This window comes from Notamacropus eugenii, chromosome X (genome assembly GCF_028372415.1).
Source record: "Notamacropus eugenii isolate mMacEug1 chromosome X, mMacEug1.pri_v2, whole genome shotgun sequence".
In the NCBI taxonomy this organism is placed as follows: domain Eukaryota; kingdom Metazoa; phylum Chordata; class Mammalia; order Diprotodontia; family Macropodidae; genus Notamacropus; species Notamacropus eugenii.
Window position 1 is genome coordinate 51,526,322 of NC_092879.1, and position 72,089 is coordinate 51,598,410.

A 72,089-nucleotide genomic window follows, 5' to 3' on the forward strand; every position below is an offset into this window, starting at 1 on the left:
ATTTTTCCCCACTTTATTTTCTTGGGTTTTTCCCCCTGTAACATGACTAATGGGAAATGTTTTGTATGACTTCATATGTATAATGGGTCTCATATTTCTTGCCTTTTCAATGGATGGGAGAGGGAATGGAAGGAGGGAGAGAATTTGGAACTCAAAATTAATTTTTAAAAATGAGTTTTTAAAAAATTAACAAAACAAAAAGGAGCTTCCTATAGGTTTTGGGGGATTAACCCAAAGGCATTCCAGTAGGGCAGAGTTGGGGAACCTCAAGACCACATGTGGATTTCTAGGTTCTCCAATATGACCTTGTGACCAGTCCAAGTTTGACAGAACAAATACTTTTATTAAGGGGATTTGTTTTGTGAAGTTTGGATTCAGTCAAAGGGTTGCACTTGAGGACCTGGAGGGCCACATGTTGCCTTGAGGCCACAGGTTCCCCACCCCTGGCCTAGAGGAACTGGATTCAAGCTCTACTCCACAGACTAGTTTTGTGACTTCAGGCCAAGTCCTATCCCCTTGTTGGGCCTTAGGGTCCCTTCTCTGCAAAGGGGGGGGGGGGGGGGGGGGGAGAAGGGTGAGACTGATTACTGTTAAACTCTGATCTCAATAATGTGAGCCTTCTGCCGGTGGTTCTAGGAGACCAGCTAGTGTACTCATATTCATTACCCACAAGGTCCTGCCCCAGGGCAATGTAACTTAGTGCTATAGAAAGTCAAGTTACTATTGCCTCTGGCCAATATGCTGAAGTTACAGTAGAGTAGGCAACTGAGGCTCCAGGTTCAAATTCTAGTTCTAGTGACCACCTGCTTGGCCTTGGGCAATTCCCTTCCTTTATCTGATCTCAATAAAACAATAAGACTTGGACTAGGGGATCCCTAAGGGTGGCTTCAGCTCTAGGTTCTATACTTATCCTCATTCTTACTCCACTCGGGACAGAAGGGAGTTTTAGACACCTTTCACTGTTCTAATAGTGGCCAAAAAAGATAAAAAAGCCCAAAATTTTTAGAATGTTATAGCAATAGAGTTCAAAGCAGATTATTGAGATAATGAGTTTAGGCAGATCCCCTGGGGCCCTATAAAGCAGCACCCTATTTTATCATAATCATCCATTCCTTGATAACTATTAATCTTGTCTTTCTCTTCAATTTAATCTTTTGTGGGGCTGATGCAGCTAGCCTCTTAGAGATAGGCCACAAAGATTCAATGGTTGCTCACACACACACACACACACACACACACACACACTCCCTATCATAGACTGTGAACCTAGGCTCAGATAAGGATTTAATCCTGGCTTTAACAGTTCTTAGCTATGTGACTTTGGCCAAGTTTCCAGGCTATCTGGGCCTGGAACTGGCATTACAAGGGGCCCTAGCTCTTTCACAGAGTAGCTGTGTGGAGTAGGTACTGTTAGCTTAATAGCTATGGAAACATGGTGGAAAGAACATGGGTTTGAATCTTGGCTCTTGCCTCTCTGGGCCTCAGTTTTCTCTTGTTCATAAGAGGGTTGGACTGGATGACATCTAATGGTCCTTCCATTGCTAACAATCTAGGATCCTCTGGGACTAAGAAAATTCCGGAGTCAGGAAATTCAGAATGAGGTTTCCCAGCTGGGCGGAGATGGAGACCTCACAATAGGGCTCCTTTACCCAGTCACACACAACAGTGGGCAATGGTAACTGCTATTCAGGCCACAACACAATCAAATGGGAAGGAACTGCCCCCCCCCCTCCCACCACCACATACACACATCAAGCTCAAGTCTCCTCCAGGAAAGTCCTAAATATACAGAATTCTTTACGTGCAGATTTCACCTTTTCCTATAAGTAATGGCCTCATTACCAATATAGCATTTGTGGCCCACTGGGAGTGGTTGATGGGGCACACCAGAGATCACATCAGAAGAACCCCAGGGCAATAGACCCACACAAAGGGGCTGGCCAAGCTTCTGTGGGAACCTGACAGACAACTTCCTGATTTTCTGTGTGTGCAAAGTCCCACCCATCGCTACAGCCCTAAATGCAGAGGAGGTTAGAAAGATTTTAAGCAGTAAGTCAAGAGAATTTAGAACTGGGAGGGGCACCAGACAGCCAACTCATTTTAAAGGAGGGGAAACAGACCTTGGGAAGTTCAAATCTTGGCTCTACTTAATACCTGGGTAACCTTCAACAAGTCCTTTCCCCTCTTTAAGCCTCTGTTTCCTGAGGTCCCTCTCAGCCATGACATTCTAGGATCTTAAGATAGATTTGTTTTTAGTAACTTTGTTGGAAAAAACAATGGTCAGGCCAATATTTACTCAAAAGCAGAACCTACGCACGCGCGCACACACACAGACACACATACACATGCTACGTACATAATTTACCATACAACCATACTAGCATCACTGGAGTTGAGATACATTCCAAGGAGGGAACTGCAGTAGCTATTAGCTTAATAGCAATGGAAACATGGTGGAGGGGACATGGGTTTGAATCTTGTCTCTCACCTCTCTGGGCCTCAGTTTCCTCCTCTTCATGAGGGTTGGGCTGGATGATGTCTATGGGTCTTTTCATTTCTAACAGCCTATGAGCCTTTGGGACTAATTCTAGTCAGGAAATTCAGAATAAGGTTTCCCAGCTAGGGGTAGAAGGGGGAAGGGAAGAAAGGATCTAGAAAGACTAGAAAGAGTCCTGAATTTGAAGGCTGAGGACCAGAGTTTGAATCCTGGCTTTGCCACTTAGCACGTGATTTTGGACAAGTTCCTTCCTCTCTCAGGCCCTCGGTTTCCCCTTCTTTAAAGTGAGTCCCGTTTGTCCCAAAAGCAAGGGCCCTGGGAGGCAGAGGGAACTCTGAAGAAGAAAAGGGCTCCAAATATCACAGGCTAGTTTCTGCATTCCAGAACCTGCACAAAGGGCTGTTGGTTCCCCCATCTGCATCCCCAGTTCTCCCCACTCCCTCCACTTTAGGCTTCCAAAGTCTTGAGATTCAAGAAGAGCCCCCTTGCCCTTCAGGATTCCCAGAGTCCTTCCCTTTCCTACTCAGTCACAGAATGCCCCCACATATGCCAGCTTCAAAGGACTCTTCCTATTTTAGAGCTTATCAAAATTTGGGTACTCTACAGAGTTATCACTTACTAGCTGGGAGTCTGCGTAAGTCACTATATCTCTTTGAGCCTCAGTTTCTTTGTCTATAAAATGGAAATAACACTACCTATATCCTTTACAGAGTTGTGAGGGCTAGAAATGTAAGCCCTTTGTACCAGAAGGCAATATGTCAAGGTAGGATGCTAAGGCTCAGGTTTTCAAAGGCATCATCCTGAAACAATTTCTCCTAGTCTAGGCAAAGCAAAACCAGATAAAACTAAAACAAACTGACTCATGAAGGTTTAAGGCCCGGAAAAGTGGGAGAGTTGCTAGGTTACAGCTTTAGTCAATCCAAGAGGACACAAAGGGAGATCCCACAAAGAGCCCCTCGCCTCAAAAAGAAGGGGGCCATGCTCAACATGGGGTGGAGAGGTGTCACTCAAACTACACACAAGGAGAGAAATGAGGAAATGAAGAAAAGTGAGCGTGTGCACTCACACCACACACACACCTATGAATTTCTAAAACTAATTCAAATCTCATTAATTGGTTAAAAAAAAAAAGATTGCTTCAGTAATACCAAGAGGTAGAACAGAAATCAACACACATATCTTAATTTACTCCAAAGTACAGAATATATATTAAATTAACACATCTATTTAAAAGCAAAGCAAGTTTTTAATTTCTTTAGCAACAAGTAGAAATTTGGTCAGAATAGGCAGGTCAGGATTAGGAGACATAGAATTCAGCCCAGACACAATCCCAGCTATAGGGGGAGGATGCGGGCTTGGAGAACAAAAGCAGTGGTGATCTTGATCAGAATCGAGGATCCCAAGGCCGCTTGGGCATGAAGGGAATAGTCAAGAATAGTCTCAGTTCTCCGTAGTGTGGGATTTCAGGACGGTTGCCAACCAGTCTGGGGAAGCGGGACACTTGGGAGTTGCCTTGCAGAGGGAAGGGGGGTGGAAGAGTTGGGGAGGGGGAGTGTGTAGAAGGGAGTTGGAGAGAGGGCTCAGCCATTGAAAAGACAAAACAATTCGGGGCCCATTCCCGTGGGAAGATCAATATCCCTTGAGATCAGAATGGAGTTTCAAGACAGTCCCAGCCAGTGGACAGTCTGAACGGGCCAGCTCTCCTGGCTGGTCTCGAAAACAAATGAGTCGAGAAGGAAGAGAAAGGGTGATGGGTAGGCTGGAGGTTGGGGGTGGAAACAGTTCAATATGGAAGAACAGAAACCAAATAGGGGAAGAGACCAAGGGAACTCCCCACTCTTCCCCTTCCTGTCAGAGAGAGAAATCTAGCATGGCATAGAGACAGTAGGAAGGGAATAGGATGGGGTGAACTGATCCCAGACTGGGGAATAACATAGGCGATAGGGTAAGTCCAGTCCTGTAGGCGGTGCCTTCTGGAACTGTGTCAGGTGGAAAGAGATTGGGGTGAGGTTTCAGAGAACCTAGGGTCAAGCTGTGACCCTTGGCAAGTCACCTCACCCCTCCAGGCATTAGTTTCCCCAGCTGTAGAGGAGAGGAGGAAACTCCAAAGTCTCAGTCTTTAAGGAAATGCAGACTTCTATTTCTTGAGAACTGCTAACAGTTTCCAAAGGGAGGCCCTGATACACCTACTTTAAGGAATGTCTAAGAGGAGACTCCACTAACATACAGCAAAGTCCTTAATGACGCATTGGAGATATACTTTTCGGGACCTCCAGCTGGAAGAGATCTTGGAGATCATCTCGTCCATTCCACCCGATTTTCCTGAGTCTCACAGAAATGAAATGATTTCTCCTCCTGATAGATCAAACCCCCGTGCCACCTTGTTCTCCCTACAAACTATCTCTAAAACCCTTTCTTCCTGAGCAACGGTTAAGGAAAACTGGTTCATAGCTAAGTGAGTGCCCCTGTGATTGTGGCCAGTCATCTTCCCCCATATGATGCCCCCCCACTCCCAAGCAGCTCCCAGAGCCCACCCGAACACACAACCCTGAAGTCGTTTGAAAATGGAAGGAAGCAGGTAATTTGCATCAACACAGTTTAATCACCTTCAAACAGATAAAAAGCCCTGGTTAACCCTCTCCCCATCAAAGTCATCTCCACAGGACCCCATTTTAGAAAGGGAGGGGAGAACATAGACTCTCTCAGAAACACAGCTGCATGTGATACACAAATCCTTATCCCTGAAGCGCAGCTGAGGGCTGGAGAAAACCGGTCCCCCAAATGCTGGACGGGGGACCCAGCCCACCACTGGGGGGTGGGGGGTAGGGGTGGGGATCATCCTGGGCCTCTGCCCTTACAGAGACCAGCAGAAGTGCTATGAGAGTTAGCCCTAAGGGAAGAGGGCGAAGGAAGGAAACACTGGCCAAGGCCTGTGAGTTAACCTACAGGAGGTTCCTCCTTCTCACCCGGCTCTGAAGCCAGTCCTTTGTGCCTCAATTATATTCATTTGTGCACTTGAGACCACTGGAGGCCTCACGGACTGAACTTGAAGTTCAGGAGGGGGGTAAAAGGGGTAGCATTTATGAACACTTGCAAACCCCTCGCAGTAAAGGAGGCACCAAAGAGCAGACTTTTTAGCTGTTGTTACAGCTCCCAAACGGAGCAAGAGTCTGAAAAGGAAATTAGAAAAGGAGGGAGAAAGAGACAGAGAGAAACAGATCAAGAGAGAGACAGAGAGAACAGTGGGGGCGTAGCTATTGGCATCACACAATTTTTTTTTTACTGAGGGTGGCACAGACGTTACAAAGTTTTGAGTTGGGCTATGAAAACTGCAAATTGTAAACTCACTAACTATTCCTACTAACTTCTATCTAATTGAAAAAGAAGGGGGTCAGAGAGGTAGAGAATGGGGAGGGAGACTGAAGAAGGAAACTACATTAATAAATACAAGTGTCCAGATAGAAGGATCCCACCCCACAGGCATGAACTGGCATGGCACCAATGGCACAAAGACTCTGCCAGTCATAGCTCTGCCCCATCCCCATTCCCCTCCTCCATCTAGGGGTGGAAACAGGGCTCAATTGGTTTCCATTTGAGCCCTTTGGGGATAGTCTGGGAGGCTATCTCTGGTCTGGGGACAAGTAATGGGATGTCAACAACTCTCCCGAGAAGTGACCCGAAGGGAACTCTTGAGGCCAAGGCCCTTGAAAGCTGAGTTTCAAGCTACTATATGTAATGGACACCACTCTGCTATTTCCTGGAGTCCAGGACAAATAGCTTGTATAGAGAATATTCCAATCCAAAACTGGGTGAACAGAGACCAAAGAAATGGCAAAAATGATGGCTCACTTGCCCTCTGTCTCAAGGTTGTCTTCTCCCCCCTCAAGCACTCTCCACTCTCATTAAAGAAAAACACACGTCTCTCTCTCTCTCTCTGCTGTGCAGAGAAGCTACTTCTCAGGTCCAGAGTCCTCCTGGGGAGTCTCTGGGGACTCTGGGCCCTGCTGGGCCAGAACACTGGACTGCACCTCCTCAGCAGCACAGGCTTTCAGGGGCAGCTCACTTGAGCTCAAAGGCTCCGTGGGGACCACCTGAGGGAGAAAAGAGAACAAACAGACTGAAATCAAAGTTTCCTTCATATTCAGAATCAGGATTAAATATATGTACCACACTCAACCTCCGAGAATCTGTTCATGGGGCCTTAGAAACCAGCTGAGCCCAGTGTCTTCATTTTCTTTTATTATTGCTATACTTGTAACCTTTATAACAAAACCAAAGAAAACAACACTCAAACCAAACATCGGATAAAACACTTCTTATTTTACAGAGGAGGAAACTGAGGCCCAGAAAGGCCGTCGCACTGGTGTAGGAGATGAATTGGAGAAAGGAGAGAGTGGGTGCAAGAACACCAGTTAGGAAGCTAGCACAATAGTTCAGATGAGGATCTAGGTGAGGACAGTTGTGCTGTGGGTAAGACAAGGGGAGAGATGGAGATGTGGAAAGAGAATCAACAAGGCTTGGCCTCTCATTGGCTATTCAGGGTAAAATGCCAAAAGCTCAAATCTGGGTGGCTGTACTCAAAAATAAGGATGTTTAGAAGGAAAGTGGGTTTGGGAGAAAAGATAACTGATGGAAAGATAAGAGTTCTGCTCTGAATATGTTAAAGAGTGAGATGCCTATGGGACATTAGTTCAATTTAATAGGCAATCCAGAAACGACAGGAACTCAGGAGACTACCAATGACTTTAGGGAGTGTTCTATAACTTGTCTTTTTTTTTTTGAGGCAATGTGGATTAAATGACTTGCCAAGGGTCACACAGCCAATGAGTGTCTTGAGGCTGGATTTGAGCTCAGGTCCTCCTGACTCCAAGGCTGGTGCTCTATCCTCTGTGCCACCTAGCTGCCCCTACAACTTCTAGGCTTTAGATAGTTTTCACTTAAGGCAAAACGCCTTCTACATCCAGAGAAAGAACTACGGAATTGGATGGCAGAATGAAGCAGACAATTTTCTTTTGTATTATGTTTTGTTTTGTTTTATGGTTTCTCCCATTCATTTTAATTCTTCTATGCAACATGACTAAGGTGAAAATATATTTAATAGGAATCTATGTGTAGAACCTATAAGATTGCATGACATCTCAGGGAGAGGGGAGATGGAAGGAGAGGAAGGGGGGAAAAAATCTAAGATATATGGACGTGATTGTAGAAAACTGAATACAGATAAAATAATTTTTAAAAAAAGAGAGTTTGCTGGAGCACTGAGAGGTTAAATGTCTTGCCCAGGGTTATGAAGCCAGGAAGTGGAGGGAGAGGAATCAATCTAGGTGTCTCCTGATATGTCAGACACTCCTTCCACTATACCACACTGCCGCAGAGAGACCACCTCTACCAGAGTTGTCATCACCACAAAAGGGAGAAAAAAACAAGGATGGTATAGGAGAACAAAGTCTTAAGGCAGAAGACCTGAGTTCAATTGCCACCTCTGATGCTTTTTCCTCTTTGGACTTCAGTTTCTTCATCTGTATAATGAAAATAATACTTGCATTTTCAGGCAATTATGTGAGTACAAACATTGGTACTATAGGTGTCAAGACAGCTGCTAAAATATGTAGAACCCATATAAGATTGCATGCTATCTTGGGGAGGGAGGGGGAGAAAATCTGGAACTATGGAAGTGATTGTTGAAAACAGAAAACAAATGAATCAATAAATTTGGGGAGGAAAAATATAGCTGCTAAAGCTATAAAGGAGATGACCTAAATGGAATTTTCACCTGATATTCATTCTTCCCTCCCATTGGCATAATAAACATTTTTTTTTCTGAAGGCAAACTAAACACTCTCATACTAACCATCTGACTGGCTTTCTGTATCACATTATAATAAGCCTTCAAAGTGCTGGAGAAATGGAAGATGTTCTTTTATCTAATGGTGAAGACTTAGGAACACTTACTGGGCTCTGTGGAAATGGGCTACTGCTTGCCTCTTGAGTGCTTGAGGGTCGGGTTCCACTTTCTTCCAGTGGCAATATGCCCCGTCGATCCAGCACGCTGCAGAGGAGAGACAACGATGACTATTCTCCATCCCGACCTTTGGCTAACAACAGGGCCTACCTAGACTTAAGGCCTCTTCTTTTCTATCTGATGGGAAGGCTCAAACTCCCAAGGTTCTGAAATGTTTCTCACTCTTATCAGCAACCTTGTTTGCCCGTACGTGGGAGGGTAGGGGATGATGAGACATTCACTGGAGAGGGTGACCCTAGGTATCACTGAAGCACAAACCCCTCCTATGAGACAAAAGGGAAAGAGACACTAGTCTTTTGGACTTAAGTCCAATTCTTTGGACTCTGGTGCTCTCTGAAATGGGAGTCCCCATCCAATCAATCCCAGGGTTCTTGAGACCCGGGTCCAGTCTCGGACACAAGCACCAAGGGACAGTTTAGCGGTAGCTGAGGCTCTTAAGATCACAGACTTAGACCTTTAGACTGACCTCCAAGATCATCTACTCCAACACTCTCCCTTTACAAAGGAGAAAAAACAAACTCCAAGAAAGGATAAAAGCTGCCCAAGTCCCCAGAACTGAAAAATAATAGATCCAGGTTCACTTCCGGTGCCCACTGTACCATCTTTGCCATCAGCCTTAGAGAGGAGGAGAGTCATCATTTGGGGCATCCATCATGGGTCTGTCACCTGTGGCCTTAGTCCCATCAGAGGCATGGTTTCAGCCTGTTTCACAATCTTGGGGAGTAGAGCCCTATAGTTTACTCACCACTGTGGAAAATAGGACTTTGGTTGATCCTCACTAACCTTTGGCGCATCCTCAGGCTCATAGGCTGACTACCTTCTGCTTGGGGACAAGCTCACATTTCCTTCTCTCCTCCCTCTGATTTCAGCCTTTATGTTGTCATACTTTCTACACTATAGGGTCTAGTTCAGGCCAATCTGGATTTGAAATCAACAGTCACCTGTGGCAGCCAGGGCCCTCCCCAAGCAGAGCAAGGTCAGTCGAGACTTCTAAAGCCAGGGTTCAGAACCTAGAGTCAGTGAACTTTTCAGAAAAGATATTTGGATAACTCCACTTCAATATAACTAGTTCCCTCTATCATCCTCTACATTTTTGTATGCATTTTTGACCATAATTCTGAGAAAGCTCATCCACAGGTTTCATAAGACTTGCCTGCCAAAGGGGGCCAGGGCAGAAGAAAGGTGGAAGCAGCCCAGATCGAAAATGCTACCACTTAAGACTACCACTTAGCAGTGTACCCTTGGACAAGTCATTAATCAGAGTTTCACTTTCTCTAGCTATAGCACTCCCTCCCTCCTCACCTCATTTCAAGAAAAGCGTTTGGTAAAATCCCAAAGTGCCATAGAAAGGGGAGCTGATATACGGTCTCCAAGGTCTGGCCAAAAGAGATCCCCCTCAGAAGAAGTCAGCAGAGAATGCAGGTGAAGACAGGCCTGGTCCCGCCCTCCCCACTCGTACCTGGGAGGCAAGGGGCCACACAGCACCTCACAGCAGTTCTTTAGGATGTTGCCATGGCTGTATGGGTTCTGTACTCGGTTCTTCCCCGTCCAGGAACCTTTAATCTGTAAGACAAGGATAAAGGCTCCTTCTGCCAAATCTAGCCGCCCCAGTCCAGTCTCTGAGGGTCTTCCTATCTAGCCAAGCACCTCCCCAGAGTCCCATCTCTTAAGCTTCCTCCATCTTCATTCCCCCCGGACCCTTTTATTGTTGTGGCAAAACCCACTTCCTTTCCATATATTCAAACAATGTTCATCCCAATGTGCATTGGCACACAATTCAACAAATGTATTGGCACCTATTTCTTGCACTGTTTTTCCCTCAGTACTGAGTGGTGTGGCGCACATTGTAGGTGCTTAAGTGTCCACTGAACTAGATAATCAAACATTTTCTGCCCCCTGGGACCTAGCAAAGTTTAGATAATTCAAAACCATTTATTAGGCATCTAATGTGTGCAGAGTGCTGTGCTCAGTCTTTGAGGTATGTCTAGGCATGTGAGCACAAGTACGTGTGTGTATGTGTGTGTGTGTGTGTGTGTGTGTGTGTGTGTGTGTGTGTGTGTGACAATTAGATAACAGAGGGTCCCAGCCTTCACGGAGGGGATACAATACAGATAACTCTAATATCACGGCACAATATTGCACACGCCATCTCTGCCAGCTGGAACACTCCTCCTCCTCCTCCTCCACCTAGCCATCAATTCGCACCCATCCCCCTTCTTCCAAACTAAGCTTTCTGTGTTTAGCCATAGCTCTCAGGAGTTCCCTCCACTTGTGCATTCCCTCCACTGGTGCGGCTTCATGTTTCTCTGTATACAGACATGTCCTTCGAACCTGGATTATCAGCTCCTTGAAGGAAAGGCCCTTCCCTCCCTCCTATATTCCCTTTGGACCTGTGCTCCCTACTTCCTAGCACTGCTGAGGTTGCTCTGTTTGTGGTGCTGACAGCCCTAAGGACTTAATTGTCCTGCACACACAAGAAGCTTAAGCAAATATTTGCTGGACTGAATAAAAGTCATGCAGGCCCCTGGCAGCCCCATCCGGGAGCTCTCATCCCAAATCATCTCCAATAGGGAATGACTTCTCTGTCTCTCCAGTGTCAACTCTTCAGATTAAGAATAGATTCTGAACCCTCTGGTTTCCCTGTTGTTATTCATTACAGTTTGTCACCCTATCTGAACCTGTTTGTACATTCTAATATATTTAACAACTCCAGGTAAAGCAGGTTCAAGGTTTCTGTATCTCCCTTTCTCCAAGGCCGAGATTCCTCCAGAATCACCTATCACCTATACACGTGAAGGCCCTTAAAGTCCCAATTTGCTGTTGGGTTGAAAGAAAAGAGGCCCTGAGGCAGAGGAAGGAGTACGGCATGAGTAGGGAAACCTTGACTCACATCTTCATTGGTTGTCTGGTTGAGGGCCACGAGGAACGTATGGAATCCTGTCAACCCCACAACAGACCAGAGGGTGAAGAAGCAGATGAGTACTTCCAGCACAGTGAACCCAAGTTCAGGAATATAGAAGTGCATTGAATCTAGCTAGAAGAGACATGCAAGGTTATCTAGTCCCAAGTCCGCAGAGCCCAAAAGGATCTCAGAGACTTAGTCCAATTCCCTTGCTTTCCAAATATGCAAAACTAAGGCACCGAGACAGGAAAATGACTTGTCCAAGTAACAAGTAGCAGAACCAGGATTTGAATGCAGGCCTTCTGACTCCATGCCAGGGGATAAGCTAGATTATGAGAGGCCTTCAAAGGCAGCTAGAAAAAGGCTAGAAGTTTGCTCCCGAAACATTTTTGTTTTTCTTAATAAATTATAAATGAAAGAAGCCAAGAATCAAACCCAGATTTCTCACTCCAAAGCCAAGGCTCTTTCCACAATACCTTGCTACCTTTCATCTATACTTTTCTAAAAAGATATTCAGAAAGAAAAAGAAAAGAAAGGTAAATAGTCAAGTGACAGAAGACAAAGACAAATACAGCTTCTCATTCCTTTCCTGTGATTTGTATTCCATGCAATTGTTACAAATTTGGACTGATCGTCACTACTGGTCACCATCTGAATCCACTTTTAGACAGAGGCGTTAGTGTAGTGAAAAGGAACATTAAATTTGGGGTCAGAAGACAGGAGGTCAAGTCCTGGCTCTGACATTTCTTAGCTATGTGACCTTGACCTAGTCACTTTCCTTCTCTAGGTCTCCTTCTGGAAAATGAGAAGGGTTGATGTAGATGCTAAGGCTTCTCCCAGTTCTGACACTGTTTTGTTTAGCTCTACACGTGTCATGTTATTTGGCCTAGGAAACCCCCCAAAGGGTCCAAGAGTGAAGAACTGGGTGATAAGGAGTGAGAGGAAACCGAGTGGGAAGAGACACAGAGAAAAATCTTTCCAAGGCAAGGATATGTTCCAGGAGTTTCTTTCAATGTCTCCAGGAAGCCAATTTTCAAGGATTCTGTGGGAAAGAAGTAGAGAGAAAAGCTAGTGATCTTGTTAAGAAAAGCAGCATACCCATTTGCCTTATGGGAATGCTTCTCTTTCTTTGGTTACTCGGCTCAGGTAGAGGCCCCTTCATTCTGGCGTCTCTACAGATCAATGTTACCCATCCCTTTTCCTGTATCTTTTTTTTTTTTTTTTGCTTTCCTCTGGACCCAGCCATGGAAGCAGAATCTACCCTCCGCTCCATCTTCCTTTTCTTTACCAGGTTCAGCCCCACAGCTGTATATGTACGTGCAAAGGACCAGGCATGGGATGTATGGAGACCAAACAAGCCTTGCTCTCTCTATAACAGGACTCAGAAATATTTCCTGCAAGTAGCCTAATTGCTAAAGGCTCCCCTAAGGGTAAGACTATGAAGGAAGTAAAAAGGATAGGCCAGGGAGTGAAAAAATCATAACTGTGAAGCTGGAAGGAACTTAAGAGGTCATCTGACCCTGCTCTCTTATTTTACTGATGTGGAAACCAGCAGAGGTTAAGTGACTTGCCCAAGGTCACTTCCAGCACAACTAGCATTTGAACCCAGATAATTGTAACTCCAAGTGCACAGCTCTTTCTAATATACTAAACTACTAAGGTGGTTTTATCATAGTGGGCTGACCCTATAGTTGGCCTCAACATAGACTTGTTTGACATAAATAAGGCTGAGGAGGTTCCCTGTCATTCCCAGTAATTCTCCACCAAATTCAGAAAGCCAGCTATAGTGATATCCTATCCTAGATCTCCAAGGCTGACATTAGCTCCCTGAAAATTCCAAATGTTCATCTCACTCTTTACTCACTGAGGGCCACGTAGACTATGTTGAAGGTGAAGACATAGATGGTGAGGAGGGAGAGAGAAAGGATGAAGAGGTAGAAGTAGCGGTAGTTCCTCTTGCCGACACAATTTCCGACCCAGGGACAATGATGGTCAAAGCGCTCTGGAAAGGGCAGAAGGAAAGGGAACTAAGGACCAAAAATTCTACAAATACTACTCCCCACCCCATCCCTTCCTGACATATATCCCAAACTGAGAGAGCATCATTATATTAACTCATTCTTCATACATTAAGCTATACGATCTAGTAATACCATTTATCATTTGATAAGGATATACATTAAGACTTCAGCCAATCACATGTAGTGCTTTACAATTTTATAAAACCTTTTATATTTTTATAAAAACTTTCATCATGTCAGCTGACCATCACAACAGCTTTAGGAGAGAAGTAGGGTGAATAATCTCATCCCTATTTACAAAGGAGGAAACTGAGGAGAGTGCAAATAGCATCTGCCAGTCATAGGCCGATCTACAAATGATTCTCTTAAAAATGCAACCATGAGAATGACCATTCATCCAGACCAAATGGCCACAATACAGCTCATTGTGTAAGTGGGGGAGTGGGGGGTGGGGTAGTGGTAAATGGAGACGTCTTCAGAACCAACAATTTATAACACAAGCAGTTCCCATTTCTATAGTGCTCCAATATACCACACAAATAGGCATGCACAGGCTTCTTTAAGGCCCAAGCAATTTGGAACTGGAATGGGCCTTAAAGATTACCTAATCCAAAACTCTCATTTTACAAAAAAGGAAACTGAGACTTGCCTAAGTTTACACTGATGTTGGGGGCCCAGGAAAAAAAATCACATTAAGCAACTTGGAAAGCAGTTTGATTCATTGGAAGGATCGTGGGACTCAGACCCAGACAGTCTAGGTTCTAAGCCCACCTCTGCCTTGTAAGCACAAGCAAATCATTTCCCCTGTCTGAGTCCCAAGTTTCTCGTCCTCCCTATCTCTTAAGACTGTTGTGTTAGAGCAAGGGAGGGTATGGATCACCAGGAAAGGGAACAGGGTTTGTCCTGCAATATTCTCATAGGTCACATTTCCGGCACTTTACCAAGCACCTTGTGTCCATTACCTTATCTGAGCCTCCCAGCTCCCTCACCAGAAAGTAGATAGTGCAAATGTTATTATCCCCATTTTACAGATGAGTAAACTAAGGCTGAGAGACCAAATGGAAGTGTCAGACCTGGCTAAGATTTCACTGGCCTTTGCACTCTGTCATGCTGCTCACAGATCACAGGTTTGGACTATAAGTGTACTCTGAACTTGTATGAAAGTAGCAAACCTAACATGTAAAAATTTGGGTTGACATGAGAAATAAATCAAAGGAAGGAAGGCTCTTTCACCAAAAAAGATTCATTGTAGGCCTCCATTAAACGATGTCATTCCTGGAACATTTGAATTAGGATTCGGTGCACATGTAACTTTTCCCACCTACTCACAGCAGGGTCCTCTGGCCCACCCAACTTTGGTGCAGACATCTGGAGAGTTAAGAGGAAAGCAATGTGCCCAGGGATGCCATGTGGCTCTCAGGAGTAAAAAGGAATTTAACCAATGTGCCTCTAGACAATGATCCAACTGAGAGGACTGGAATTCCCAGCACTACCTGCTGGAGAGCTAGCTATGGCAGAACAGGCATGCAGAATGGGCAGGCCTTCTCAGGTGCAGACACACAATGCACAGCTGCCAGTCTGGTAAAACCTGGCATTACTGCCCTCCAGTGGACAAAGGCTCTCATACCCCCATGTCTCTAAACAAATTCAGTTCAAGGAAAATTCAGATTTACACAACTGGTAAATCAGGGAAAGATTCTTAACTCTCCCTAAGAATTCCCATAACTAGATACCTCTCCCTAGCCACAGCTGGGAAAGCCAGACACCTCTCAGAAATGTCACTCAGAGGATCTGTGGCATGCAAAAAGCCCTGACTTTTGGAGTCCAGAGCCCTGGGTTTCATTCTTGGCTCTGCCACATGTTACCTGTGGGACCTTGGCCAGGATCTTTGCCCAAGATGGACTTTCTCAGTTTCTTGCAAAATGAGAAGGTTAGACTAGACCAGGGATTATTAACCTGAGATCCACCAATTCCTTAAGGACCCTGTGAACTTGGATGAGGAAAAATTGACTTCTTTTTTAAATTAATCTAATTGAAATTTAGCATTTCCTTCGATTACGAATTTTTAAAAAATGTATTCTGAGAAGTCCAAAGGTTTCACCAAAATGCCAAACACAGAAAAGTTAAGAACGCTTGGAGTAGCTGGTCTCTAAAATCTCAACTAGCTCTAAAATTGTCATCCTATTACATAAAGGGAGGCTGATGGATCCTTCCTAAGAAGATATCTCTCAGCACCCAAACACCCATGTCTGTGATCAAACTGGCCAGGGTAACCCCTCAAAATGTTCTGCTTACCCACACAATTGTCACAGATGCTGCAGTGGGAGGCCCGGGGGGGCCTGAAGATCTTGCATGTATAACAATACTTTAGTTTCACGATCTGGTTGTTGATCTGGAAATTCTTGATTCGAGGGGGTGGCCGCTGACCCTGTGGCACTGTGCCATTGGTTGCCTCTGAAAGACATGATCCAATCCAGGTTGTAGGTGGCTGACACAAGCCCAGTGGTCCTTGACACCTTTCTGACAGTAATTGCCAAGTCCAATCAAAAGAGATGAGTTGCTCTGGCACATTCCCCCATCCCCCAAATCAGCATTTCTCAACCTGGGTTTTCAACTTCTGGATTGTGCCAAGTGATCCCAGGGGATTTCATCAAATAATTCTCAAAACAATTCATTCTAATCCACTATGGTTTAAAAAATAATTGCCACCCTTTGACACAGTGATGCCACTCACTGCTAGGCTATATCCCAGAAATCAAAGGAAAAGGTCCTCTATATACACAAATATTTATAGCCACTCTTTTTTGTGGTAGCAAAAAACTGGGAATTGAGGAGGCATCCATCAGCTGGTGAATGACTGAACTAGTTATGTTATATCAATGTGATGGAATACTATAATGGGACAGTTTCATCGAAACCTGGGAAGACTTAGAGGTATATTTAAAGTATACAGCCTGTTCTGACTTAATAGAACCTCCACCTTCCCCTCATGGGGGCTCCTCACGACTCTGTGGCCTCTCTACCAACCGCACCCCTCCGGCTGGCATGGCTTTAGTGCCATGTAAGTGTAGGACCCCTGGCTCAGGGATATCCACTGGCCACTGTGACTGTGGCTGCCACCACCTGGGCCAGAGCCAGCCAGGGAGTTGAATGTGCATAATACAAACTTACATAAAGTGAGAACTTGTCTGTACTTATACTTTATAACCAAAGCAGAGTGAAATGAGTACAATCAAGAGAACAATGTATACCATCCCTTTCCAACTTTGTAAAAACAAACAATTTTGAAAAGCTTAAGAAAGAAGTCTGACCAAGGCAATACTGAAATATGATCCCCTGAGGCCCAAGGGTGAAGCTGACAGAGGGGGATGGGGAACTTTGGGGGGCATCTGCTTTGCTCGGCATGCCTCCTCATTGTTGGAAATTTGGTTTTCTTTTTCATTTTTTTTCTCGTGGGGCATGGGGAATGCTTGTTATCTCCAAGGTCCCTTCCTGCTCTAACAATCTGGGATGGCAACTCTTTAAAAATCTATTATTGCATCCTTTGTTTTAATATCACCTGCTGCTTTGCCCTCTATCCCTGCTCCCAGGAGTCATCCCTTTTACCAAAGTATTGTGGCAATCAGATTTATTCAGGGACTTGCCCAAGATGACAGAGGTAAAGGGCAGTACCCTGATTCCAGCCCAGACCTGCCCACCAGCCCTCACCCATCACTGTCGGTGTACAGTCTGCAGCCTCCCAGAAACAACTGCTCTGCTACTTCGTACCTGGATGACCTTGGGCAAGTCATTTTCCCCCTATCTGAGCTGCTTTCTTCATCTGGAAAATGGAGAGGAGGTTGGACTTTTAAGGTTCATTCCAGCTCTATGCAACACTTCTTAAACTGTGGGTCATGACCCCATATAGCGTGGAGACCCACAGTTTAAGAAGTGTTGAATTGGTCAAGAGTGGAAGACATTTAACAAGTCCTGCTATGGTCTACAAACACATGCTTCTAACCCTCCCCACCCCCCAGAGGCAGGAAGCTGAAAGAAATACAGATAGAGGCAAGCAGAACACTGAAGAGCTAAGGTGTATCTTTCATAGTCTGGCAAATACAGCTAAGGATGGAATGGGCATGGGACTCGGAAGATCTGAGGATCAATCTAAATCCCAGCAGTGAGACAGATTCCACTATGACCAGGGAGCAAATTGCCATTCTACTCAGTTTTTCCATCTGCAAAATGGCTGGAAAAGGACAATCGTGTAGTCACCAGAAGGCTGATGCCAGGGAGCCACAATAAGTGGAATGAGAGTTTGTAGGACATGGCTGGTACAGGACAAAAAGCCCTGGTCTCAGAGCCATTACACTTGGGTTCAAGGTCCAACTTTACCACTCTTAGCTCTGTGAGCATCAGCAAGCCACATGACCTTCCTAAGGCCTTAGATATCTTGTTTGCAAGGTGGCAACATTAACCCTGACACCCTCTGCTTCACAGGACTGAGGTGAGGAAAGCTTCTTGGAAACTGCAGTGTGTTACTGAGATGGGAGTGACTGTCATCACTAGTACTGGCTTCACAACCCAGGTTCTAGAAAGGGAGAACACACCACGACAAGTATGGGACAGCCCACGTTTAGGGCACTTCAGGGTTGACAAAATGCTTGGTCGTGTATTCACCTGCTCATTCGGCCCTCCCAGAGCTCACCTGTGAAGCTAGAAGCGCTACTGTTGTTAGCTCAGAGGCCCAGAAAGGGGAAGTGACTGGCTCAAGGTTGTTAGAGTTAGTAAGTGGCTAAGCCAAGCTCGAAACCCAAGTCTCCTGGCTCCAACTCCGAGCTCTTTTCCTATTCCAAGTTTCACCAAATCTGGGGAAAATTGAGGCTTTACTCCAGCTGCCCACATCTACCTTCTGGGGGTAGCACAAAGATGAGTACATGGGCATGAAATGGCTCAGGAGGAAAATGGACTACGGAGAAGGCTGGGGGTGATGCCAGCTGTGATGATCCTTGCACAATCATTCAGGGCACATGGCAAGTGTCCTGCGGACAGCTTACGCCCCCTCAGGGGCTTCTTGGCCAGCCCAGCTCACCTATCTCCATTTCAATGAAAGCTGCTTCATCTGGCAGGGCCCGGGGAATCACGCCGGGGTCACTGAAGCTTGTCCGCAGCAGCGTAGCCATGGAAAAGAGGAAAAGGACAGCTGCAAAGACAGGGATGGCAGGAGACAGCTGAACAGCCAAGTAGCGGCACCTAGAGAAAAAAAGCACAGTTTCATTCACATTCACTTATCAACTCCTGGCCTCGATGCCCCAGCTGGACCGGAAGCTCCAAGAGAAGGGTCTGGTAACAGGCCAGGAACACCACTGAGTGATGCCACCTACAAGTGCCTTGAGATGGCACCGAAGCCAACTCCCCATAAAGCTGTGGGAAGACCACATCTCTTCTCCACCTCAAGAACCAGGAAGAGGTAAACACACAGAACATTGTAAGACACTTAATTGGCACAGTGCCGTGAACTTCTGGGGCTCTGGTTATCTTTTCCAATCCCACATAAACATTCAGTTCATTAATTTTTTAAGAACATCTAGGCTCTGGCCACACAGCCAACATTATCTGTGAGTGGCTTATCTAGTTTATCCCTCCTTAACTAATGACAACACTCCGCTTTTGTAGCAAGTCAAAGATTTCCAGATCGCTTTCTCAGTAACAGCCCCAAGTGATAGGCTATTTGAGGATTATCAATCCAATTTTACAGGAGAAAACTGAGAACCAAGAGGAGAGAAGCAATTTGGTCCAAGGTCATACAGACAACTAGTAAGTACAGGTGTGAGGATTTGAACCCAGGAATCTTCTGTGTGCTATTTTTTCCACTAAATACCAGAGAGTCTCCTCTCCCTGGGTGGGCTGGGCCCTAACAGTCTTTGACATTGAAGTTGAACTGGGTGGAGGTCAGTGCTAGGCACCAAGCCAGTGCGTGGGAGTGTCAGAATGAGAGCTTGCCTCAGGAACTTCTAAGCCAATAAAAACATTTGGGGTTACCCATTGCTTTTGCATTATCCAGGCCTCTTCTCCCCCCGGAATTAGCCCTAGCTAGTGGAAAATTGATGGTGCATGACAAACACAGAAATCAATATAAGCAGGCCTAATACAAGAAGAGGCCAGGGCCAAAGAAAATAGCTAACACACACACACAGCCAGTTGAGTACAAAGAGCTAGGAGTTTCTGAAGCAACTGAAAGTTAGTAAGAAAAACAGTGGGAGAAAGAAACTAGGTAAAAGTTAGTGCCACAGTCCCAAGAAGGCGATCTGAGAGGGAGGCCCATGGTACAATGGAAAGAGCACTAAATCTAGAGTCAAAAGCCCTGGATTCAAATCCTGGTTCTGCTACTTATGTGACTTTGAGCAAGTTATTTGGTTCACTGAATTTAGTCCTATCTTTCTAACTTAGTCCAAGTTCCAGGGCAAGGATTCCCTTCTAGATCTTCATCATCATCATCATCATCATCATCATCATCATCATCATCATCAAATAGTGATCAATATCTTAGGCCAGTACTGGGATTTCATTGAGGGAAGTTTCAGGACAGAGTTGAAATGACTTGCTCTTATGGGCCCAAGGTAGGACGTGACCCCTAACTTGCTGAATCAGAGGTCAACTCTTCAAATACTTGACTTCACTAACAACAGCAGTACGAATTTCCCAGAAGCTCTCCCAACCCCCCTGATGAACTCGGAGTTCTAAAGGATTGTCTTCATTTTACAGACAGAGGCATTGATGTCCAGAGAAGATGAATGACTGACCCAGGGTCCCACTGCTATAAAATGTTGGTTCCCATGGCAGATGGACCTAAACCACTAAGTAGGTTCTTCTAAAACCACTCCATTGCTGCTGCTAATCTTATACCTAATGTCACTGAGCTCCTCAAGACTTTGCCAGGGTTACTGGAGCCTTGCTCTCTTCCCAAGTGCCTAGCACTCTATACACGAGCTGCTTAATAAATGTTTTTTAAAAAATCAGTGCGGAAGGTTGGTGCTTTATTTCCTCCTCCTTTTTTAAGTCTTTGTTATCAGGGAGAGTTGGGGGAAGGGGAGTAGTTATAAATCAAGGTGATATAAGAACAATATTTTTATATATGTGTGTGGATCTCTATAAAATAAAATTCTGAAATAAAAAAATGTTGTTGACTAAAAAGCAATGCCAGAAAACAGAAGCCTCTTGGATTCAGAGTCCCAGGGTCTGGCTTTAGTTCCTATCTCTGCCAGTTCCTACCTGTGGGATCCTGAGCAAGTCACTTTCCCTGAGTCCCAGTTTTCCTATTTGAAAAATAAAGTCATGGAGCTGAGCACTTCAAGGTCCCTTCCATATATAAGCTTCTCATTCTCTAGTTCTTAAAGTGAAACATGTAGAAAAGAGTAAGAAGAAGGGCCAAAAAGGCAAGGAACAAGGTGAAAGGTGTATGGAGAAAACAACCCAGGAAGGGAAAACCTCACATGAATTCTCCATAAGCCTCATGGTGGCCAAATTCTGGAAGCAATCCACAAAACTTGGAGTCTGGATCTGAATCCCTTACTACTTCTTTTGATTCCTTCCTGGTTGCCCTGCTGCTCAGGATAGCATGCTCTGAGCACCATCCCTGTACTCCCCTCTACACATGAGGCACATACAGGACACATACACCCATCAGAGGCGCAGGTCACTAGCAAGTTCATCTTCAGCTCCTCCCTTGCCATCATCCTCCATGTCCAAAAGAAAATACCAAAATATCAAAAAGTACTGTCCATTGTACCTTTGCAGCCTGCCTGTCACCTGTACCTTCCTCTCTGCTCACACTACCATCGGACAATATCAGAACTGGGAGGCCAGTCAGTTTAAGCAAGACATGTACAAGAATCCCCCCTACAAGAGATAATGAAATGACTGTCCCTTCTCTCAGGAGGGAGGCAGAGGACTCTGGATTCAGAGTCGTGCACACACTGTCAGACCTAGTTGTTGTGTGCAGATGCTGTCAGACATGGTTGGTTGAATTTGTTTGAATTGCTTTTCTTTGTTACAAGGAAAGATTCAACGGGGGTGGGGGGGGGGGGAAAGGGAGTTTTTCAAAAGTAGTAACATCAGGGGACAGAGATCGCCCTGACAAAGCAGAGAAAAATGCCAGTTATAGCCCAGCAAGCTGAGACTGTGCAATCCAAGGGCAAGTTAAACCCTACGTACCTCAAGAGCCTCCGAGGCTAACACTGTGCTCTAGCCAAGTATGATAATTGTTGATTCTCAGAATCAACCTGAATGTCATCCACCAAAGATTGCATTGTTACGTATTTTCTCTACATAAAAAAAGCAGGAGAGTGCAGATGGGCAGGTCATATATCTGCTTTAAAACACTCTTTAGTGATTCCCTAGTGTCTATGGAGGAAGTGGTCCACACTCTTTATACTCTGGCCCAGCTGAACCAGCCTCTGCCCACCCCCAATGCACACTGTGCTCTCCTCCTTTCTCTACCTCTGCTCAGGCTCTTTCCTGTACCTAGAATGTTTTCCCTGCTTCACCTACTCATTATCACCCATCCCTTCAAAAGCCCAACTCAAATGCCACTTTCTCCATTCCCCCATTGGCAATGACGTTGGTAACAACATGTGTCTCTTGCTACTATATCCAGAGCTATTTCCACGTAGCAGGCTGATTTCAGGCTACTTTTCTCATCTGTGTCTTTCTCCTACTCCTAAAGGATGAGTAAAAAAAAAAAGAGTAAAATGAAGAGGGCAGCCAGCTAAGTGGCTCAGTGAATATGGCACTAGCAGTGGAGTCAGGATCTGGCCTAAGACACTTACTAGCTATATGACCCTGAGTCACTTAACCCCAATTGCCTCAAAAGACCCCAATCAAACAAAAGAGTTAATTGAGGTTTTGAATTTACAGCTGTTAACAAATTTTTCTTCAACCTTTCCAACCCTTGGTTTCTTGTAAAAATAATCCTTACTGACACTCAGAAGGCAACTACTGAGACTCCACTGAGATAGAAAGTTCCAGCTCTGTCTGCAGTATGACTCCTCCCTTACAGCCTTAATTTCCCCACTCCGTAAAATAGGGATAACACCGACACCTCCGTCTTCACAGGTCTGTTGTAAGACAATGTATCTAAAATGCTTTTGAACTGTACAGTTCTCCATGACTTATTATAACTGATGCTATAACTGAAGATTCCCCACTATTCCCCTCACTGGGGCTACCTCCCATAAGAGCAGACAGGGAGAACCTGATTTTTCTTCTGTGACCACCTCTTGATCATCAGATACTCAAAGGAATGAGGAAATGTTGCTGAGCAGTTTCACAAACAAGCTTTGCCACCATCCCTACCGCCAAAGAAACCCCATCATCTATCAAAAGAAAAATGAACAGCTAGCTGCAAAATTGTTCAAGATCACTAATAGAGAAAAGCACATTAAACAACACCGAGGTATCACATCATACCCGACAAGTTAGCAACGTTGAAGGGACTTTGGGAAGACAGCTATGCTAATTTCCTTCTGATCAAGCTGTTAATTAGTCCAACTGTTTTAGACAACACTTTGGAATTATAGGAGAAAAGTTAAAAATGAATGTATAAAATTGTACACATCCTTTGACCCAGTGATCCCACTACTGGGTGGATACCCCAAGGAGGTCATGAACAAAAGACCTAGTCATATAAAAACATGCATAGCAGCACTATTTGTCATAGAAAAAAAAACTAGAAACAAACTACGTGCCAATCAATGAGTAACTGGCTGAACAAAGTAGCACAGGAGTGTAACCATTACTGGGAACACAAAGAATGATGACTATGAAGAAATGCCAGAGAGGGAAGAAAGCAAAGCCAAAAGTGCCTACGATGACTAGAACCCTATAAAGGAAGGCACTATGAAAAACAAACAAAGCTCAAGATAATGACACTAGACACCATTGATACTGACTAGCTAAAAGCTCACAGCACTCCTTCCTTTTGACAAATGGTCAATGACAAAAGCATCGTTTTAGAACTCTGTGTGTTGCTTGATTGTTTTTCAAGAGTATAATTTACCACTTTAAGCTCCACTGCCATGTTGAAACAAAATTTATCAATTAAAAAGCTAGAATGCTCTCTAGTCACAGACACTCAAAGGGCCCTTAGAGATCAATTAGTTCAATGCCCTCATTTTAGAGAGAAACAAACTGTGGCTCAGAGAGGGTAATCTGCCCAGAGTCGCACAGGTAAGTGGCTAAATCAAGACCCAGGTCTCCTGACTGACACTCTAGGTATTAGGAGAGGGGAGGAGGAGGAAATAGAGAAGCAGGGGAGAATGAACCCAGAGAAGACACTGGAGGATGAGATTAGCAGTGCCCTCTCCTGCCAAGTATCCTCCTCCTATTCCCAGATCTCTCACCCTGACCCTGCCACCCATGCTGCCCTAGGTCCTCCCAGTTTGCCTCACACCTGCTCTTATAGCAGATCTTCCTTCAGGCTGTAGTGATGAGGTACAGATTCTACCCAATAAAAGATGTGCAGGCAAGATCCTTAGTTCCAGAGAAGGGGGCAGAGGGAATATCTCTTCTGGTCCATCACTGAACCAAATGATATATAAATGAAAATAAAAATATTCTGCAATAACTTCCTTCTGCTTCAGGGAAGTCAGAAGAGCTACAGATACAAGCAAAAAGGGTAACGCCAAAAAAATGCCCAGCCTTTCCAGGATTCCAACCTCTGGCCTCAAGGTCTTCTCCATGTAGTGGCCCTTGGGAATTAAGAGCTATGTGATTAGCCACTGGAGGGAGCCTATACTTCAATTAAAAAGGAAAAAAAGAGAAAGCAGAACAGGCCAACAAAGGAACAAAATGGAAACAGATGCTACCCCTGTGCCTAGGAGGAGCAGAGCTCAAATAAACCCAATTCTAACACCTGCCCACAGAGCAGACAAAAGGCTAGCTTGGGTTTGGCTTGTTCTGAGGCAGCGAGAATGGGAGTTCAGCCCACTTTCAACTCAGGCCTTCTCCTGCACCTGCTAAAACAACCCATTCCATGTAACAGCAGCCACACAACAGGCCCATCGTCTTTGTCTGTGTTCAAGGATGACGCCACTGACTGGGCAGTTATTGCAGATGAGTAGGTGTGGTTGAGAGGACAGATGTGCCCCCCCCCCAAAGCTTTTCAGCCCTACTTAAGATGAAGACCTTCTATCAGAAAATCACAGAACCTCAGGGCTAGAAGGGAACCTTAGAGTCTAGTCCACAGCTGAACAGGAATCCAGACTACCATATTCCTGACAACTGGACAAAGGCATTGGTCCTGACCTCCTGAAGCGTAAAAGGCACCGCATCTGAAACCAGAAGATCCAAGTTCAAATCTCAGCTCTAGTCCCTAACCCTGCATCACTCTGAACAAGTCATTTTCCTGCTCTGATACGAAATTTCCTCCTCTGCAAAAAAGAAGCAGTTGGACCACATTAGGCTCTAAGCTATCCCTTCCTCCCTGAACACAATGGTTTATGTCTTGTCCAGAGAGCTGGTCACACCTGCTCAAAATCATGCCATAGAAATGTTGTGAGCAGGTGTTTGGCATGCAAAGGCCTCCACAATCTCATGCCATTCGGAGCTCAGACGTTTCCTTCTGGGCACTCCACCTAGACTGCTGAATTACTCACAGTCCCTTCGAAAGTTTGCTCATGCTGTTCACTGCGAGAGGAATGACTCCCCTTACCATGTGTGGCTGTGTACACACACACACACACACACACACACACACACACACACACAAACACAAAATGAATACCTTCCAAGATTTAAAAACCCAACCCATGGCACTGCTTGGTCTTCTTCATTACTTTGTAAATCATAAAATAGGTAACATTCACAAAGTATTTTATTAAATGTGACATCCGCCTACTAGACTGCAAGGGTGGGGAGGACTGGGGTTCATGCTAAACTTTGTTATCTCTTTTGGATCCCTCTCAACTTTGCACATTGTTCTGCACACAGTAGGTATTTAACATTTGTTAAACTGAACTGAAAAATCTATTCTGGATAAGTCATCCACAATTTAATCATAATAACAGTTCCCATTTCTCTATGCTTAAAGCATTTTCCCCTCAATACCTCTGGGTAATTCAAGTATTATTAGCTCTGTAAGTGGAAACTGAGGCCCACAGAGGGGAAGAGACTGAGACTAGTCAATATTTTAACAACTGACTCACTGGGTGGATGGGAGGGATGTGCCCCTGACACCCTTAAGTTTAGTATACATTATTATCATTTTCTGTATTTCTCAAGTCTAGAGTCCAGGGGTGGGGAACACATGGGGCCTCAAGGCCGCAGGCTCCCCACACCTGGTAGACACAACAAAACAAGGTCTGATTTGTAGCTGCTGATTTCCAAGGAGAAAGCAAATGCTCACCCTGACCATTTAACAACGGGCTTTGAGCAGTTTAAGCCACTGCAGCACTCCGCGGAAAGGGCTCATTCAAGTTCACCTAACTTGAAATTGGCAGGGCTGGGTACAACTCCCCATTTCAGCTCCATTCAAATATCAAAGTCCCAATGCATGCAAGACACTATGCTCTCCAACAGGAACATAAAAACAAACTGGCAGGGGTGCTTGCCTCAAGGACAGGTGCTTACATGTAGAGAAGCACATTTGCAGAGCTCTTTTGGAGTGAGGCTAGACTATGGTTGGTGTGCCATTGGTATGGGCAATTCTCCAGATGAAGAAACTTCCTGGACAGGGAGCAGCACCTTCCTTTCAATTTATAGTCTGAGAGAATTGCCCAGAGCAGAAGTGCTCAGGAACAAGATTAAAATGTAATTTGGAAGTATTTAACAAAATAAATAAAAATACAATCAAACAGAAACAATGTTACATTTGAAAATGAAGTCAGTCGGTAGCCTGAGGTGTCTATTCTTTCTATGCTTGTGTGGCCTCTATTTCTACTTGAGTTTGAATCCCTGGACAAGTTCGCCAAGAGGGGATCAAGAAGCAGGATTTTGGGACTCCAAGATCAACTCTCTATCCACTCTACTTTTCAACTTCATTATTCAACCAAGACTGCTCTCTCCAGAGTTACTAATCATCTCTCAATTGTCAAACTTTATGGACTTCCTATCCTTCTTGACCTCTCTGTAACCTCTGACACAGTCGATCATGTGACTCTGTTTTTCTTCCTATCTGACCTCTCTTTCTCAAGTCTCCTTTGCTGGGTCTTTATTCAGGTCCCGTCCAATAACCTTAGGAGTGTCTCCTAGGGTTCTATCTTGGTTCCTCTTCTCTTCTCCCTCTATAGAGTTTTGCTTGGTGATCCAATAGCTCCCATGGATTCATTTTATCATCTCTATCATCATTCTCAAATCTACTTAACTGGCTTGAACCGCTCTCCTACCCTCCAGATCTGTTTGCCTACTGGACATCTTAGACTAGATAACCTATAAGCTTCTTAACTCAATGGGTCTAAAATTGACCTTTCCCCCTCTTCCTGTCAAGAGTACAACCAGTCTCCTAGTCATTTGGGCTCACAACACATCCCCAACTCCTCACTTGCTCAACAACCCCCTCTTCCCCCCCCCGTATCCAATGTCTTGCCAAGGTCTGTCGATTTTACCTCTGTAACATCTCCCTCATGTATCCCTTTTCTCTCTCTGCTACCACCCTGGTGCAGACCCTCATCACCTCAGGCTTAAACTATTACAATAGGCTGCTAGGTGGTCTCTCTGCCTCAAGTATCCCCACTCTAATCCATCCTCTACTTAGCTATCAAAGTAATCTTCCTAAGCATAGATTTGACCATGTCACCCCCAGTCAATGAACTCCAAAGGTCCCATGTCACTTCCAAGATCAATTACAAAATGCTTTGTTTGCCATCCAAAGCCCTTCCTCACCTGGCCCTCTCCTACCTTTCCAGTCTTCGTATACTTATTCCCCTTCAAGTACTCTGGGATCCAGTGACAATGACCTTCTGGCTGTTCCTCTGACAAGTCTTTCCATCTTCTGATTCCATGCATTTTCACTGTCTGTACCTCATGTCTGAATTCACCCCTTCCTCATCTCGACACCTCCTAACATCAATGGCTTCCTTCAAGTCATGGCTAAAATCCCACCTTCTGCTACAAGCCTACTAGTGCCTTCCTTCTGTGGATTATCTCCAAGTTATTCTGTTTATTTCTTTTTTTTTCTTTTCTATTTTGGTGAGGCAGTTGGGGTTAAGTGACTTGCCTAAGGTCCTACTGCTAATAAGTGTCAAGTGTCTGAGGGTAAGATTTGAAATCAGGTCCTCCTGACTCCAGGGCCAGTACTCTATTCACTGTACCACCGAGCTGTCCCAATTCTGCTTATTTCTTGTTTGTACATGGTGGTTTGCATGTTGCCACACACCTTGCCCCACACACACACACATTAAAATGCTCTGTGAGAGCAGGAACTATCTTCTCCCTTTCTTTATATCCCCAATGTTTAGCAGAGTGTCTGGCACATAATAAGTGCTTAATAATACTTGTTGACTGATTGACTAAGCCATACTATCTCTCAACAGAAGGGAGAAAGTACCAAAAACCAAGGGCATAAGGTAACTCCTAGGTTGAACCTTAAAGGAAGCTAAAAATTCTCCGAGGCCAAGGTGAGGAGAAGATGACAAGCACAGAAGCTAGAATGGTCAAAGGCACATGGAGATGTCAGATGAATGGCCAAGATCAGGGAACAGCCAGCAGGCTCGTATGTGCCACAGCAGAGGAATAATGACCAATTGAGGGTTCCTTCCACTTCACCACCCAAGCTGGCTGCATTTCCAATCTATTCCACCCTGGAAGAGTGATGTGGTCCATGAGCTTCGATTGTCTTTTGAGATTTAGAGTACTATGGAGCTACCTCTCCTCCCCACTGTAACAAGTTCCAATTCATCAATCCCTTTTCCTGATAGCACACAGCAACCTTGTCCCCCAACGACTTTGTGTCCCTGGCTGATGCATGTTGCTGAATATCACTGTGCTCCCTGCCTGGAATCAATTCCCTTCTGTTTTGCCATAAAATGTCTGCCTCAGTGCACTGCTTTTATACATCCTCCATGGAGTGCCAACACTGGAATTCAGCATTTCTCAGCTGGTGCCCTCCAGCTGTATTACTAACAGCAAGATCTCTCATTTCTGCAGCCCCTGAAGGTTTAAGCACAAAGTCCTTTCCTCAAAATACCTGTATGAAGTCCACAGTACAAGTACCATCGGCTTCATTTTACAGATGAAAAAATTCAGGGCCAGATTGGTGCAGGAAATAGTACCAGAGTTTAGATCAAAACAGACCTCCTAATGAATCCTTAGTCCAGTATTCCTTCCCACTGGGCCACTGCCCCTTTGGGAAATCTGACCTATCCTCATCACTGAAAGGTCAATAAGGACTCTGAGAAGAAAGGATGGAAGTGCTAAGAAACCTGAAGGATCCTCTTTCCCAACCTGGCCTTCTCTCTCCCCACGGCTTTGCCAGATTTATATGAGCAGTTTTCTCCCTCACCAAAGGTGAATAGACTGCCTGAGGACATCAAATTCCCCCATCACCGACAAATCTTTAAATGGAGGTTGGATACCCATTTATCGATGATGGTGTAGAAGGGATTACTGTTCAGTTAGGAGCTCAGAGATTCTGTATTCTCTGACCCACCATTACCTCTCCCTTCTATGACCTTTATTTTTTTCATTTATATATATTGTTCCCACCCAAGCTAAAGTATGGTTTTAAAGAAAATCCCTTTAAATAAAACTATGGAGAAAAATCAAGTTTCTAAGAGTTTTCCCCTATAGTGGACATCAGACCTTTTGACTGGAAAAAATCAAAAGTCCTCTACTTCTGCCTAAATAACAGAATCTGGCAGTTGATTCTATACTATTTCAGATTGATTCAAGTACTTGCTGACCAGTCTTTCATAAGGCCCACAAATACAGTGCATCTGGAGGTTTTTAAGTCACTTCCTGCACATCTGGATCTACCAAAAAGCTGAGTTCATACTTGGCATTCCACACTGTAGCCTAAAGCCACGTTCTAGATTCCAGGAACACTCTTTTGATGAAGTCAAGCAGCCCTCTGCCTCAAATGCTTTGACTGGGCCCTTGCCAAGGCCAGAGAGGCTTCCTTCACTCTTGAAGACAGTTATGAACATTGGCTTCTTTGAAATCCCTGAGCTATCATCTCACTATCTCACATGAGAAATGCAAGCAGCTTCTAGCATCCATTGCTTAAACATCTTAGCAGGCTGGAAAGCGGGGAGGGGTGCTTCTCTGTTCTTTGTGACAGGTTTAGACAAAAATCAAGTCTCTGCACACAGAGGGCTGTAAAGGACCTTAGAAGGCACCTGCTCCTCCCATCCAATTCAGGAATATCTTCTAATGCATCCTTGAAATCAATGGATTTCAATCCAAGTAAATCCAAATCAATGGATTTCAATCCAAGTAAACAAGCATCTATTAAATACCTACTATATGCAAGGTAATAAAGCTATATACTGGAGGCATTTCCAGTGAAGGAGATGGAACCCAGTCCTTCACAAGGCAGCTCGATTAGCTGTTGTCCGGTTCAACTGTTAGAAAGTTCTTCCTTATTTTGGGAATAAAGGCAATGTCTTCCTCATCTTTGTAGGACCTCAGCCTCAAAATGATGTAAAGTGCATTTCACACAGGGCAGGGTAGGAAGTAGGGGTTGATGAGCCAGCCCCCTAAGGTAGTACAAGCTAAAAATATTTTAAAAACCCGAATGATAGCTCCATAATACACTGCATAACATTGGAGGGGAGGGCAGTTTGTCCTGAGGTGAGCTTCGCATAAGACTTCAGGCTACCTTTAGCATAGATCTACTAGACAGAATCCTGGACTGCTCGAAGCCCAAACATAAACAGACCACAAGTCTGGGATCTTGTTTCTCTACCTTTTATGATGAGGTTAAAGCGTTTACTCCTCTTCCATGTCACCACTTACTAATGCCAAGTGGCCTTCAGGGACTCAGACCTTCCTTGTTAGTTCAGCTATGTCAAGGTCCCCTCCACTGATGTATTCTCCTCCACTCCCTCACTGTGAGCTATTCAAGATGGTGCTGAGTGCTCCTCCCAAGCTAGAAATGCTTCAGGTCCACACTGGCAAAGTGTGGGCTGACTGTGCATCTGATGCTCAAGGATGGGCCTAGTCACATGCAGAGAGAGAGGCTCATCCTCAGAGGGCTGGCCAGACTGCCACTGATGTGGGCCACAGCAACTCCTAAAGACCCCCTACTCAGATGGAGAAGGGTTCTGATCTGAGGCAGGGGAGGGAATTCTTACAGAGGAAAGCACAAACCCATGAAATCAGTTTTGTCTGTCTAGCCCTGTATCTCCTTAGACTCGGCAACCCAAGCTAGATGGAGTAAGCATCTGTCCATCTGTCATTCGTCAGTCAGCCCGAGGAGTGATGATGTGGGCCATTCACTGCGATCCTCATCAAACCAGTCCTATGGGGGAGAACTAGCAGTGCTCACAGAGTGAGAGTGCCTGCTAACCCCAAGGGTTATCCCCTCACTAATAACAGCATTTCCAGCTACACCTTCCTCTTCTGACTGGGATATCTAGAATGTCATGACAGCCTTTGTGCAAAGTTAGTTCTCATACCATTGCTTTGGGCACCTGTAGTGTGTCAGCTCTCAGTCAGACCAACATTTAATACAACATTAGCTATAGGAGTCCAAATCTCCTTAAGGTCCCATAGTAAAAATAAGAGGTAGGGGATAGGAACAGAATCTGGGATTTTATTGACAAAGAGAATTCATAAATCAGGAAACTTCCTCTACCAATGCAAATTGGCATCTCCTCTGCAACTGGTAGTCTTGCAGAGGTGCCTAGGGCAGGGCTTCTTAAACATTTTCTACTGTGACCCTTTTTGGTCTAAACACAGTTTAAGAAGCACTGAGGAGTTAAGAGGCTTACTCGTCCTGGGTCATGCAACCAGCATATCAGTGGCAGAACTTGAACCTAGGTCTTCAAAGGCTCCAAAGTCCAGCTCCCTCTCCACTAGACCATAGTGTCTAGAGGAATAGATGAGGGAGTGGAGCCAAGATGGCAGATTAGAGGCAATCCAGCTGAATTCTCTCAACATTCTCCTCCAAATAGCTTTAAAATAAAACCTAAAGTCAGATTCTGGAGCAGCAGAGGCAACACAAGATCAGGGTGAGATATTTTTCGAGCTTAAGAAAACTTAAGAAGTCAGCAGGAGAAGTTTGTGACACCAGGGTGGAGGCCTGTCCAGAGCCCACACATACAGCTGCATCGACAGTGTCCACAGCAGCAGTTTGGGAGCTCTCAGCCCAGAAGAGGTAAGGTACTCAGATAACTGGTCAGAAGGAGATTGCAGGGGACCCCTTTAATGGCACTGGGTACAGCAGACAATGATTGGCAACTCTATTTCCCATAGACAGCTTTGGCTCATAGTTTGAGAGCAGAGAAGTTCTGGGGGTTGTCACAGGAGATCAGCGGCCCTGGTCACCAACTCCAAAAATTTGCTGACCCCCAGAACTAGCCCTGAAATCAGCAGCACAAAAAGGCTGAAGCTTGGCACAGTGCTTTCCCATCCCTCAGGAGAGCAGAGCCCAACTTCAACATAAAGTTTAAAGTCAAGAAATCAGCTGGAAAAATGAGCAAACAATAAAAAAAAAAAGAATTTGACCATAAAAGCTACTACAGTGGCAAGAAAGACCGAGACAAAAATCAGAAGAAGACAACAATGTGCAAACAGCTGCAAATAAATCCTCAAAAATGCTAACTGGACCCAAACCCAACAATAATTCCTAGAAGACTTAAAGAAAGGGATGAGAATAATAGAGGAAAATTTGAGAAAAGCAATGAGTGATGCAAGAAAATTATGAAAAGAGAATTAACTTGGTCAAAGAGGCACAAAAAATACCACAGAAAATAATACCTTAAAAAACAGAATTGACCTACTGGTAAAAGTACAATAATTCACTGAATAAAAGCACTCCTTAAAACAGAATCAAAAAAATGGACAAAGAGGTACAAAAGCTCACTAAAGAAAATTCCTTAAAAATTAGAATTGGGCAAGTAAAAGCTAATGACTCCATGAGACATCAAGAAACAAGAAAACAAAGTCAGAAGAATGAAAACAATAGGAGAAAAATTTGAAATCTCTCACTGGAAAAACAACTGGTCTGGAAAACAGATGAAGAGATAACTTAAGAATTATTGGACTACCTGAAAGCCATGATCAAAGAAAGAATAGACATCATATTTATCAAATTATCTAGGAAAACTACCTCAATATATCTTAGACCCAGAGGATGAAACAGAAATTGAAAGAATCCACCCACTGATCAACCTCGTGAAAGAGAAAAATGAAAATTTCTAGGAATATTATAGCCAAATTCCAGAACTCTCAAGTCAAAGAGAAAATACTTCAAGTAGCCAGAAAGAAACAATTCCAGTATTGTGGAGCCAGTCAAGGACACACAAGATTTAACAGCTTCCACATTAAAAGAACAGAGGGCTTGGAATGATATTCCTAGAAGGCAAAAGAGCTAGGATTACAACCAAGAATAACCTGCCTAGCAAAACTGAATATAATCCTTCAAGAGAAAAAAATGGATATTTAAGGAAACTGAGCACTTTCAAGAATTTATGATGAAAAGACCAGAGCTCAATAGAAAATCTGACAAACAGAAAACTCAAGAGAAGCATAAAAAGGTAAACATGAAAGAGTAATCATAAGGGTCTCAATAAAGTTAAACTGTTTACACTCTTATATGGGAAGATGATATATGTAACTCCTAAGAACTTTATCAGACAGTTTTCAGGGGGGAAAACAATCACAGCTACAGTCATGAAAAAATGCTCTAAATCACTATTGACTAGAAAAAGGCAAATTAAGAAAATTCATCTCACAGGTATCAGAAATGACAAATGCTAAATAGGATGAAAGAAAAATAGGGACACTAATGTTGGAGTAGTGAACTGGTTTAATCATTCTGGACAACAATTTGGAACTAGGTCCAAAGGGCTATGAAACCATGCATGCTCTAAGACCCAGCAATACAACTACTAAGTCTGTATCCCATAGCAATCAAAGAAAAAGGAAAAGGTCCTATGCATACAAAAATATTTATAGTTGCTCTTTTTGTGGTGGCAAAGAATTGAAAATCTAGAGGATGCTCATCAACTTGGGAATGGCTGAACAAGTTGTGACATAAGATTGTGATAGAGTACTATTGTGGCAAGGAGGGTGGCTCCTGAAAAACATGGCAAGATCTATATGAACTGATGCAAAGTGAAATGAGAAGAACCAGGAGATCATTGTACACAGGAACAGCAGTGTTGTAATGATGATTAGCTTTGAAAAACTTGGCTGCTCTGATCAATACAATGATCTAGGACAATTCCAAAAGACTCATGATGAAAAAATACTATCCACTTTCCAAGAGAGAACTGATGAACTCTGAAGGCAAATTTGAAGTGTAATTTTTCTCATTTTCTTTTTCTTGCTTTTTTGAAATATGGCTAATATGGAAATGTTTTGCATGAACGTGTATAACTGATGTATTATTTGCCTTCTTGTGGTGGGGAGGAAGTGGGAGGGAGGAGGAAGAATCCAAGAGGAGGAAGAAGAAGGAATGTTTCAAGGGACCCAGATTTCCTTGGTAGGAAACTTCATTTACCAATGCAGATGACAGACCTCCCCTTCACTATAAAAGACAGCCTTGATGAATTTCCAGGAGGGGCTGAGGCTCTAGTGACTGAGACAAGTAGGCACACCCTCTGTCACCCTCTGGGTTGATGCTCCAAAGTGTTCCAGTTTGGTAGAGCCTGCCAGTTTGTACTCCACTGACAGAACCCACAAGAATCTAGAGCTACCTCACGGCCATGGAAAACTTGAGTAGAAGGATAATAAAGCATCTGATGTTCATATGGTGCTATAAGATTTGTAAAGTATTATCATATATGTTATATTATCTGATCTACAATAGTTCTTCCAGTCATACAGATAATATGGAGCCCATTTTATAGATGAGAACAAGAACTTAGAAGAGTAAAGTAACTCCTCCAAGGCAACCCAGCATCAGGATGAAGCCAGGACTTGAAGCCAGGTCCTCTGCTTCAAGTACAACACTCTCCCCACTAAGACCTACCATAATATCCATCAGAAAAATCTAGTCTCCACCATGTGCTGAGCCATGCTTCTGGGCACTGGGGAAACCATAGCAACATATTCTAATCTCTGGCCTGGAAGAGATTACCATGTAGTAGCAGAAACAAGATCTGAAAAACTGAATAAAATAGATCCCAGAGCAGTATGAGTGGTCCAGACTGTTAAGTTAGGTGACCTCAAAGGAAGGTGTTTTCATCATAGGCTGGATAGTTCCTGAACAGCTGGGTGAGGCAGAGGGATGGGCCCTGGACAAGGATTTGGAAAAAGAAGGGAGTGTCTCACTCCTCAATCAGTGGGGCACAAACCAGCACTGGGCTGAGCACTGGGTGCTCTCTAAGACTACAATTCACCAACTTCCTCAGCATCACTGTTAGCAGTGCTCAAAGATGACACCCTAACATCTATGTTCAGAGTGCTTCATTGAGGGTATACTGAAATGTCAGCTGTTATGTAGATCTGCCACCACAGGGGCAGAGGTATGGCTAATAGCAGTGGAAATGCTTCTCTTTCAGGGAGAAGTACACATGGTCATTAATGCTTCTTAATAAATTTGTGGAGTTTTCAAGTATCCAATTATCTAAACCCAAATCCAATAGGAAAACTGTCCCAGATGACAGTTCTTTTCCCAGGGACTTGACATTCATGTAGTAGAAACAGCACAGTACTGGTATCAGGAGACTTGGGTTCTATTCTGTTATACCAGAAGTGTGATCTTGGCCAAGTCACTTTCCTTATCTAGGCCTCAGTTTCTTCTTCTGTAAAATAAGGGGGTTGGATCTAAGGTCCTCCCAGCCCTAATATTCTAAGAGAAGAGTATTATATGGTAGAAAGACTACTAAATTTGGACTCATTAGATGAAAGAGTCCCTTCCCCTCTCTGGCCCCATTTCTACCTCTCTGAAAGAAGAGCTGGACCAGACAATCTGTAAGGCCAGCTCTAAATCCTAAAAGGTTGGATGTACCTAAATGTGATGATACGGTAACTGGATGGTTCAGTCAACCCAGTCACTGTCTCTAGACTCCTTCTGACCCTGGAAGAGGTAGTTAGCGTTGTTCCGTTCAGCCCAAAGCACAGATAGAGGAGCAACAGGAAATTGATTCAAAGAGGCAGATTTAGGTTCCACATAAAGAAAATCTCCCTACCCACTAGTGCTATTGAAAAATGACAGGGCTGTCTCAGGAGGTGGTGGATTCCTTCTTATTGGGGGTCTTTCAGTGAAGGCTGGATTACTTATTAAAGATGTTATAGGGGAGAGTCTTGTTAAGATATAGATTAGGCTAGCAAAGTCCCTTCCAACTCAGATTCTGCGATCTGGGATGGCAGTTGTGTGTTTTTATAGTACATTAATACCAAATCTAGTCTGGGCAGAGACAAACAAGAAAGATTCTTGTGTATTCAAAGTTAGAATTGTACACTCATACACACAGGTTTCACAAACAGCTCATCTCCAAAACAGATTTGGAAATTCCCTTCTTTTAAACAGTACTAATCTTTTCACCTTTAAATTTAAAAGACTGTAGGCTCTTTTCCACACACCCTTAAAGTTCTTAAGGCAGAGAGAACAAGAGGGCATATTCAGGATATCCACCAGAAATTTCAGGATCTATTCTCAGAAAAATCCACAACCAAGGTGGCACTTTTGAAGCTGGCCCTATCATGGCCAAGCAGCCATGTGGAGTGGTCTGGTCCATATGGACTGACACACAGCTGAGATAGTGTCACTCAAGCCTTTTGCAGTCTCCCTTCAAAAGCCACCAAGGGCAGAGGACTATGGTTAAACTTAGACTCCATAATGCTGAGAGTTAAAAATGGAATATCTCATAGAATGGCGAATCCCTGTTCCTAGACAATTTGAAGGTAAGTACTGGCAGCTATCTAATGTAGATAGTTTGGATATGTTCACCAGCCTGAAGACAGGAAGAGGATCTGACAATGTCCTGTTCAGCTCTAGAATTCTACCATGCCAAGTTAGCAATAGCCTGTCCTTGAAACGCCATGGCCACCAGAATCTGAAGGAGGGGGAGAGGTGTGGGAACTCTATAGATGTAGAAAATGAGAGATCAGGGATTACATAGCACTATAGAAGGAGGCTAGAGTCAGACTTGGAGTGAGAACTCTTGGGTTCAAGTTCCAGTTCTGTCCCTTACCACTGTGAAAGGTGATGAGCCAAGAACTGGAGGGGATCTGAGATCACCTATTTTTATAAGGATGGAAACTGAGGCCTAAAGTTACCTCGCCCAAGGTTCAAGGTCACACAGCTAGTAACAGAGAAGACTTGAACTCAGATCCAGTATTTCACTTCTGAGACTCATTTTCCAATACATAAAACGGGCAAAGTGAGATTTGCTCTACCTACCTCACAGGAATATTGTGAAGAATTTTGTGAATTACTGAGTACTCTAAGCCTAGCCTACAGAAAAGCCTCAGGGAGGTCTCTAGACTTGGTTTCTGCCTGCTAGAGACTCAACTTCCCCATTCTACTTCTTAGCTGCTGTATTTACTTCCTTCCGCCTCGGGTACCAATCTCCTCTCCAAAAAAGAAAATATTGACATAGCCAGCTGGAACTCTGAAGGGTTCATACCTGGGCCCTAATCACAAAGAGATAAGGGGTGGGAGAGAATATCATCTCAGCAGACTAAAGGACTATACTCAACCTGTCTCAGTCAAAGAATAACTTTGCTAATTATATGCTTTAAGCCCTGCCCAAAGGCCTTTGGGAACCAAAGTAGGGAGGTACTCTGCAACACAGGCCAAAGTCTATGAAACTGAGACCCATGGGCTGGAGCTCTGGATTATTAGTTCACCTGACCAATCAAACCAGAGGCTCACTAGGCCCAGGACTATCAACTTATTCAGGGGCTGAAAACAGGCTCTATAAATGACTCTACCCATAAAATTTAATACAGGAAATACAGACACACACACACACACACACACACACACACAGAGAGAACAGCTGGTAATTCAGCAGGAGCCAGAAGAGTTCAGGCTCTGCTGTAACATGGAGAGAGGCAAGACAGAGACAGAACAAACAGAACTAGAGATAGAAAGAGCAAAAACAAGAAGGGAAAGAAGAGAAAATGTGAGCAGGTATATGTTTGCACACACAAGTCACCCAACTCAGTTGGAATTGGCTGCAATGCTATTACCTGAGAGGCTTTACACAGTCAGTGGGAGTAGCAGTGCAAAGGAACCTTTACAAAGGGCTCAAAGACTTCCAGTTCAGTTAGAAATGTGCCCTGATTCATCCAAAACTGTTCCCCAAGCTCAACAGTTCATCATTGACAAAAAACAAGCCAACCTCTGGATCAGTAGTTAGCAGCAAGGGGTGTCTCTACAAATGCCCTGGGGGTTCTGGAGGAAACCAGAAGTCTTGGAAGATGCAAACCCAGAAAATGAACCCAAGAGAACAGCACTCATTCTAATTATCCACAGAGATGAGCTCAAAATACCACTTGACAATGGCTGGCCCCTATCCTGGAGTTAGAGTATCATGTCTACAGCCAAAGGTTCTTGGAGGCTGCAAATGCCTCAGCACAGTCATACCAAGAGCATGGAAGGTCATCCATAATGCCCTAGATGTATCAAATCAGCTCTCACCCTGAATGAGTCCAGTACCCACTACTGCCTAAAGGAGACAAAAAAAATCTACTCTTTATGGTCTCAGATATAGATGGAATAGATGGGGGCTTCTGGAGAAAGGAGTTAATAAAGTTCCCTGTCCAAAAACCAGCTTCTCCACCTGACCGCCCTGGTGTCCAATATATCACCCTTATGGATACTTCTGTTAAGGATATTTTTCCTTGTTAAAATAAAAGTAACAACCAAGATTGCTGTAAGGATCAAATGAAGTCCTTAGCACAGTGCCTGGTACATAGTAGATATTTAATAAATGCTTATTCCATTCTATTGCAAACATCCCCATAACCCGATTAACCCACTATCAGCCATTAATGGCTTACTCCATTTTAGTTTACACTTGCCAGCTTTTCTTACTTGACAGCAAACTGGGACCTAAAGGTATGGGACACAGGATAGAGTTTGGTGTGGGGTTTCTTTTTGGGGGGGAGGGGTTGGTCTTTTGTGAGGAGGGAAGGGGCAGAGAGAAAGGACCAAGCAGGAAAGAAGAGCTAGAACTTGGGGTGGGGGTGGGGAGGATAAAACATGAGGAAAAGAGACATCTGGGAAAGGGACCAAAGGACAAGGAATGAGTTGCTGAACAAAGAGTCACCCAAGTCAAATGATACATTTCACCTACGTGCTAGGGTGAACCCAGATCTAGTACTATGGGAGCTGGCACCAGACAGGCTTAGTTGCTCGATTGGGTTTTGTTTCTCACAAAAACAAGCAGTGGAAAACAAGATCCTTCCCTTCCCCCAACCCCTACCATGGTTCCAAGATCTATTCCAAGGGCCAAAGAACACAGTTCCTACAATGAAGACCCCAGAAAAAGTGTTTTTTCCCTGCCCCAATGTTGCACTGTTACCAACTGGAATTAGGCAAGTCTGCCCTGAGGGGAACTCACTCAAAAGCAAAGAAGAGGGTGCAAGTCCCCAGGATGAGGAAGAGAGTCAAGTAGAAGATCCCCTTCTGCCGGGCCATCATGACACGTCCATCGCAGCAGAAGGTGTTCCTGCCTGGGAGCTTCTCCCACTTTCGAGTCACCTTCTTCCTCACCACCATCACAGACATGGCTGCAATACACCTCCTAAGCTTGCCTTCAGTCACAGGAGAAATGTGATTTGACTCAAGTCCAGGCTCAGAACCACAACTCTGGTGGCACTGGTGGCTGCTGCTTCTGTTGAGCCAAACATCATCAAAAATCTGACTTTCAACCCTAAGAAAAAGTGAAAAATGAAAACAAAAATGAGATAATCCCAATGCCCTTTCCCCAAAAGGCAGTACTAATAAGTGAGGGGGACGGACATAATGGTTTGCCCCTAATCTGTATCTGCCAAAAGATAGCAGGACAGTTTCAGGTGATTTGAACAGTGCCTTACAGCATGGAATCTGTAGCAAGAGCCCTGGCTTTGGAGTCAAAGGGTTCTGAGCCCAAATTTAACATCAACTTCTCTGAGTATCGGTTTCTTCATGTTCAGAATGAACATGAGGATGATACTTCTGCTAACTACCCCACAGATCTATTGCTGGGCTCAGTGGAGAATACATGTGAAAGCACTTCGGAAAATCTTTCTTAAAATGAGTTGTTATCCTTCTGTCTTCTACCTCTGTCCCCAATTACTGATGATCATAAGGAATCATAGCTTCATTTTACAGATGACAAAACTGAGGCCTGGAGGTTAAATGACTTGGCCAGATCACACAAGAAATTGGTTGTAAAGTGAGCACTAGGCACTGGGTTTCCCCGTTCCCAGGTGTTTGCTCTTTCCACCCAATCTTGTTATTTTCGAACCATCTATACAAAGCCTGGGAGAAAATACTAGAGAGTTTGTCCTTCAAGGGACCAAGATCCTGTTCTTTCACCTTCTTTCTATTTACTACACAAACATGACTCACTTGAGGGGATAAGTCACTCTCTGGCATGGATAGGAATTTCTGGACACGGCCACATGATGCATACACAATGTATTTGCACAAACCAGATTTGCCCTAACCAAACATTGTCTAAGCTCCCTCTGGGTCCCAGAAACTGAGAGTCTTGATGGTTCTTATGGGATCTGAATGAAACCACGTTCCTGAAGAAGGACCTCTAGGTAGAGGGCACTGACTCACTAAGGTGGGAGAGAGAGGGTGGGGGAGGGCTTGGAGGTAGGAAGGAGCAAAGATGGCAGCAGCAGCAGCAGCAGCAGCTGCTACGAAATGGGCAAGGTGCTATGTGGGACAGTCGGGAGTGGCCCATCTCGATTCCCTGGGGCCTAAGCGCGCTCCCGAGCCGAACCTCCCCCCCTCCAACATCACCACCCTCTCCTCCCGGCCCACCCTCGGCAGCCCAGCCCGCCCCTCGGAGGTACCGAGCATCGCAGCCGCCGCCGCCACCCCCGCCACATGCTGGGAAGAGGAGAGGGAGGGAGCCAGGGAAGGAGCCAGGGAGAGCGGGCGGCGGGCGGGAAGGCTGCCGAGGAGAAACAACCCACAGGAGGCCGCCGCCTCCGCTGCCGCCGCCGCGGGGCTGGCCCCGCTCCAGCAGGCGCTCACAGCTCCAGGCCATGGTCGAAGGGGCGATGCCCTAGGGTACAGGGGGGCAGCAAGGGGGAGACGGGCTGCGCTGTACCGGCGGGGAACAGGGACACCACGGGGAAGCAAGAGGCTGCCCAGTGGCGTCGAGCAGAACAAAGCTCCGAAGCCCGAGGAGAAGAAATGGACAGCGAGCGGCGGCCGCCCGCCCCGAGGCCCAGCCGCCTCCGGCGCGAGCGCCCTCCTCCCGCACCCCGCACCCCGCACCCCCACCCGCAAGAGCGCCCCCTCGAGTGAGAGACGAGGCGAGGAGGGGACGCCCCCCAAACTGCGCGCGCGCACACCACTGAGCCCGCGTAGCCCCCCACCCGCCCCTCCTGCCAGCCGGCTGGCGCGCGGACACACACACGCGCGCGCACACATATACATGCACATACATACACACGCACATATACACACACATACACACACATAACCCGTGCGCCCCGGGAAGCCCCACCACGTGCCGCCACGGCCACGGCCACAGTCACAGCCACAGCCCCCCAGCGGGTCAGGTCCCGGGCTCCGCGGAGCCGCTGCCGAGCATCCGGGACAGGCTGTCCCCAAGCCGGCCAGCCGACCGACCGGCCAGCCCGCTCAGAGTGGGGGGGGAGGGAGGGAAGGAGGGAGCGGGAAGCATCGGTACCGCGGGAGCCAGCCACAGCCAAGCACGACCCCCTGCTTACCTGGCGACCGGGACTGCGGTGGGAAAGGTGGCGTTCTCCTCCGGGAGGGAGCGAACGATCTCAGCAGCAGGCAGGGGGATAGGTGGTGGCTCCTCCGCCCCGCCCCGAGCCCCGGGCTGCCGCCGCCTCCGCCTCCGCCTCCTCCTCCTCCGGGAGGGGGCCGGGGGGGAGGGGGGGGATGGACCTTTGCCGTCGGGAGCCACGGCCAGCTGCGGCAGCAGTCCACCGCTGGAGGAATGGAAAGCTCCTCACGTCAGCCGGCAGCTCCAGCGGCTGCCCGCCTGCCATTGGCCGGCCCCCTCTGGGCGCCTACGCCCCCGCCCCCCTGCCCCGGATTCCTATTAGTTAATAGGCATGCCACTCGACGGCGCCTCCTCCTCCCTCCTCGCTCCCCCCGCCCCCTTCCCCCTCCCAGAGCCAGTTTGCCCTTCGGGTCCTAGTGCCAATGGGCGTGAAGTGCCACTTTGTCACCGAACCCACGCAGTGGGGGGCAGCTGGCGACGGGCAGGATGGGACTGGGACCACCAACGGTACCGAAGCACCTTAGAGAGCAGTGAATGGAACACTGAACGACCGCTGCCCCCACCAATCAGGCCTCTACTCCTCCCCACTCCTCCCTGCTCCTAGGCCTCCTCCTTGTTTTGAAAATGATACCCAGGAATTTCACTTTCCAAAACACAAGAAAATCATCTCAATTCCTTTCTCAAGCTAAGCTCTCTCAACCTTGAGAAGCACCATAGTATTGCAGGAAATAGCTATGGATTTTAAGTTAGAGGTCCCAGTTTGAATGTCCATCCGTCTTACGTACTAGCTGTATGACACTAGACAAGTCACACCCTGAAATTTCTTTATCTGAAAAATGGAGGGAATTGGAAAGCATCGTGGTGCAGAGGAAAGAGCAACAGATTTACAAGCAGAGACCTCTAATCAATCCCAGTTCTTCCAATTACTACCAGTGTGACCTTGACCAAGTCACTTGCCCAGTTTCTTCATCTTTAACAAAAATAGATTGGACAGGATGACCTCAAAAATCCCTGCCAGTTCTACTTCTATGATCCTGTGACTAACTGGACTAGATGACCTTTCAGAGGTCCCTTTCAGAGCTAAATTCTATGACTTCCCATGTCCTGTTCAAAAGATCCTACACTCTGCTTCCCATTCTCCAACCTGCCCTCCCCCTCCCCATGTATATCTAAAGCTTTCCAAAAGGAGCAAGATAAGCTACTGGAAAAAAGAGTTCGCAGGCCAGTAAGTGCATGATCACCACTGCCAAAGCTAAGGCTCCTAGCTGTTTTTTTCTGGGGGTGTTAGCTTAATTGCAGGTAATCAAAATCCAAGTAAGCCAGAAAGATTTTCAGCCCATGCTCAAAAGCACCATGCCTTCTGCCACTTGTATAGAGCACTGAACATCAAAGTAAATCCACCAAAGGAGAGGGAATGGGACAGTGTAAAAGCAGGCTCTTTGGGAGCTATGAAGGGACTAGAACATCTGTGCTACCAACCTGGGGGAAGGGGGTCGTAAAAAGAGTTCCACTGATTTGAATGTAGTGTACTGTGTTCCATATAATACATCCTGGCAGATGTCTAACATACTGACCATGGACAGTTACTTCCGTTTGGTGTCCTCCCCTTATCCCAATGTAATCCCCATGAAGCGGGAGGGGCACAGATCTGAGCACTTCATAAATGTTGTGTTAAGGAAGTCTACAGTGTTGCTTTCGAGATTACATATAAGTTCAAGAATTATTCATTAATAGAATTTGAAGGAAACTTAGAAACCATCGAGTCCAATGCCCCAGTTTTACTGTAGAGGAAACTGAGGCTGAAAGAAGTGTCTTGTCTAAGTCAAACCAGTAGCAAGTGACAGGACCGTTAATTGAACCCATGTCTCTCTGACTTCTTCTGACTCCAAGTCCAGAGCTCTTACTACTGAACCACACTGCCTATTTCTTCTTGATAGTATTTTCTATACATCCCCCATCTGGGATGACAAAGAGCCATATAATGATAAGTATATCTGGTTCCTTCATGAAAGCTTTCATTCAAGAATTTCCAAAAGACAAAGAACTTACTAAATAGTTCTGCCTTCTGGGAGAGGATGGACAGAACTGTATTACTGAAGGAGGAGCTCAGCATTTATGAAGCAGAGTTTCCTGAGTTGTTCCCCAAGCCAGGAAAGTTTTCAACCTTCATCCCTGCTTCCTAGGCTCTCTGACTTCCTTCAGGTCTCAGCCAAAGTCCCACCTTCTGCCAGAAGCCTTTCCTAGCCCTCCTGAAGCTTAATGCCCTCCCGTTGAGATCACCCCAATTTCTCCTATTTCCTCTTTGCATAGAGTTGTTTTCATGTTGTCTCTCACATCAGATTGTGAGCTCCTTGAGACCAGGGACCATTTGTTTTGGGGTTTTTTTTGCCTTTCCTCATTGTTTCCAACACTTAGCTCAGTGCCTGATGTGTGGTAGGTCTTTAATAAATGCTAGATGACTAACTGACCAATATCTGATGCCTCATGGAACTCCTACAGATTATAATCATTTGTTTATTCCTTACAACACTCTGTGACCAGTGTTATTTCAGGGTGCAATTCTCACTTTCTAGTAGAGGGTACTACCTACACAACCTCTTAAGACTGGAGGGAAGAACAAATTCCCTCAGGCCCCACCCCAATGTTCTCCAAGGCAATTCTACCCAGAAACCTTGGGTAAAGACCCAGCTTTCCTTACTATATGCCTAAGCATAGGTCCTTCCCAACATCTGGAATGCCTTCTTCCTTTCCTCCCCCCCCCATGAATTCCCTCCAAGTTTCTAGAGTCCAGCTTCCTTTATGAAGCTTTCCCTAATCCCCCTGTACTATGGACCTTCTCCTTCAGACCTTCCACAACACTTTGTGACTTTCTTTCCACTTAACAATTATTATTGTGGATTATAGTTATTTGCATTTCAAGAATTGCCAAAATTGAATAAAAGAAGATAAGGCTGCATCTCCTTTGGGAAACTATGTAACACTTTCAAAAATCCCAAGCCCCTCTCTAATTCAAAAGTCAGTGGTTTTTAGCACAAATAGTTCTCCAGTGATGCCAGATGGCTCATTCACAAAATATCCTAATCCCAGAAGAATTGAAATTGCAGGTGATGCCAAAAGACAATGGAAAGATGCATGGTGAGTGTCATAGCATAGTACAGAGAATGGTCTACACTTGAGAAGTTGCATAAAATAAATTATCTATACTGAAGATGAGGTAAGCAATTAAACCCAGTAAACCTGGGTTCCATAAAACCAAGAACACAAACTACCCATGACAGAATTATCTGAGCAGGATTTCGGGGAAACTGGGTGGTGCTGTCCTAGAGTCAAGACAAACCTCAGTTCAAATTTGGCTTCTAACACTTTACTAGGTGCGTAATTTGGGGCAAGTCACTTCTGTTTGTCCCAGATTTATAACTGTATAAGGGGAATCAGAAAGTATTTAGCACTAGTTATCATCATCATCATTATACTAGAAAAAAAGTTTTTCATAAAATATTTCTAACAACATGATATCCAAAATACATAGTGAACTCACACAAATATAAAAGACCAAGAATCATTCCCCAACAGATGAGATCAAAAAATATGAACATTTTTCAAATGAAGGCATGCTATCAACAACCATATTAAAAATGTTCCAAATCACCAATAATAAAAGATATACAAAATAAAACAGCTTTGAGATTTCACCTCATGCAAATCAAATTGGCAAAATGACTAAAGTAGCCATTGTTGGAGGGACTATAGGAAGATCCAAAGCATGAATACACTGTTGATGGAGTGATGTAATTGGTCTTACTCTTGGGGAAAATCATTCGGACTTGAGAAAAGCTGATCCCCTTTGATCTTTTGGTCTCACTATTGGACATAACTCCCCAAGAAGGTCAAAGACATCCACTTAGTATATAGGTCCCCATATACCAAAATATTCATAGTAGAGTTTGTGATAGCAAAAACTCTGAAAACAAAATTACTACCCATTAACTGAGAAAGACTTGACCAAACTGTAGTTTGTGAATATAACGTTGTAATGAGGGGAAAAACATTCAACTTGGAGTCAGAGGATCTGGGTTCAAATTCTAGTTTTGATATTTACTACCTGGGTGACATTGGGCACTTCACAACTTCTCTGGGCCTCAGTTTCCACCCCTGTAAAATGAAGAGGTTGCATCAGATCGTCCCTACAGTCCCAGGACATGGGTCGATATTTATGGGTGGCTAAACTGCCTGGGCCATCACCAGGTGTCTTGACTTATGTCTTGTCCCTGGACTCTAATGACTCTGGAGGAGAGAGTGAGGCTGATGACTGCACAGCCCTGCTTCATTTACTTCTAATTCAGTGAATGAAAGATGAACAACAATCTGCAAGTAGTAGTTGCCCCCTGGAGATCCAACTCTGGCCTCTCCTTCTCCTTCTTCCTTTTCCTCTTCCTTCTCCTCCTCCTTCCATCCCTTTCTCCACATAGGGAGCCATATCCTTACATGTGGGTGCTCTGTCCAAGGAATATAATTTTTGATCAATTATATTTTGCAAGGTATCTTGGGATTTGGGAGCCAGATTTTTTTTCTTCCCTATTTATTTATCCTATCATTTTTTCAAAAAGTTGGGATAATTAACTCTTTAGACTCATGTAATTTTATTTATGATTTCTTGAAACATAGCTCTGATAAAACAGACTTTTAAAAGCCCATTGTTATTCAAATGGAGCTACTTGGCCAAGCTTTTAAACCCAACTCTCTGCCTTTCCCAGATTGACCAATAACAGGTCCCAGCCCAAGCCTTTGTTGCCCATTGTTTGGATTTTGATGTCTCAGAGTGAATGCAAAGTAGCAATTGTTTTCTGTTCTGGCCAGAAACTCTAAGGGTCTTCCCCTCCCAGACTGATTCAAGGCAAACTAAACCATCTTTTGTCTCAATTCTTACCTAGCCCTTAGTCATTGAATGGGTGAATTGAACTCAGACAAATTGAGACCTGGGAAAGACCTTAATTTTAAAAAAGTCGAGGTCTTCCCCTATATACTAGACCACTGCTGCAGTTGTCCTGATCAATGCCTTGCCATTGGACTCCTATGATTCTGGAGGAGAGAGTGAGGCTGATGACTTTGCATAGCCCTGCCTCATTTAAATCCAATTCATTTGTAAATCAAGACATCACCCTCCAGACATCTTTGGTCCTCTTCAAGAATGAAGGACTACCACCACCTCTACCACCACCACCATATTAGTTGAGTAATAATAACAAAATTATTTATTCATAATAATAAGCTTCAGTCCCTCACCCTACCCCAGGATGTTGACTACATGCCCCATGAGCAATTGGGTTGGATTCTCTACCAACAGTAGGCACTTTATAAATGTTTGTTGAATTAAGCTGCTATGATCATAAAGAAGCAAGGAAAAAGGGGAAAAGCATGCCTCTCTCCTCCAGTCTTCAAGAGAAAAGTCCCCCTTTGCCAGACATACTTCCTCTGTGCTATTAAAGAAGAGATCTAGTTCATAGGAGGACCTGGGGGTCCCAGAGTAGAAGTGGTGAAACAACACACTGTGAGGTTCTACTCCCTACTGCACCTGCCTGTCTCTGGGCCACATTCCCCTCTGAAACTTTGTATGCAGCTACATGGGCAGTAAGGCTTATTACATTACCATCATTCAGTATTTGTGCCCAGCACTCAACTCAAATGACATAAAATTTAAACTGGCAAGCATGGAGCTGCACTTCCTTCTGCATAATCACATCCTTTGACACAATCATAAAATTCTTTCTATATTATATGTGTGCGCACACATATATTTCAGAGCCTTTGGCATACTCTCATCCCAGAAATATTCATCCTTAGGGAGTTGATTTGAGCTTTGGAGAGAGCCCAGAGTCTGGTGACTAAGGTGGGGGAACAAGTTGGGGAAGCTCCAGCCCAGCTGAAAAACGAGGTGTGACTCTAACATCACTTGACTGGTTTTCTTCAGGGCTTCTAATGTGGCTCTGAAGGCAAGTGCCCAAGAGGACCCCTTGCAGAGAAGTGAAGGATTACCAGAATCAAGTAGTCCCAGCTCATTGATACAAAGTGGTCACTGTAGCCAATGTTTTGTCTTAAAGTACTTACTCTCTCTCTCTCTCTTTTTTTTTTTTAACAAGTGTAACATTGACTACCATGAAAGGATACACAAGAAAAAGCTTAATGCCAAGGCCAGGAAGAAGGAAAGTAACAAAGTATTACAAGAAATTCTACTGTGAGGTCAAATGAAGGGTATCTTTTTTTAAGTGATCTGCTACATTCTGACCACTGGCAACATCATAGGAATCTAAGTAACAAAGGAGGAATTTGAACCCAGTTTCTCTAACTGTCCTGTGTGCCCTGTTCCTCACTAGTATGGGACTCATCTATCAGCTCTGATCTTTCTCCTCACTTCTGGAATCACTGAAGGACCCTCTTGAATTACTCACTATTTCTAGGGATAAGTTGGTAGGCTGCCAAGGGTGTAAGAGACAGAGTACAAGGGGAGGCCCCTTATGCCAAGGCTAACATGCAGGTCACAGCTGGGCTCCCTTTATCCATGTGACCTTCTTCCCCAGACTGCATCACCTATGCATAGCTCTATCTTGACACATCTGATCCAACACACAAACTCTATGGTAGGCAGTAGACCATGGCGTGGGGATCAGAGAACTTCACTTAATTCCTCGCTCTTCAAGTTATTTAACAATGTGATCTTCAGCAAGTTGGGCATCTCCTTTTGAGGCTCTGGTCCAATAATCTGTAAAATAAGGGTGTTGGACTAGATTTCCCTCTGAGCTCTTGATTCAGTGTGAAAACTTTGAAAAAATCAAGTAAGCAAAGCCAGGAAACAATAACTTAATGATGACTACAGTGTAAATGGAAAGAATGAACACCGCGACGGTCAAAAATGAGTGTTGCCAAATTGTAAAAGACAAACTTGATAACAAAAAAATGGGAAAAGACAGCTAGCCCTTCCTCTATTCCTTTACAGAGGTGGTGGGACCTCAGGTATAGAACATAGCATGTAAGATTTTTTTCAGCATGATCAATTTTGCTAAATTTTTTTCTTCTTCCTATTTTTCTACTTTAAAAAATTCATTGTTACAAAGGTTGCCTCTCTGGGAGGAGGAGCAGAAGGGCAAAAGGAGAAAACTAGATGGTGTTAAAAGATAAAAATAAAATCTTTTTTAAAAAGGAAACATTAACTATATAAAATGTTACACAAGAACAAAGGATTATCATTATTTTCTCCTTCCTTTTTTCTTTCTCTCCCTTTTCTTTCTCCATCCCCATCTCTCTTTTCTCTGCATCTGTCTCTCTCTCTGTCTTTCTTTCTCTGTCTCTCTCTCTCTCTCTCTCTGTCTCTCTCTCCTTCTGTCTGTCCCTCTCCCTTCTCACCGATAACCAATCAGCATTCTTGAGATATCTGTCTCTCTCACCCTCTCTGCCACCTATCTGGTTTTCTCTGAGACAAGAGTTGCTGTGCCTAACACTGCCTGTGGAGTTGTTCTCTCCCATTCTCTGTCCTTTGACAATTCAGTTCAAATCAAAGAAATGTTTCTTAACTAGTGGCAAGTCCTGGGGTCAAGACTCTTATGGAGGCAAAGGGTTAGAAGTGACAGTGAAAAACAAACACAGGCCCACTCCTTCCTTTTAACCTGGGCTGTCACAGGGAATGGGAGAAAAGGCTTCAGTGTCTTGAGAAGTGTGGTGCCCTTAGTAGAAATCCAAGTTCAGTTAGAGTGTGGAGGAGAGGGAGATTTGGTGAAAATAGAACAAGGCTCAAAAGGGCACACCAGGCTCTGTGCAGATAGGGTTGGAGAGGGACAGAACTGGCCTAGAGGGGGGTGAGGGTTAAGAAGGGAATGGCAGCACTGGCCCTAGAGTCAGGAGGCTCCGAGTTCAAATCGGGCCTCAGATCTTTACCTGCTGTGTGACCCTGGGCAAATCACTTTACCCCAATTGCTTCCAAAAGAAGAAGAAGAAGGCAATGGCAGGCACATATGATTTGCACCCAAGGTAGTGAGCCAGAATAACACACAGAAGCAGTCATTGGGCAGTAGGGAAGGGGGATTGCTCAGTCAAAAGAACTTTCAGAGTATCACCAAATCACAGAATTTGAGAGTTAGAAGGCATCTCAGCAACCATTCCTCCATACAGGAAAAGAAGCCCCACTCTACCATGGCCCATAAATCGTCATTCAGCCTCTGATTGAAAACCTCCAGTGAGAGAGAACTCACTCCTTCCTGAAGTAACCCATCCCTCTTTTTGTGGGGAGAGCAGATCTGCTTTCACTGTTACAGAGGCCTTTGGCCTCTTACAACATCCAGCCATTTTTTCTGGTCTTATTCTCTGGGGCCAAACAAAACTTTGACTCCTTCTATGTCACAGTACTTTGGATACTTGAACAGAGCTGGCATGTCCAGCCTTAGTCTTCTCTTTCTCTATGCTAGAATCCCCAGTTCCTTTCATTGTTTCTCATGGGACCATCCTGACTGCCCTTCTATGTCCTCCCTAAACAGTGATGCCCAGAGCTAAGCATCAATGAGGTCTGACCAAAGAGACTACAGTGTCACCTCCTTATTCCTGGAAGCTGTACCTTTAATGAAGGTAGCCTAAGATTATAAGAACATGTCTGGTCTCCACATCGTCCTGCTGACCCATTCTGAACTTGTTGTCCATTAAAATCTCCAGATCTTCCCCAGACAAAGTGCTGTCTCACCATGTCTCCGCCCGCCCCCCCACTCTTGTACTTGTGATGTTGATTTTTTGAACCAGTGTTTATCCCTGTTGAATTTCATCTTATTCCATTCAGTCCAGTGTTCTAGTTGGTCAGAATCTTTGGGGATCCCGATTCTATCATCAGGTATGTGAGCTCTCTCTCCCAGCTTTAATCAGCATGAAACCTAGGTCTATATCCAAGTTTCCAATACAGATGTTAAATAGTACATGGTCTATGCACGGATCCCTGGGGCACTTCATAGGAGACCTCTTGCCAAGGTGACACTGATGCATTAATGCTTTGAATCTGGCCACTCAAGTCAGGTCAAATCTATCTGTCATCCTTCAGTCCATGTCTTTCTGTCTCTTCCACAAGCATATCCATGTTCCTGTACCAGTTCATTCAAGAAGGAGTGGGGATCTGGAGATTTTCACAAAAGATGCAGACAATACAGGGATGTTTAAAGCAGCAGGATTTATTAAACATGTTCCAACTCCCACAAAGGAAGGTTCAACCTAACAGGAGACATCTGGGGGTGGGGAGGCAGGTACAAGAAGGGAAAGCTACGAGCAGGGCCATCGCAGACCTCAAGCACAATGGCCTTTAAGCCACAGTGGTAGAAAGAAGGGGTCAACTGATAATGGCCCTGCCTTCAGATAATAGAGCAGCTTGGACAGCTTTCCATCACTCCTCTGTGTCAAAACAGGGTCCATCTGGGGTCAAGGCATCTCCAAAACAGGGTAGCTTGATCACATAGCCAGGGGCTCCCTTGGGGGGCAGATTGGTTTCCCATCTCTGTTTTTGTGAGCAGATAGACTGGTCAGTATGATCTCTAGCCCCATAAACAAAAGGGATTACAGTCCAGGTATACAGGATTCCAGCGGTCTCCAGAGAAAGGCAGGATGTGAGTAGGAAGCAGGAAGAAAGGGGCATCTGAGGCGAGGAGGGAAGAAAAAAAGTTCCATGATAGCTTTAATATATATTTCAAAGGAATCCAGTTTCATGTGCAATCATTTTTTTTCGATTCTACTATGTTATGGAAATGCTTGCTTTATTTCTTAAGTTCAGAATAAAACATATTACCACAAAACAAAAGCGGGGTAGCAGGACCTAGAGCAAGGACTGCTGGGAATAAAAAAGCTAAGTCTCCAAACCAGAGAGCCCTGAGGGGATCACCACAACCCCCAAAGACAGAAGTGAGGAGGGAGAAGAGCACAAGCTGCTTTCCTACTCTAGAAGTATCAGGTTTGTGGGGCAGCTAAGTGCTTAGAACACTAGTCCTGGAGTCAGAATGGACCTTAAACACTTACTAGTTGTGTGACCCTGGGCAAGTCGCTTAACCCCAATTGCCTCAACAACAAAAAAAGATGTCATGAATAATAACTTTATTGGTGAAAAGGTGAAAAAGGTTTTTGGTTTTGTTTAAAACCAAAAAAAGAATCATGGTGGTACTTCCCACAATAGAAGGCTTACATCATTCCATAAGAAGTAACCAGCTACCACCACACTGCCTCCAACTCCTATTACTATTACTAAACAGTAACTGTTTCTCTTTTACACAGGAACCCTGAGGGTCCTCCCCTTCCAGTTTGATTTTTTTTATTAAAGAGGCCATCCCTTAAGTAACTCCTTAAAGAAGCCTATTCATTGAATGGGTGCATCTCACAAAAAGTGAGAATGTGATAAGGCCTCAGACTGAAAGGGCCAAGGTCTCACATTGCATCCTGGGCCATCTCCAGTCATCCTGACAAATATCAGGCCACTGGACCCAGATGGCTCAGGAGAAGAAATTGAGGTTGGTGATCTTGCACAGCCCTCCATCACTCAACTCAAAGTCAACTGCAAGTCATGTCATCATCTTGATGTCATGGTTCTCTTCAAGAACAAAGGACAAACACAGCAACAAGCCCCTGACTCCAAAGTTGCCACTGAACTGCTTATCATAAGGAAGATCGTAGTTTCATGTAGCACTTTAGGACTTACAAAGCACTTTTTCTCACAACCACTGGGTAGTAATCCCAATAATGACAGTGAGCACTAACATTTCTAAAGCCCTTTAAAATTTGCTAAGTTCTGATCATAATGCTGGGTATTTGTAGGTGAAATTGATTACACTGACAAATTCTTAAGTAATAGTTTCACATCACACATAAGGACTTTGATCCTAATGCTTTGCTTCAAAATCATTTAGTGAGTTGTCCTATAATATAGCTAGGTATAGTAGAAAGAGAATGGGGCAGAATAAGTATTTATATAGGACCTACTATTTGTCAGTTACTGTGCTTGGCACTTTTTATAAACGTTATCTCATTTGATTCTCACAACAACCCTCCAAGGTAGGTGCTATTATGATTCCCATTTTACAGTGGAGAAAACTGAGGCAAAGAGAAAGGAAGCGATTGACCAGGATCAGACAACTAGTAAGTATCTGAGGCCACATTTGAACTCAAGTCTTCCTGATTTTAGGCCCAGCGCTCTATGCCTTCACAAGGACTTGAATAACCTGAGCCATAACACCCTCTCTCCATTCCAGTCTCCCCCAACCCATGGACATTGTACATCAGGTCCTCTTGGAGATGACATATTCCATTGGCAAGTTACAATAATGGAGTCAAATGATAGTCCTTTTCAGGGTGGAGTATTTTTTTTTTTATAATTCATTTCCCAATGGATCATCCCTTCAAACCACCTGAGTTTGCATTTCCAATAAGAATTTCCCATCCCAATATTAACAGTGATCAAGACATTTGTCTTGTTATTATATAGTCACAGTGGTGTCTAACACTAATGATTTCAGAAGTGTGTTTGTCCATCTGTCCTGTGGGGTGTGATCCCAATTCAGGCAATCTTTCAGTGCCTGAGATCACACAGAGAAAAGTACAGTAGTCTAGCTCAGAAATGGAACAAGAAGTATGCTGTGGAACTAGCAAAATTATGGGATAACTTCAGCAAATAGAGAAGGAAGAACTTTGAAAGAGAATTATTTAGTATTTCCGTGTGACTATTCATGCTTCACCTTTCCCACTGCAGTACTGCTGTATTGTACATGCTTGAAACAACGAAATAGGAATACTGTATTTCCTGGACCAACATTGACTCCTAGCAGAAGTGTGTGTGTGTGCATGTGTGTAAAGCCAATCCTTCAGCCATTTGCACATCATGCACCAGGATGGAAGTTTAATTTGACTCAACATTGGTAACCAGAAGGATTTGAAGTCTGGTGTCCTGGTTGTTCCTCCCATAAAAAACTCCATGCATTTTCACTGGCTATCCCCCACGTCTGGAGTTCTCTCCTCCTTACCTCCATCTCCTGGCTTCCTTCATCTTCACTAAAATTCCATCTTCTCCAATCCCTATTAATGCCTTCCCCCAAGATTATTTACAATTTATTCTCTCTATATATCATGTTCTTACCTAATTGTTTACATGTCTGTTTCTGCCTTTCTTTGTATCCCCAGTGTGTGGTTCAATGTCTGGCACATATTAGGCACTTAAATCTTATTGACTTAATTGGAGAAGACCCAGATTGGAGTCTGAGCTCTTTTAATTACTCCCTGTGTGACCTTGGACAAGTCATTTCCCTGGGTCTGTTACCTAAAATGAGGGGTTGTTTATAGGGGTAAAATCAGGGGTTCTTTAATGGGAGTAAACATTAGGGGTTCTTTGTGGGGGTGTAAAATCAGGGGTTCTTTATGGGGGTTGTAAAATCAGATATTCTTTATGGGGGGTACAAAATCAAGGGTTTTTATTGGGGGGGTTAACATCAGGTGTTGTTTACAGGGAGTAAAATCAGGGGTTCTTTGTGGGGAGTAAACATCAGGGGTTGTTTACAGGGAGCAAAATCAGGGGGTCTTTATGAGGAGTGTAAAATGAGGGGTTCTACACATTTTTGTGTGTCATGAACCTCCTGGGCAATCTGAAGACAACAGACCCCTTAAATATGTAAAATAAAACACATAGAATTACAACTGTCTTTAAATACAACTATCCAATTATTTTTTTCAAATTCTCATGGACTCCAGGTTAAGAATTTTGTGGCACTCTAGGGTTTCTAAGGTTCCTAGCAGCTCCACGTCCCTCAATCATCCAAGCCCCCCCCTGCCTCCTCCTATAGTCTGGCCGAGGCCCTTCACCTCTCTCCCAGCAGGCCCATTCAATACCCCCTTTCTATTCATCCCACTTCTTGAAAACAAGGCTTCATGTTAGCACGCCTTCATGGGATTAGGGAACCAATGTCTCCCTTCCATCAATCACACAGTGCAGAGCCTTGGGAAGCTCGGTCCTCCATGAAGCGGTTCCTAAATTGGGAGAGTGAACAAATGCCCTCTGATCCCACCCTATGTAAACACTCCATGGTCTTCACCAAACTGCACCTCCCTCTTCACTTGGCAGCAGAGTAAATACTTACTTATTCAATCACTGTGCCTGTTCACTGTTTGCTTAGTTCTCTGTATGGCCTTTCTCACTCTGTCAGTGTTACTGCTATCTTTTCTACAGTTCTAAATGGATTAATCTACCATTCAGGCTTGGGACAAATACCTGGAGCCCTGCCTACCCGGGTAATGGGGTTTGGGGGAAAAGCAAAGCAATCATTTTCCTATGGCCCTACCCAAAGTGGCAATCATAGCTGAAAAAGGCCAAATAAATGAATGAATGAATGAAGCCAACATCTACCAGCTAAGGTCAGTTTGCTAGGAAGTGAGGCAAATCTGCTGGAACATCATGTACTGTATAAAATTACAGCATCTGTCTCTAAAGGCAACTCTCTACCTAGGTCTAAATAGGCATGGCTTCAATGTAGCTCTTATGTTTCAGAAATTAAGTGTGAAGGATGCACTAGCAATCTGTTTGACTCCAAATATGAACCCAAATAGATCTCAAATATGAAACAAATATTCGAGCAAAGGGAAATCCATTTCTCTAGTGATATTACTCTCCAGCTGATGTGATTTATTCTAAATTGCATAGAGATAAAGGAGGAAAAATTGTTTTAACCTACACTACCTACATGTCTCATGAAAGTATCCACTTTCAGGAGAACGTCAAACACAGAGAATGCTAGATATGGAAGGGACCTTAGAACTCATACAATTCAACCTTCATTTTACAGCAGAGGAAATTGGAATGGTGAGGTTGACTTGCTCTTTAAGGTCTGGGGTGGGGGTGGGGGAGAAGTTCATTTTTGTAAAAGATGGGGGGAACTAGGGAGTATAGTGGATACAGCACTGGCCCTGGAGTCATGAAGACCTGAATTCCAATCCAACCTCGGACACTTACTAGCTGTGTGACCCTGGGTAAGTCACTTAACCCCAATTACCTCAACAACATCAAAAGATGTCATGAGTAATAGCTTATGATAAGAGACTAGAAAACTGGCATCAGACTTAGGAAGACTGGGGTTTAAGTCCCATCTCTGACACATGGGCTATATGATCCTGGGTAAGTTTAAGTCATTTAAATTTCTTAGTGTCACGGGCAACTCTAACACTACAAGTTGCAGAATAGTCACCTGTCTGCATTGGAAGAGACAATTTTCCCACAAGGAATTCCAATACCAATGAAAAATGTAACGGTCACTAGCTTTGTTTTATGATAGAATCGATTATCACAAATGACCTCAAAATATACAAAGGGAAAGGGGCTCCCAAAGCATTTAGGGGGCTCCCTGGACACACAGAAAGTAAATGCGATCAGTCAAGAAGCATTTAAGTGATTTCTTTGTGCCAGGTACTATATTAAGTTCTAGGGATACAAAGAAAAGCAAAATAGGGTCCCTGCCCTCAAGGAGCTCACATTCCAATGAGAGAAGAAATAGCATGTAAATAATTGTCATTGTTCAGTCATTTTTCAGTTGTCTCCAACTCTTTATGACCCCATTTGGGTTTTTCTTGGAAAAGATGTTGGAGTGGCTTGCCATTTCCTTCTCCAACTCATTTTACAGATGAGGAACCTGAGGCAAACAGGATTAAGTGATTTGGCCAGGGTCATACAGCTAGTAAGTGTTTGGGGTCACATTTGAACTCAGGAAGATGAGTCTTCCTGACTCCAAAACAGGCATTCAATCCACTGCAGCACCACCTAGCTGTTCTTGTAAAAAAAAAAAAACTAGGCATATACAAGCTATGTACGGAATAGATGAAAGGTGCTGTCCGAGGGAGAACACTTGCAGTGAAGGGGAATGTAAAAGCCTCCCGCAGAAGGCAGAATTTAAGCTGAGTCTTGAAGAGAGCTAAGATGAAGAAGTGAGGAGAGAGAACATTCCAGGTATGGGGGAGAGCCAGGGGAAAATGCCAGAGTCAGGATATAGAACATCCTGTTCAAGGAACAGGGAACAGGTCAGTGGCACTGGATTGAAGAGTATGTGTGTTGGTAGTGGTGGTGGTGGTCCTTTTCTCACAGAGCACCAATGATATCAGGAGGGTAATGTCTTTACTTACAAGTAATTGGATTTAAGTGAGGCAGGGCTGTGTAAAGTCATCAGCCCCTCTCTCCTTTAGGATCATTAAAGTCCAGTGGCTTAAATTAAGGTCTTTCCCAGGTCTCAGTAAGTCTGAGTTCAATTCACCCATTCAATAACTAAGGGTTAGGTAAGACTTGAAACAAAAGACGGCTTAGTTTGCCTTGAATCTGGGAAGGAAAGACCCTTAGAGTTTCTGGCCATAACAGAAAACAATTGCTACTTTGCACTCACCCTGAGCCTTCAAAACCCAAACAATAGGCAAAGGAGGCTTGGGCTGGGACCTATTATTGGTCAATCAGTGAGAGGCAGAGTGATTTGGTTTAAAGGCTTGGCCAAGTAGCTCCATTTGAATAACAATGGGCTTTTAAAAGCCTGTTTTATCAGTTATGTTTCAAGAAATCATAAATGAAAATATTACAGGAAAAAGAGTAAATTGTCCCAGCTTTTTGAAAAAATAAATAGAAAAATTTTTTAAAATAATCTAAGCCCTCAAACCCCAAAATATTTTCCAAAATATAAGTGAATACACACACACACACACACACACACACACACACACACATATAAAGCTATGACACCCCAAGTGGGGAGAGGCACCAGATGTGGCCAGGGAAGGAGGAGAAGAAGGAGAAGGAGAAAGAGCCTTCTCCAAGTCAAATTGTGGAAGGGAATGAAGAGTAAAGTGTAAGAAACTTGGAGAGTCAAGGAGACAAGTTGTGAAGGACTTCAAATACCAAAGCAAGAATTTCATATTTGATCCTGGAGGTATTAGGGAGGCACTGGAGTTTATTGAGTTGGGGTTGGGGCAGGGAGGGGTGTATGGAGATTTGGCCAGACCTGAGTTTTGGAGATCACTTTGGCAGCTGAGTACAAGTGGCAGACTGAAGTGGAAAGAGCCTTGAATCAGGGAAGCCAACCAGAAGACTATTTCAATCATCCAGGCATGAGGTGATGAAGACCTGAACCCAGGTGGTGGCTTCTTGCCAAGAGGGGAGAGAAAGGAGTGTATATGAGAGATGTTATGAAGGTAGAAAACACAAGACATGGCAACAGATTGGATATGGAGGGCAAAAAGAGTGAGGACTCGAGGCTGGTCCCTAGGCTGTGAGCCTGGGTGACAGGGAGAAAGGTCACAGTATAAGTTAAGCTATGTTATTGACTGAACAGGAGATTTCAAGACACAGCGGAGCTGGGGGTGATGACCCAGAAGACTTCTCTCCAGAAAAGTTTTCTGCCTTATTTTTCTGTGTCAGATTCAATAGACTCAACTCCCTTGAGCTTGACTGAGTCAAACTGCCCCATAAATCTTATCTTCCCCCCCAGTGTGTCATAAGAATAGCTCCCATTTCTTAGAACTTTAAGGTTTACAAAGCAATTTCCCCACAACAACCCAGTAACATAGGGAGTGTACGTAATACTATTTCCACTTCACAGACTAGGAAATCGAGTCTCAGAAAAATTAAGTGACTTCCGCAGGGTCACAGGGCTAGTAAGCGTCAGAGCCAGGAACTGACCTCAGGGATTATCTGACTCCAAGTCCAGTGCTCTTTCCACACTAAATACCACATACATGAAGAAAAATGCAATGGCCTCCAAACAGATCCTCTAATATGAAGACACATCCTTTTTACATCTGTTCTTGAAGACCATCTTGATTTTGGGGATTCCTGCAGCTAGAGACCCCCTCATCCCTCTTAGCCAGAAGTAAGAAGATGTTCCTCTATCTGTATGATTCTTGACCCTCTAGCAAATCTTTCAATTCCATCACTGAACCTCAATCTCCAAGTCTCTCTCTCTCTCTCTCTCTCTCTCTCTCTCTCTCTCTTTCTCTTTCTCTTCTCTCTCTCCTTTCTACCTGTCTCAGTCCCTCTCCCCTCTCCCTTTGTCTCTCTCCCTCCCTCCTTTCTCTCTCCTTTCTTTTTCTCAGTCTCTCTCTCCATCTTGTTGATGCTTTCTGAATTCACTAGTATTGAAGTTAAGCTCAAAGCAAATTTCCCAAAGGTCATGTGGCCACATGTAAATAAGGAGTGTGGTTCCCCTCTCCTCCTGATGAGGCAATCAAGCCAGTCTGGATCCTGGCCAATGCTACCTGAAGTTGTTCATATCCCTTTCATCCCATTCCACACACATACACACCCCCACTTAATTTCTGCTTCTGGGGTAACAAGATACCAGCTTTTTACTACACACAATCGTAGAGATGGCATTAACTTAATTCTCAAGAAAAATGTCAGCTCTTCTAGACTCACAAGTAACCACCATAAAATCTATTCATCTTTGGCAGCAGATTAGCTAGTTGGGTGAGCATGTGTTGGCTTAACACTAAAAATAGCCCCTTTCATATTTTAATAAATTAGCATGTATGCCCACATATATATATATATATATATATGTATACACACACACACACACACTTTTTCAAAATGGGCCAGAAGGATTGATGACTAGGTTATGGAAACCACAATAGGCCAGAAAGAAGTGAGAAGGCTTACTAGCTAACTCGGCCAAGCTGCTTCCATGATCCTGAGCTCTCTGTAGGATTTCCCACTGCTGACTACCTCCTCTCCTGCACACTCTCTCCTTCCTGACACTTCTCTTTCTTCATTCTCCTCTTCCTTGGCTTCCTTTTCAGGATCATCATCCACGTCCAGTCCCTCATGTGCGGATCACCACAGAGTTTCTGTGGTCTGTTCTCTCTTCTCTTGCCTCTCTATATTCAGTCTTGGTGACCTCAATGGCTCCCATGGATTCAACTCTGGTCCCTCTAATGATGACTCTGCCCTCAGGGCTCTCTTAAGCTTCAGTTCTGTGTCTCCAACTGACCTTTAGACAGCTCTAACTGAATGTTCAAGTCAAGTCAACACCTATTTATCAAATACCTACTATTTGCCCAGCACTCAGCTAAGTGCTGGAGATGTGAAGGCAAAAGACAGTCCTAGCTCCCAAAGAACTCATAGTCTAAAGGGGAGAAAAGATTCAAACACCCATGCACAAACAAGACACCCGGGATAAATTGGAGAGAATTTCAAAAGGAAGACAAAAACATTAAGGAGGACTGGGAAAGGCTTCTTGCAAAAGTCAGGACTTTAGCTGGAACTTGAAGTAAGCCGGGGACAACAAAGAGAGAGAATTCTAGAAATGGAAGACAGTTGGTGAAAATGAATGGAGTTAGGGACGGCTAGGTGGTACTGCAGTGGATAGAGCACCAGCCCTGGGGTCAGGACGACCTGAGTTCAAATGTGACCTCAGACACTTACTAGATGTGTGACCCTGGGCAAGTCACTTAATCCTGATTGCCTCAAAAAAGAAAAGAAAATGAATGGAGTAGGGAGATGGAATATCCTGATTGAAGACCAGCAAGGAGTCTAGAATCAATGGATTGTAAAATGTGTCAGGAGAATAAGATGTAAGAAGACTGGAAAGGTAGGAAGGAACCAGGTTGTGAAGGGCTCTGAAAACCAAACAGAGAATATTCTATTTGATCCCAGAGGCAACAGAAAGCCCCTGGACTTCACTGAATAGGAGAATGGCATGATCAGACCTGTGCTCTAGGAAGATTACTTCGATAGACTGGAATAAAAGAGAGAGTTGAGGCAGAGAGATCAACCAGCAAGCTTTTGCAGTAGTCCAGGTGTGAGGTGGTGAGGCTTGCACTTGGTAGTATCAAAAAGGAAGATTAAGTAGGGAGAGAAGGGAAGGGAGAAAATACAAGACTTGGCAATTGATTGGACAAGGTAGTGAGAGTGAACAAGGAGTAGCCTGGGCAACTGGAAACATGCTGATACCCTGGATGTTCATAAGGAAATGAGGAAGAAAGGAGAGTGAAAGATTTCCAACTCAACAAGTTGAAAACAAAACTCATTAACTTACCCATTAAACCCTCCTCTCCTCTCACCTGCCCCATAATCTTTCTTCTTTACTTTGAGGCAAACTGGGTTAAGTAACTTGCCCAGGATCACACAGCTAGTAAATGTCTGAGATCACATTTGAACTCAGGTCCTCCTGACACCAGCTCTGGTGCTCTATCCACTGCAGCTCCAACTAGCTGCCCCATGCCCCATCACTCCTCTGTCACTCTTCCTTCTCTTCCACCCCCAGAATCCAATCAATCACCGAGTCTTGTCCACTCCATGTTCCACCATTTCTCACATCCATCCCCTTCTCTTCAATTATACAACCACTCCCAAAGTTCAGGCCAGTACCAGTCTTTGTTTAGTGACTATGACAGTAGCATCTTTAATGGTCTCTTCTCTGTCCAATTCATCCTCTACACAGCTGCCAAGTGATAGTCCTAAAACACAGCTCTGACTATGTCACTCCTCTGCTCAAGAAGCTGCAGTGGCTCCCTGCTGACTCCAGTCTACAACACAAAGTCTTCTGTTTGGCACTTTAAGGCCTGCACAGTTTGACTTCAGGTTATTTTTCCAGACTTATTACACATTACTTACTCTTCCCGGAAGGAGGTTTCTTTATCTGACACAATGGATGACTTGGATCCTGAAGTTTCAGGTAAACAATTACTCTGTTAAGTAGAGGTACAAGTGAGCAGTTTCCCTCTGCCTTCTCTCAAGAGTTATTCAGCCATAGACAGTTAACAGCAGCCTATATGGAAGGAAGTTGCATGGGGTCTAAGAAGCCCCATAGACAAGACAGTCATTATCTCCTCCAGTAACAAATTGTCCCACATGATGCTGCCAGTGTGTGCCATTTCATCTTTCACTTCTGTTCACCCCTTTCCCCAAACTGTCCCCTATTTCCAAAATGTTCTCTCTCCTCATGAACCTCAGTTCTCTTTAAGGGTCAGTTCACCTGTTACCTGCTTCTAGAGGCCTTTTTTCACACACACACCCACACACACACACACACACACACATACCCCTTCATCCATGTGCATTTATCTTGTACATATTTTCTGTATTCTCTTTTCTGTGAACTTGGCATATTTCCCCACTAGAATGTCAGTTTTTTGAAAGCAGTGACTACCTTTCTTATACATCTGCATTCCCTTCACCCGCAATGCCTGACACATAGTGGGTGCTTAGTAAATATCTGTGGATGGATTGTTGGCTCATTGTCAGGGCTCTGTAAAATGAAGAAGGTGAACCAGATGAACTCTAAGGTCCTTCCAGTTCTGACATTCTATTCAACAAGAATGTCTATGATTCTGTAATTTGGATTGGGGAAAATAAGTGGTTAGAGGAAGGAAAGGAGGGAGAAGATAGAAAATTAAAACATGCAGCTTGATATAGTGTGATAATGTTTAATATAAAATTTTGGAGTAATCTCTTTGTTCTCTCTGAAGTAAACTCAGAGAGTGCCTCTTCCTATGTCAGCAAAAGCCAGCCAAGGCCGACTCTACACTCCTTAAGGAGACCTTTAACCTAAGACACTATATCTTGAATAATGAGACTTTCCTTTGAATCTTATTATCTACAGACATGTACTATGTTGTGGCATATTAATGGTAAAGAAAATATAGACATCTTAGGTCATAATTTCTATTGAACATTGTTTACCCTTTCCTATGTCAATTATCTGTTTAGGGGAGGAAGCCTGCCACTTACTAGTGGTGGGGTTTCTTTCCTTATCACCGAGACATATGCTTACCCAGCCTGAAATCCCAAGGCCTGACTAACATTGCTTTGTTAATTGTCCTGTCTTACTGAATTTATGATTTGCTTAATTAGGAGAGTTTCTTTCTCATGGCAAAATGTACTTAAGACAGATGATTTCTGCACTAGGTAGTCAGAGTCACCTCTGACTCCATAGCGCTATGTAACTGTTTTCTTTATGGGGAATTGATTAATTAATTAAATCATAAAATGTATGCATTTAGCCATGTTGCCTTTTCTCTAACAAAGTTTTCAGGTCAACAAGTGAAAAGTCTTCTGGATTTGGAGTCTGAAAACCTGGGTTCAAATGCTGACTCTGCTAGCCATGTGACCTTAACCTCTCTGAGACTTAGCTTCTTCCTCAGATTGGACAATATGATCTGGAAGGTTCCTTCTGAGTCTGAATCCTATGAACCTATGAAAGTTAAGGTTATGAAAGGAACAGAAAATAGGAGGGCAAAGAGGAGCCCCTCGCAGCCCCAGTAACTCATTGATTCAAGAAACACACACACACACACACACACACACACACGCGCGCGCGCGCACACGATGACCTAAAATGCAGCTACTGTATATCTTGTGGTCCAAAACAGATCTATATTTCATATGTCAAAACAGACTACCTTCAAGGCCCAACCTCCTCCACATGCCCAGCAGTCAGGCACAGTGGCCAGCAAACTGCCTCTAGTCTCCAGCCCTGATATTAGGCTCAGAGGAGAAGAACAGCCAGGTCTATGTCCATGCAATTCATTCCGTACAATAGCCTTGGGCAGACAAGCACTAAAAAGGCTTTGGATAGTGATGATTATATAGAAGGATAGGCTAGAAATGACCACCAACAAGTTTTATTGTTGCAACTTTTTGTAAACCCATTATTAAGAAGATTCATATCTTCATGTTCCTAAATAGGAGGTAATAACATTTCTAAAGCACCTTCACCCTCACTTATTTTATGGGAATGTTATTCTCTTTCAAGCCTTCCTCTTTCCCCCTGTTGATGTGCATTAGTTACTATGGAAACATTGGAATACTATAGTTTGAACATATCACCATTCACTAGCCGTAAAGAGAATAAAGCCAATTCACACGGAGAGAGAGGCTGCCGGTAGGGGGTTGTGGACAGATGTAGGGCAAGACATGGCGGGGATGATGGGGGGCTGGGCTAGGGGCCCACCTTACAGCCAAAGGGGCTAATAGCTCCATCTATCAAAATTGAGACATTAGCGATCAGGTAATCACACCTCAAGCGACTTCTCTTCTAACACACACTTTCCCAGGGAGAGGCCAGCGTGGTTCAATACATGGAGCCCCGAATTTGCAGCTGGAAGACCTTGGGTTGGAATCCCAGTCTCGTTACTACCTGTGTGACCTTGGGCGAATTCCTTCACCCCTGGGGGCCTCAATTTCCTCATCAGTAAATAGGGGGCGGGGTTGAACTAAATGGCCTCTAAGACCCTTTCAAGCTCCGAGATTCTCTGATTCCTTCATTCATTCCTTCATAGCATAATCCGAGGTTTTGCCCCACATCGCCCCTCACCCCCCACTTTTGCTTAAGAATGTATTGTAATCATTTTAACCACTAGGTGACAGAGTGGGCTAGTTCATTATCCTTGGGCAATTTGTAGCTCTAAAGGAAGAGGAGAAAATCTTTCATGGGTCTTCAAATGCAGTGAAAACATATTGAAGATTGCAGAGAGGAAATCAATAATTGTCCAAACCTACTAAGGCTGCTTAATTCACACAATACATGCTTTCTATTTCTACGGAAACAGAGCTCAAGCCTCAATTTTCATGCAAGTTCTAAAATATCACTTGGCTTTTAATGGTGCCATATGTTTATATCCTGGGCAATTAAGGGAAAAAATTTCAGTCAACACCCCTGAATGCTGAGGCTACTTGAGCAATACGAGAGTGCCTCTGGGTTTTCTTCTTTCTGCTAGAATTTGGTTTCTTCACCAGCATAACATCTGTTCCAATGACCTCCATCAACAGCCTTTCTTTTTGTTAACAATCAATAAACTCACTGGTTTTAGGAATCTACTTTGTGGCAAGCTTTGTTCTGGTATTTGTTGGGAAGTGTCTGTTGTGTCGGAATAAAATGTATCGATAATTTTGCTTCACTGTTTGAAAAGAAATTCTGTACCTATAAAATTAAATGAAATTACCTCCATCTGTGAGATAAAGCGAACACAAGCCAGCCCACTGCCAAAAAATTCTTCTGCATCACTACAAACAAAATGTTTGAAAATATTTTTCTGAGCATTGGATTCATACCTCATATCATATCTCATAATAAACTAGCTAGATCATTGATCTAGATATGAAAAATAAAAACCAGAGAAGAAAAATGAATAATATGTTACCTCAGCTATGGAGAGAAAAGATAGAAATGCAAACACAGAGGAAGTCATTGAAGAAAATTCTTTTTTTTCCTTTTTTAAATGATGTTTTTGTGAGAAAGTCCTAGAAACAGAATCACTGGATCAAAAACTAAGATCATTTTTTGTACTGTTAATGCCATGCTGCTGTCAAAAACATTTTCACTAGACTACAATCTCACCAACAATATTTCAGAGAGCTTGTTTACCAACTGCCTGAATTCTGTTGAATTTTATCCTTTTATTTTTATACCTATTTTTGCTAGCTAGAGTGTATAAGGTGATATCTTAAGGCTGTTTTGATTTGAATTTCTCTGATCACTAGATAAAAAGATTTTGCACAGTAAAAATATCTCTATATCTCTAAATATTAAAAACAAAAAATAGATTGGAAAACAATCAGCAATATTTCAGATAAAAGTCTGACATCCAAAATCTATGTGGAACTGACACATATCTAAAAGGTCAATATTGCATATTAACCTATGGAGCAATAGTCAAAACATACAAATGGACAATTTTGGAAAGAGGAAATAAAAACCATAATCAACTACATTAAAATATGCTCAAATTCTCCAGTGATCAAAGAAATATACATCAAGCAATCTAAACATATCACCTTACTCTCACTAAAATGGCATTTTTTTTAAAAAGGTGAAATTCAATGTTAAAAATTTTGACTATGGGGAAACAAGTCCACTAATACATTGTTAGTAGGTCTATGCACAGGCATAACTATTTTGGAAAACAATATGGTTATATGCAATAAAATTCACAATATCAATCAGCCCTTTGACCCAACAATTTGACTGGTAGCACTCTAGCACCCTAACATCATAAAAAGGGAGGAAAAGGACATATCAGTACATTATTCATAATAACTCTACTTATAATAGCAAAAAATTAAAAACAACCTCTGTATCCAATAATCAGAGAATTACTAAATAAATTATGGATAGGCATATAATGGAATATTGTTGTGACAAAATATGAAGTATATAAGGAAGAGTAAGATGAAATGTTGCAGAATAAAATAAGCAAAACCAGAACTTTATATACATTGACTACAATTAGAGAGGAAGGGAAAGGAAAGAAGGAACAAAGAGACAAAAAGAGAGAAAGGAAGGAAGGAAAGAAGGAAGGAAGGAAGGAAGGAAGGAAGGAAGGAAGGAAGGAAGGAAGGAAAGAAGGAAAGAAGAAGAAACTTCAAGCAGAACTTTAGATAAGCCTGGAAGGGACGACAAAAAAAAGACATTTTTTCTGGTTGCTGGTTGTTTGTTGGTTCATTTGTTTCTACCTTTTAATGCTGAGTTTTATGTAAGATTTTAGTTCTTATTTTTATGGTCATTTGATTGTTTTTGTTGATAATTATTAAGACTAATTGTTTTTAAGTTTAAAGAAGAATATTTCCCACGGGACAGTATGATGGCTTTGACATAAGCTGTTACAAAGTCATAGTTTAAATTTCTTTCTTCAGTCAACAAAAATTATTGTCTCTCCCTCCTACCTCTCCTCAATTTAAAAGGGAAAATGAAACCTTTATAACAAATATGCCTAGTCAAACAAAACAAATTCCCACATTGTCCATGTCCCAAAAGTATATGTCTCACTCTGCAACCTGACTCTTTCACTGCTGTGACACCTCTTTATCAGGAGATGAGTAACGTAGTTCATCATCAGTACTCTGCAAATCATAGTTGGTAAATGAGTTGATCAGAGTTCTTCAGTCTTTCAAAGTTGTTTGTTTTTATTATATTTTTGTCAATTTATGAATTGTTCTTCTCCTGATCACTTCACTTTGCATCAGTTCTTACAAGTCTTCCCATGTTTCTCTGAAACTCTTCCTTTTATTATAGTTTTCATTTGTATGACAGGTTTATTTTTTAACATGTTATTGTGAGGCAGATTTTATTATTCCCATTTTTCAGTTGAGGAAACTGAGTCAGACAGAAGCAAAGTGACTTACCCAGGGTCACATAGCTAGTAAGTGTCTGAATTGGTCTTGAACTTGGTTCTTCCTGATTCTAAATCCAGCACTGTAGCTACTGTGCAACTAGCTGCCTCTGGTTTGTGCTTTCTGACACATTTACTATATGCTTACCTCAGCCTGCATCAATGCTATCTTTGAAATTATGTTTTCTTATTTATTTATTTGTTTGTTTGTTTGTTTACCCATTCATTTATTTTTAGTTTTCAACATTCATTTCCACAAGATTTTGAGTTCCAAATTTTCTCCCCATCTTTCCTTTCCCGCCCCCCATCCTGAGATGGCATGCATTCTGATTACCTTTTCCTCCAGTAAGCCCTCCCTTTTATCATCCTCCCTCTTATCTCCTTCCCCTTTACTTTCATGAAGGGCAAGATAGATTTCTATAACTCACTGCTTGTATACTTTTATTTCCCAGTTGCATGTAAAAACAACTTTTTATTAACATTTGTTTTGAAAACTTTGCGTTCCAAATGCTCTCCCTTCTTCCTTTCCCTCCCATCCCCATTGAGAAGGCAAGCAATTCAATATAGGTTACAGATTTATAGTTATACAAAACACCTCCATAATAGTCATGTTGTGAAAGGTTAACTATATTTTTCTCCATCTTATCCCAACCCTCAATTATTCTGTTTTCTTCTTTGACCCTGTCCCTTTTCTAAAGTGTTTGCTGACTACTTCTTATCCCCAATCTGCCCTCCCTTCGATAGATCTCCACTTCTTATCTCCTTCCCCCCCTACTTTCCTGTAGGGTAAGATACCCAACTGAGTGTGTATGTTATTCCCTCCTTAAGCCAAATTCAATGAGTGTAAGATTCACTCATTCCCTCTCACCTCCCCCACTTCCCCTCCATTGTGAAACCTTCTTCTTGCCTCTTTTATGTGAGATAATTTACCCCATTCTGTCATTCCTTTTCTCCTTCACCCAATATATTCCTCTCTCACCCCTTAATTTTATTTTTAGAGATCATCCCTTCATATTCAACTTACCCTGTGCCATATATCTATCTATCTATCTTTCTATCTATTTATCTATTTCCTTTAACTAATACTGAGAAAGGTCTCAGGGGTTACAAATATCATCTTTTCATATAAGAATGTAAACAGTTGAACTTTAATAAGTCTCTTATGATTTCTCTGTTCGGTTTACCTTTTCATGTTTCTCTTAATTCTGGTATTTAAAAGTCAAGTTTTCTACTCAGCTCTGGGCTTTTCATCAAAAATGCTTGAAAGTCTTCTATTTCATTGAATATCCATTTTTAACACTGAAGGATTATACTCAGTTTTGCTGGGTAGGTAATTTTTGGTTTTAATCTTAGCTCCTCTGACCTCTGGAATATCATATAGCAAGCCCTCTGATCCCTTAATGTAGAAGCTGCTAGATCTTGTGCTATCCTGATTATATTTCACAATACCCAAATTGTTTCTTTCTGGCTGCTTGTAATATTTTCTCCTTGACCTGGGAACTCTGGAATTTGACTACAATGTTCCTAGGAGTTTTCCTTTTAGAATCTCTTTCAGGAGGTGATCAGTGGATTCTTTCCATTTCTATTTTACCCTAGAATATTTTTCTAGAATATCAGGGCAGTTTTCCTTGATAATTTCTTAAAAGGTGATGTCTAGGCTTTTTTTGATCATAGCTTTCAGGTAGTTCAATACCTTTTAAATTATCTCTCCTGGATCTATTTTCCAGGTCAGTGGTTTTTCCAATGAGATACTTCACATTGTCTTCTGTTTTTTTTTCATTCTTTTGGTTCTGTTTTATAATTTCTTGATTTCTCATAAAGTCATTAACTTCCATTTGCTCCACTCTAATTTTGAAGGAATTATTTTCTTCAGTGAGCTTTTGGACCTCCTGTTCCATTTGGCCCATTCTGCTCTTTAAAGCATTCTTGTCATCATTGGTTTTTTTGGACCCATTTTGCCATTTGGGTCAGTCTATTTTTAAAGGTGTTATTTTCTTCAGAATTTTTTTGGGTCTCCTTTAGCAAACTGTTGACTCAATTTTCATGATTTTCTTTCATGGCTCTTACTTCTCTTCCCAATTTTTCCTCCACCTCTCTTGCTTAGTTTTCAAAATCCTTTTTGAGCTCTTTCATGGCCTGAGATCATTGCATATTTTTTGGAGGTTTTAGATGTAGAAGCCTTGATTTTTATGTCTTCCTCTGATGGTATGCTTTGTTCTTCCTCATTCGAAAGGATGAAAGAAAATACCTGTTCACCAGAAAAGTAACCTTCTATAGTCTTATTTTTTTCCCCTTTTTTGGGCATTTTCCCAGCCAGTTACTTGACTTTTGAGTCCTTTGTTAAGTGGAGGGTATACTCTAGGGACCTGTAAGTTCTCAATTCCTCGAAGGTGGCAGAATCAAGTGAGAGGAGTTTACTCCTCTCCTGGCCTGCGCTCTGGTCTGTGAGCAACCACAAGCACTCTTTTTTGCCCAGGATCTATGAGTAGAATTCCCTCTCCATAGTCACCAGCAACTCCACCATGTCAGCTCTCTTCCTCATCCCAGGAGCACCACTCAGAAATGAGACCCAGATCAGCTGCTTGATTCCCCCAGGAATCACTTTAAGCTGAGGGCTCCAAAAGTGGATGCTGCTGCCACAGTGGCTGCCACTGCCCTGAATCCAGGGCTGGGACCACACAGCATGCTCCTCTCACCCAGGTGAATGAACTTTCTTACGGATCTTTGAAGCTGTCTTTGGTATTTCTGGGTTGGGAAATCTGGGAACCGCAGATGCTACCCATAATTCCACACCCTGAAGCCTACTCCAGTCCTGTCTGTGCCGCATGGCCAAGGATAGGCTGCATTTTGCTCTGAGCCTGGTACAACAGACCTTTCCTGTTGGCCTTTCAGGCTGTCTTGTGCTGCAAATCTCTTTCACTCTGTCATTTTGTGGCTTCTGCCACTCTAGAATTTGTTTAGAGTCATTTTTTACAAGTATTTTATGGGCTATGGAGAGAGAGCTAGAGCAGGTCCATCCTTCTACTCCACCATCTTGGCTCTGCCCCTCTTAATCTATTTTTTAGGTGTTATTTTCTTCAGTATTTTTTGGGGTCTCCTTTAGCAAACTGCTGGCTCTATTTTCATGATTTTGTTTGCATCACTCTCATTTCTCTTCCCAATTTTTCCTCTGCTTCTTTTACTTGATTTTCAAAATCCTTTTTGAGCTCCTCCATGGCCTGTGACCAATTTGTATTCCTCTTGGAGGCTTTTGATGTAGGAGCTTTGACTCTGCTGTCCTCCTCTGGTTGTATGCTCTAATCTTCCTTGTCACCAAAGTAAGATTCTATAGTCTGAGTTCTTTTACAATGTTTACTCATCTTCTCATCAAACACTTGACTTTCTAACTCTTTGTCAAGATAGAACTCTGCTTCCAGAGGGGATGGGGGTGGAGGTGGGTGTACTGTCCTAAGCTTCACGAATTTTGTATTAGCTACTCGAACATCCACGATCTGTGGTCCCAGAGCTCTGGAAGCGGTATCTGCCCCTGTTGCTGCTGCTGCTGCACCTCTGCCACCCACCAGCCACAACCACCATCACCCCCAGCGCCCTGAGGCTGGGGTTGACCTGACCAAACCACAGTCCTCTTTCAACCAGGTTCCACAGACTTTTTCCAGTGACCCATTTGGTGGAATGATTTTCCACTGACCTTTGGGTTGATAAGTCTGAAAACTGCCACAGCTGCCAATGATTCAGTTCCCTGAGACCTGCTCCCTCAGGTCTGTGCTTCTGGATTGACCTCTGATCCCTGCTGGTGCCAAAGATACTTCTTGTCACCTTTCCAGGTTTTGTTAGGCTGGGAATTTGTTTCACTCTGTCATCATGTGGGTTCTGTAGCTCTACAATTTGTTTAGAGTCATTTTTTACAGGTATTTGGAGGGCTGTGGGGGAGAGCTCAGGGAAGTTCCTGCTTTTACTCCATCATCTTGGCTCTACCCTCAAAATTAGGTTTTCAGAAGGCAGCAACTGTAACTAGCAATACATGAAAACTGAGCCTCTCTGTTGTGTCCTATACCCCTCCAAAGCGAGCCGTCCACTTAATAAAAGTCATTGACATTACAAACCATAAACACCTTCTTTAGCACTGATTTACCTTAACAATCTCTGCTTCTATAACATTTTAACACTGACAAAGTGATTTCCTCACATCATTTATAATGACAATGTGAATTCTTCCTGTCTTACAGAGAAGAAAAGAGGTTCAGAAAAAGGCAAGTAACTGATCTAGGGTCATACAACTAATAAGTATCAAAGTCAGGACTCAAACCTGGATGTTTGGGTGCTTTAGACTAAGACACTAAGACTTTAAGACACTAAGCAGGATTTGTGTCTTTTTAGGCCAATCTGTACAATACTGCATAGATATAGAAGTGTTATGAATTATTTGATTATTTGTTAAAAATGAAAGCTATAACATACCAAAACAGGAAAATGATAACTGTTGGGGATGTGGGGAAATTAGAACACTAATGCATTATTGGTAGAGTTGTGAAGTGATACAATCATTCTGGAGAGTAATTTGGAACTCTGCCCAAAGGGCTATAAAATTGTTCATATCTTTTCACCCAGCAATGCCACTACTAGGTCTGTATCCCAAAGAGATCATAAAAACAGGAAAAGGACACACATGTACAAAAACATTTATAGCAACTCTCTTTGTGTGATTACTGACTTTGATAGACTTAGCTCTTCTCAGTAATGCAAGGATCTATGACAACTCCAAAAGACTCATGATAGAAGATGCTATCCACATCCAGAGAAAAAACTCTGGACTCTGAACACAGATGGAAGCATACTATTTGCTCTCCTTTTCTTTCATTGTTTTGTTTCTTCTTTCTCATGTTTCATCTCATTAGTTCTAATTCTTCTTTACATCATGACTAATGTGAAAATATGTATAATATGAATGTATAAAGAGAACCTGTATCAGATTACATGCTGTCTTGGGGAGGGGGGAGGAAAAGGAGAGGGAGAAAATTTAATACTCAAAATCTTATGGAAGTGAATGTTGAAAAAAAAATTTTTTAAAAGGAAATAAAGAATTAAATCTAGTTGAATTCCATTTGCACCTCTGTTTTATAAAGAAAATCATTGGTTGAGATTGCTGGTGCCAAGATGGCGGAATAAGGCAGGGACTTGCTTGAGCTTTCTCAAATTGCCCTCCAACACAACTTTAAATAGTGCCTCAAAACAAATTCTGGAGTGGGAGAGGCAACAAGCCCAAGACAACTTAGAAAGTCAACAGGAAAGGTCTGTCTCACTAAGGTGAGAGTGAAGCACAGTCCAGAACAGCTGGACCAGGCAAGCTGCAGCAAGCTCCATCCCAGCAAGCCAGTGCAGGCCTTGGGAGCGACTGCATCAGCAGCAGGGACTCCCAGCACTCTCAGTCCACAGAAGTCAAGGAGGCTAGACAACTAGTGAGAAGGAGATTGCAGGGAGACATTTTGCTGGCACCTGGTGCAGGACT

At 43.6% G+C, this 72,089-nt stretch overlaps 1 protein-coding gene and 1 pseudogene across 1 annotated transcript; one reads left to right on the top strand and one right to left on the bottom strand.

The window, feature by feature from the left end:
- Positions 1–5,079: 5,079 nt before the first annotated feature.
- Positions 5,080–41,647, bottom strand: ZDHHC9 (zDHHC palmitoyltransferase 9). The gene is made up of 10 exons (XM_072626890.1): positions 41,436–41,647; positions 39,101–39,412; positions 18,514–18,674; positions 15,738–15,896; positions 13,286–13,423; positions 12,415–12,463; positions 11,410–11,512; positions 9,979–10,082; positions 8,450–8,546; positions 5,080–6,588 (listed from the first exon to the last, which is right to left on the bottom strand). Exons 2-10 carry the CDS (start codon positions 39,265–39,267, stop codon positions 6,448–6,450), a joined length of 1,119 nt encoding a protein of 372 aa, XP_072482991.1. The 5' UTR covers positions 39,268–39,412; positions 41,436–41,647; the 3' UTR covers positions 5,080–6,447.
- Positions 41,648–41,880: 233 nt separating this feature from the next.
- Positions 41,881–53,136, top strand: LOC140516320 (ubiquitin-conjugating enzyme E2 D2 pseudogene; annotated as a pseudogene).
- Positions 53,137–72,089: the final 18,953 nt, after the last annotated feature.

Coding starts and splice junctions, on each gene's coding strand:
- ZDHHC9 (XM_072626890.1), bottom strand. CDS start 39,267: ATGTCTGTGATGGTGGTGAGGAAGAAGGTGACTCGAAAGTGGGAGAAG. Junction 11,513..12,414: donor TTGAAAGAAACTCCTGGAAC/ATATCCTTGCCT, acceptor ACTTGGGTTCAC/TGTGCTGGAAGTACTCATCT. Junction 8,547..9,978: donor TGTGGCCCCTTGCCTCCCAG/GTACGAGTGGGG, acceptor TCTCCTCTGCAG/CGTGCTGGATCGACGGGGCA.